General features: G+C 41.7%; 2 protein-coding genes across 3 annotated transcripts; both read left to right on the top strand.

Moving 5' to 3' along the window:
- The first annotated feature begins 23862 nt into the window (after positions 1-23862).
- On the top strand, positions 23863-27813 carry LOC139068402 (zinc finger CCHC domain-containing protein 12-like). Its single transcript, XM_070549027.1, has 2 exons — positions 23863-24640; positions 24737-27813. The coding sequence occupies exon 2, from the start codon at positions 26176-26178 to the stop codon at positions 27811-27813; it is 1638 nt and encodes a 545-aa protein (XP_070405128.1). The 5' UTR covers positions 23863-24640; positions 24737-26175.
- An 11430-nt stretch (positions 27814-39243) lies between these two features.
- On the top strand, positions 39244-57448 carry tmem168a (transmembrane protein 168a). 2 transcript variants are annotated; one of them, XM_015957372.2, is made up of 6 exons: positions 39244-39302; positions 39792-40748; positions 40863-41138; positions 42141-42283; positions 51623-51900; positions 56063-57448. In XM_015957372.2, exons 2-6 carry the CDS (start codon positions 39915-39917, stop codon positions 56611-56613), a joined length of 2082 nt encoding a protein of 693 aa, XP_015812858.1. In that variant the 5' UTR covers positions 39244-39302; positions 39792-39914; the 3' UTR covers positions 56614-57448. The 2 variants fall into 2 exon arrangements, with proteins under 2 accessions (XP_015812858.1, XP_015812866.1); XM_015957380.3 differs by lacking the exon at positions 39244-39302 and adding an exon at positions 39353-39511.
- The last annotated feature ends 14641 nt before the right edge of the window (positions 57449-72089 follow it).

Genomic DNA, 72089 nt, shown 5'->3' on the forward strand with positions numbered 1-72089 from the left:
TTGACTACATCCCTGAATTTCTAATGGAAATATGTGGGAAATAGCTTATCCAGAGCATTGCAATCACTCCTAATTCACATTCAGATTTCATCTTGCACCCTTTTCAATCAACTGGAGGTTTTTCAGGTTTTGCTGCATGTACTGAAAGATTGAAATAATCACTGGCCGGTATGTAATGAATGGATACAGGTTTTATTTAAATCAGAGACTGGATAATTCACCAGTGTTAGTTGGTTAGTTAGTTGGTTACAGCACTGCATTTGATCTCATCTGAAGTTTGAAAATAAGACAGAACTTAAAGCAACCCAGGCGCTCTGCTCTACAGAATCTAAATCACCTAATTTCACTGATGCAGCACGAGAAAGCTCACAGTTGGACTGCCTCAGACACTTCTTCATTGATAACTGGGGCACTGCAGGGCAGAGAAAAAGTGTATTTCTCCGAGCCATCTGTGGGTGAGTCATGACCGGAGTGCATTACAGATTGATATGTTATTATCAAACACTGGCCTTCTGGCTGTGAAGAAGGAGAAGTGAGGGACAGACGGATGGATGCCAGAGTAGGAGAGTACAAGCTAGGGTGAAGGATGGTGGAGGAGGAGAGGGCAGGGGGAAAGATGAAAGGCACAGAAGCAAAGCAAGAAGATGATGTTCAGCTGAAAACTAGAAAGTTGTCACAAATGCAGAGATCAGGAAAATGTTTATTTAATTCATTTACTAACCGTGATCTAATTATATATAATTTACTACTTAATTATATAGATCACCTCTTTGGGCTGCACGTCATTTTTGAGGCAGACATCTTTATTTGTTGGGTCAAGAAAAGAAGAAAAGATGATTACGTGGATTTTCTTGAGCTCTTTAGGAACCAATCATCCCTTCTTATAGCTTAGCCAAACGCTAAATTGCAAGGCATAATGTTTTTGCCTGAAACTCAAAATTGCATCATAGCATAAACACCTTTAACTGTAAAAACTGCATTCAAGATATCACCAAACAAATTTTTTTTCCAATCAACAGAAACATTTAGCTACATTTATAGCCTTTTGTAGTCAACTGAATTCAATATGGCGTCCATAGCTAATGCTAGCCAACTTTTAAATTAAATATATAATTTAAAATATAAAGATGAAAATAGGTAAATGGTCTGCATTTGTATAGCACCTTCTTGGGGTCCCCCCCCCCCCCCCCCCCCCCAAGGCGCTCCACATCGCAATCAGTCATTCACTCATTCACACACATTGACATGCTAGTGACTACAGGGCTGCCAACTTTTGCACATTTCAAAGGGTGAGACAGGGTCATGGGGTTGGGAACGGACAATTCGCCAAAGAGGATTAGAGCCACTGACAAGTAAAAAAAAAAAAAAAAAAGAAAAAGAAAAGAAAGAGAATTCTTACTTTTTTTTCTCTAAATTATGAGTTTTTGTCTCAGAATTCTGACTTTTGATCTCAGAGTTCTGACAGGAAATTCTGGGGAAAAAGTCAGAATTCTGTTTCTTTTCTTTTTTCTTTTTCAGTGGCCCTAATCCTCTTCCGTACCTCTGACTTTACAGAGGGAACTGACCTTTGTTTAATACAAATTTTCTTTTCATGAGGAACATTTTTAACATCCATCTCTCCTGAACTTCTTCACATTATCTATCTATCTATCTATCTATCTATCTATCTATCTATCTATCTATCTATCTATCTATCTATCTATCTATCGTATACATATATATATATATATATATATATATATATATATATATATATATATATGGGGCGACGGTGGCACAGGAGTTAAGTGCTCGCCCCGTAAACGGAAGGTTGAAGGTTCGAGCCCCGCTCAGTCTGTCGCTGTCGTTGTGTCCTTGGGCAAGACAATTAACCCACGTTGCCTGCTGGTGGTGGTCGGAGGGACCGGTGGCACCAGTGCTCGGCAGCCTCGCCTCTGTCAGTGCGCCCCAGGGCAGCTGTGGCTACATTGTAGCTCATCACCACCAGTGTGTGAATGTGTGAGTGAATGGGTGAATGACTGATTGTGTTGTAAAGCGCCTTGAGGGGTTCCAGGACTCTAGAAGGTGCTATATCAAATAGAGACCATTTACCATTTATGTATATACAGTTTTTCTCAGTCGCTTTGGTGCGTTTCTCAGAACACTATTAACATTTGCACAGCAGTTAGTGCATTTCTCAAAACAATTAGTGCAAACTGCAAAACCTAGTGGATAGCCTGCAAAAGCACGTCACATGCTCAAAATTGATAATCCATTCCTCAAAAGCAAGTATTCATGTCAATGAAACTGTCAGTGCCATCAAAATGAAAAGTCTTGACACCATCTCTATGAACAAGATCGTCAAATGGCTTTGTCAAGTTTTCACTATGACAGTTTATAATTTCAGTGTTTTCCATTGCAAGAATATTTGGTGACACCAGAAAATGCTCAAGACAGCACTATGCCCTACTTGTACAGCCATTTGATATGTGCAGTAAAGTTACTGTAGATATGGGAGTTTTGGGAGTAACTGAGACACTGAATACGTACGTTTTACATTTTTACTGTACAGAAGTGTTTGTAATTCTACAGCATTGTGCAAAAGAAAAATATGCTACAGTCACTTGTTTACTGTAGAATACATGTAAACATAAAATCACCCTTTTGGTAGAGCTGTACACAAATGTGAACAATATACAGTACATGTAACAGTACATACAATATTGCACAGTACTGTAACATACAGGTACAGTAAATCATTCTGGCACATCCAGACGTTCCTGTCTGTCTGGCCACATATTTTCATCTACATCACAATGGATGTCATCCCTCGCAATGCAGCGAGGAAAGTATCTCCTGGAGTGGCGAATCCATCCTCTGCAGGACTCTGCTGTGATGTTGTCACATGCGGCATCCATGGCTGCTAGCAGGGCCATTTGCTCATGTGGATGCCGGTCATAAACTTTCCACCTCCAGGCAGAGAAAAACTCCTCTATTGGATTAAGGAATGGGGAATATGGAGGGAGATATTCAACCAGCATTCTTTCATGTGCTGCAAACCACTCTCTGACCAGATGGGAGTGGTGAAAACGGACATTATCCCAGACAACAACATACTTGCTGAGTTGGCCTCCACCCCCTCATTCTCAGGGACTAGGTCCCTGTAAAGAGTGTCTAAAAATGTCAGGAGATGTTGGGTATTGTATGGACCAAGAAGGGGGATATGGGTGAGGACGCCGTTGTCTGAGATGGCTGCACACATGGTAATATTCCCTCCGCGCTGACCAGGGACTTCAGTGGTTGCTCTCTGTCCAATGCAATTTCTTCCAGCAACAAAGTCGCACTGCCTCTCTCTGCTGCTAAAGCTACGGATAGCAAATACTACGGGCTATGCCTGAGCGTGAACGCGCATGAAGCAGCCTGCTCGACCCGAGCAGCTCTCTTTTTCTGTGATTTTACAGAAAAACAGGCAATCACAGTAAAAATGCCAGGGCTCATTCTACAGGACCAGGGCATTGCAGGGGAATGTATGAAGAAGAAATGTATTATTTCTATACATGTTTTGGCTGTCAAACTTCCATAATGCCCCTTTAAGGATGACGAAAAGTTTGTGTTACAAATCAGAAAATGCATTTTGTCCTCATGGGCTCCCATAGAAGGAAACATGGCACCTAAATTGGTGTCGCCCAGAGACTTAGACCCGCTCCCATCTATTTTAGACCTTATTTTTATGATTATATGTTACAGAGTCGCCAATATTTTTCATCAACTGGGCATCATTTCATTTATTTTCAACAACATTTTGATGGATATCTCCAGAAATTGATAGTAAAAACTACACATTGTTTCTTTAACCCTCCCACTGTCTTCATGGGTGACCCCACAAGGAAATTTGACCATTGAGCAGGATTGATGGTTTATCCCTTGAGGTCTACGTAGCAGGGGTGAGATGGTGCTCACTCCACACCCCTGCCACATAGACCAAAGGGATAAACCAAACCTGCTCAGTGGTCAACTTTCCTCGCAGGGGTCAAAGCCATTAGGACGGTGAGCAGCTTAAGTCAATGCTAACTGATAATCAGTCAGGAATTAATCTGATTCAATCATATTGCTTCCTAAACATCACTAAAATCTACCAATAAAGCAGGAGGCAACTCTGAATCTAACTCTGAATCTGGTTCCTATTTAGTAATAGGTGTAACAATCCAAACCTGGGTGTGTTGCTGTGGCTGGTTCATTATCCAGAATGGCAGCTGAACGTTGTTCTGAATAAACACTTTTTATTAAGAGTCTGGCAGCAGATGAACAAACTCAGTGACCCTGATGCTGAGGAAGAAGATATAAGAAAGAAAGAAATCTGCGGAACAATAAGAAGATTTAACAGTTTCACCCCCTAACCTTTCCAGGAAATGACTTGTGAATACCGTCTCTCTTCGACAATGCCCTCCCAGTAGCTTTCATGGAGGCATATTTTCTTTGTGCTTTTTTATGTTGAATGCTCTGACTTAGCAATGTAATAGGATGTAATATTCAAAGTAACTTGAGTATATGAGGTAACAGCCCGCATTCTATTAGAGCTGCACTTTATTTGCTCTTCAGGGGTTCGGGGCTGGACTCCTCTAACAAATCCCCATATAGCTGCAGAACCTGTCATCTGAGTTTTCTTTATATTTCTTTGCTTTTCATTTCGCCCACAGTTTTCTATTTCTACACCTCCCTCATACTCTAAAGAATCCCCAGTTCTTCTTCTTTTAGCATCCTCCAGATCAAGTCATGATCCATGCACACACACACACACACACACACACACACACACACACACACACACACACACACACACACACACACACGCGCGCACACACACACACACACACACACACACACACACACACACACACACACACACACACACACACGCACAAAATCTTCAACCTCAACATTTTACCCCTCCTCCACCTCTTGTTCTTAGACCGAGACATCACGATGACTGAAACACATGCTTAATCACACAAGATCACAACAGCTGTTGCAGGATGATTTTCTCAAAGTAGGTTGCTATGGCAACCGCTCAACTTGATGGTCTCTCTCCTTTTGGGTGATTCTGTCTGGTGATTGGCGCTCTCTCACAAGCTTTAGAAAGAGAATGACTCAGGACTTTTTTAAATGTTCTCTTACAGCACATCCATTCATTTCATGACAGAAGTGATTCATGAAATCAGAGAAAAGAAGATTGAACGAAAATTTACTATAACATTATACAACCAACCCTCGTTTTTCTGTGCAGATAACTTCTCACATGAAAGTTGTTTAATATCTGCTTGTTATTTTGCTGCTTGTGACCTTTTTATTAAACTTATTTTCTTGTGTAGCACTCCTGAGTCTCCATGACGCAAGAGAGTGTTTGAGTTTCCATAAAAACTAGACCGTTCCATGCGCTGTGCTTGTGATGAATTATTTAGACAAAAGACTGAATCATTGTTTGCTGTTAGGAATTGTTCTTTCCATCAGCTGCAAAACCTATCTTTGAAATTCAGAGCATTTTAAAAGCTCATTAAGGGAGTTCTGATAGAAAAGTGTGTGGTTGAAAGCTTTTAAATGTTTTTGTGCTTCAACATGACTAAAGATTCACACAAACCAGAAATATAGACATTAATATTTTTATTGTATGACAGCTAGTAAGGGTCAGCCCACTCTAAATTCTAAATCATGTTGTCATTTCTAAGTGAAAATAAAGAAATAATTTAAATGCTGATCATCAAACCAGTTGCAAAGAGTTAAAGTTAATGTCAAAGTTGTTACCAAATCATTAGGGAGGAGTAATGAGAACCCAGGTGGGATTCAATCCCCAGACTCTCAGGTGGGAGTCACACGTGCTAACCAGTCAGCCAAACGGACATCCCTGTGGCCAAGTAGTCAGGGGGCATGATCAATCAGGATAAAGTGACAGCAAACTCAGTCTGTCACATCTCCCCCCCCCCCCCCCCCCCCTTTCCACAAGCACATCCCTGTGCTCCCGCGCAGGGTGCCACAAACTTCAAATCCATGGACCTACTTCACAGTACTGTACGATCCTGCCAACAACGCCAAATGTGGCAAGGTGAAGAAACGAGGGCTCGAGCGAGATTTCATCCCCAGAGTCCCGGATGAGAGTTACGCACGCTAACCAGTCAGCCAAAGGGACATCCCCGAGGCCAAGTTGCCAGGGTGCATGATCAGTCGGGATTCAGTGACAGGACGCTCACACTGTCACTGTATGTAGGAAGCAGGGTTTCAGCTGGTGATTGACAATGATGTTGATGTGTTGTGTGAGTTTAACAAAAAATCAACTGGGATCTGAAACAAAACAAAACAAGTGGCGGTGAGAACCAAAAGAATTAATTCTGAGCAGAAGTGACCAGCCAAGTTGTAAACACAGTTCAAGAGCTTCCTCGTACACCAACAGGCCCCACCCTTCAGGGCCTGAAGAAAGAAAAGTCCTACTGTCACAAAGCTAAAGTATTATTTTGAGAAGAAAAACAGCGAAACACTATCACTACTAGGTGTATCAATGGTGGTCAAGAGACTGACCACATGGAGCTGGTGGACCACTTTGTGGCATGGTGGGGTGACAATCACCTAATCTTGAATTTGGACAGAATAAAGGAGATGATTGTAGATTTAAGAAGAAACAGAAATAGGTCAAGTTCTATTTACATCATGGGAGAGGAGGTAGAGATGGTCAAAGAATATAAATACCCCAGTGTACACTTGGATAACAGATTAAACTGTACTTTTAGAGGAAGCTCAGGTCGTTGAAGGTTTGCAGTAAGTTGCATGTCTTCTGTAAGTCTGTTGTGGAGAGTAGGGGCTGCATGACTTAATTTTTTTTAAGTTGACGGGGGGGTTGGTTGGTTCGCTGGAGTTTTTGACAATTCGCCCACATTTGCAAAGTTAAACACATCTCTTTTAACAATGGTAGTTTCTGAATCTTTACTGTTCCCCTGCTTCAGCCCTCTCCCCCCTCCCCCTGCGCAGCGGCCGCAAACTTGCCGGTGCACCTGCAGCCTCTCAGAGTTTCTGCTGCTGATGGTGGAGCTGATACACCGGCTGAAGCCCAGCACCTTGCGGTGGGGACACCACCTGCCAAAGGACGTGCTGATGACATCACTGACCCTACTCCACTACAGCTGGCGATGGTGACCTTTAGCCCTGAGGTTGGTGACTCACCTACCAAAGGGAGGGGGGGGGGGGGGGGTTTGAATGGCGCCCTGTACCACTACTGGCTGACCCTGATCTCTCTGACTGCACCTGCGCGTCGACCGAGGGTCCTCCAGAGTGCTCACCTGCGCCGAACCCTCGCAAGGCCGTGCCTGTCCACAGTCTAAAACGTTCTTGGTTTCCGTTTCCAGGTCTGACAAAATATGTTTTGTTAGTTGCATGCATCGGTCTGATGTCGACGCAGCTGAGATTCATTCTCAGCCTCCTCTAACGCATCTGTACGAACCTGGGCCATCTTCGGGTATCACGCTCCGAGACCGCCCAGCTCTGTTGATGCCTAACTATCGTCTGTTCACACTAAAGATTTTTGTTAAATTTGGCCCCGCTATGGCGTGTACTGATAAGATGACGAATGCCTTCGGCAACCTCTCGGAAACTGGAGCCCACTCGACTAGTAACCTGACGCAGCACTCTGAAGCTGACGTCCATCACATACTAGTCCAGGCTCTTAAATTCACGGTTTCAAACAGTGATCTTTCCGGTACCAGTATTAGACCGAAGCGTTTCCTAGAAGGATTTTTCTCAGTAGCTAATACGATTGGCTTTCTTTTAAGTTTTGGATTCTCTTCAGTCAACTCGTTCGAGATTAAGACAGTTCGTCCACACGTTGATGAGCTTAACAGAGAATATCCGGCTCTGCATAAGCAGGCACTGCAGCAACGGCGTGCTTTGAGATAGCTGGGCACGTCTGAACAACAGACTATGGTGGTTCTCAAGTGTTGAGTCTTCTCGATCCCCAGTGAGTCGTGGTGGATGGCTGCTTATACTGAGCCAGGATCCTCTGGAGGTTTCTTCCTGTTAAAAGGGAGTTTTCCTCTCCACTGTCGCTAGATGCTTGCTTAGTATGAGGATTGCTATAGTCAGTGACTTGATGCGATTTGCTGGGTTCCTTATATAGGAAACTTTTTACTGATTGGCTTAATGAACTGACCTGTTTTGGAATGTTAACTAAGTGAAGTGCCTTGAGATGACTCTTGTCGTGATTTGGCGCTATATAAATAAACTTGAATTGAAACTTGAATTGTTTTTTCTGAGTCAAGAAACTGTGTATTTTCTTGAATATGGGGTGCACTCTTTTGGTTAATTCTGTAACATGTTTAAACAATTCCTCACAATCCCAGAGACCTCTAAACATCTGGGGTTCAATCATTTGTTTCAATTTTTATCATTTCTATAAGCATGATGTGACAATCAGAGTCAACAGGTAAAACCAATTTAACCCTGTAACAGGAAAAGGGCTTTTTGAAACTACAAAACAAAAGAATGGCATCACAGACAGTCTGTATTTTTTCTAAAATCAAATGTGTCACATGATTATTTTAATTAAAAAAACTCAAATCCCTGCATGTTTTATTGTCTAAACAGTATCTGACTTTATCTTGACCCTTTTCTTTCTCACTTAATTTGCTGCGGATCACAGTTTCAACAAGATGCATGAACTCTCTGGCGTTGGCTAATTTACTACAAATTGCACCTAACAAAGGCCCACACTGACTCATTCTCTATTTCTCATATCTCAAACAAGGTGACAGAGAGTGTACACACATACACACCTGTGTGACATTAAGCCCATAATAACCCATTAAGGTAAATGTATTTTAGAAGTCATTTTCACGCCAATCAGGCCTCTCCATGGACAGGCGGTTTGGAGCTGTTGTCGCTGCTCTAATGATGCATGAAAATGCTTAACTCACTCACTTTGACATTGTGCGAGCAAACGTGAACGTGTGTGCATGTGGAGAGAGAGAGAGAGAGAGAGAGAGAGAGAAAGAGCAAGAGAAAGCAGGCAAATGCAGGTGAGACGAGGAGTGACATGAAAAAGTGGGAGTGATACAATAAAGGAGAGAATGAATGACAGCGCAAGACAGGGAGATGATGATGATGATTATGTGTGAAGTCAGTATCTTCTGTGAAGCTGACTCACCCGCTACTGAGCACAGAAGGTGTCCTAATCCCCATGTTTTCACAACTTGTGGATGACAAATTTATCACGACAGTGTCAAAACCGACAATGTGCTCAGTCTTGAACAGTAAATATTCATTACTTTTGCGGTTTGCATGAAGATTATGTGTTCCAGTTGGGGGTGATCTGTTCAGACGTTCATTAACCATGCTCACAAGCAGCCTCTTCAAACCATGACAAATCCTGCCTGTGTGCTGACACTCGTCTATTCTACAGCTCAGCACCTGAGTCACTCATTGCTCAGTTATCACGTTTTGGTAGATCTGGCATCACTATGTGGACTTGTGTAACAGAGTAGTGGGAAGAAAAAAAACAACAAAGATTGACATTTGATCTTCTCTGGTTACATAGTCAATTTCAGTAAGAATACTCACAACAACGTGTTATACTCGATAACCGTCATGAATCATACCAGCATGCAGAATGTTGTTGCATAAATGTATGGTGCACTAATTTTAAAATAACGTTAAAAAACTGATAACTATCATTTAACACATTTAGCATCATGTCATGAAGTTATGCATAAATTATTTTGCAACAAATGATCTCTATAGGAATTAAAACCAAATCTAAACATATCAATTTATTATAATTATTTTTTAAATAAATGTGAATATGTTTAGTTAAACCTAAATGTTTAAGTTAAATCAAAATATTCTCAAACAAATTTTAAAAATTTATAAATGAACTAAAACATTTTAGGAATAAATCTCACTTAAAGGCCTAAATGCTTAAAGAGGGACTGCACACCATCAGAAAATGTAACTCCACCCCTAGTCAAGATTAGAAAAATGCTATGAAAGTGGGCGTTGCCAGGAGGCACAGAGTGGCATGGCCAAGTGTGGGGAATTTCCACCCTGAGAGGGAGGGGGAGTGGGAGGAGACTGTACCGATGACGTGAAATTGTACCAGCCCCAGTCAATCACAAGTTTAAAATGCAGTTGCCGCTGTTCTGCCACAGGGGGCAGCACTAAGAAGGTTTTAGAACTAGATTAAAAATTTAGTTTACACAAACATGTCAAACAATGCACAGAAATAGAAAGATTGCATTTGTAAAGACCCAGTTATACAGTTTATAATAAATTTTTATTTAATTTGGGTTTAGTTACTCTTTAACTCTAATTATGCTAAATATTCAAAAATAACCTTCAATATTTAGAATGAAGTTTAATAAATACATTGAATCCTGAATATGTTTGAGAATAAGCCAAATTATTAGGAAAAAGTCTAAATGCAAGTTAATCTTCAATACCACCCTGTGCTTTTTGCAGATGATGTGGTTCTGTTCGTTTCATCAGAACGTGATCTCCAGCTCTCACTGGAGCGGTTCGCAGCCGAGTGTAAAGCAGCTGGGGTGAGAATCAGCTTTGGGTAGTGACCGAAAGAATGAGATTGCAGATACAAGTGGCTGAAACGAGTTTTCTCTGCAGAGTGGCTGGGCTCTCTGCAGCCCAGCCACTCAGTGGCCAGTGATCAAAGCCTACTGGTTGTGCAGCGCACCAGGCTAAAGGCCAAAGGTGACAGATCATTTGCTGCTGTGGCCCCCAGACTCTGGAACTCTCTCCACCTGAGCCTGAGATCAGTGGACTCAGTGAACTCCTTTAAAAAGCAGCTGAAGACTCACTTGTTCAAGCTGGCTTTTGTATGACCTTCTTCACCACTCTCTCTTTATTCTGCTCTCCCCACCTATTCCACCTTCCTCAGGATCCACTGATTTCCCTCTTTCCTATTCACTCCCTCTCTTTCTTAACATTTTTGTATCACAATTGTCTATTTTTGCTCATTTTAAATATATTTTTAAACTTTTTTCTAAATGCTTTTTTATATTTTTACATTTTTTGTTTTTGTGAAGCGCCTCGTGATTTTTATCTTGAGACGCGCTATAGAAATGATATTTTCTTCTTATTCTTCTTCTCCATTAGAGATAGGGTGAGAAGCTCGGTCATCAGGGAGGGGCTCGGCGTAGACCCGCTGCTCTTCCACATCGAGAGGAGCCAGTTGAGGTGGTTCGAGCATGTGGTCAGGATGCGTCCTGGATGCTTCCCTAGTGAAGTTTTCCGAGCACGACCAACTGAGAGAAGACCCAAGAGAAGACCCAGGACACGTTGGAGTGACTATGTCCCTCAGCTGGCCAGGGAACTCCTTGAGAATTCCTCCATTTTAAATTTGAATCTACATTATAAAAAAGTGCTTGCATGGCAAGCCATCCTATATATGGTTATATAGTCTGGCCACAACCAAAAGGGAGAGCTCTGTCATGGGGCCAAATACACGATTGTCTTTCAAACTGTCTTTGGATGATATTGGACAACGAACAATGTGACATACTCTACAGGACCGTCCACCATACACTTCAAATAAGACGCAAATACATCCTTAATATAAAGAAAGAACCTGAAGGTAATGTGGATGATCGTTTTCTCTAGATCATCTGAACCATTGGTCTGCATTACTGTCAATCAATCTGGTAAAGCTTTCATGCAAGGCTGTCGTCATACGTGCCTTCATTTCACCCCATAGCAGCAACATCCCACCCACCAAACTGTGATCAGCATAACACATTATTGCTTAGGCCACTGGTGGACTTCCTGAGGCTCCTATGGAGCATGGACAAACTGGCAGGGCAAAACCTTTTTGTTTTGCTATGGTCTACCTAGATTTCTAGTCTAAGAAAGTCAATTAGGAAATTAAAAATAAATAAATATATACTTATATATTTAAAATCATATGATCCTTTCTAACTATAAAGGGTGTAGCTTAAAACTAAATAATTAGCTAACTTGTAAATTCAAACTTGACTTGTGCAGTAGGTGGACTTTTATATTAACTTAAAATTAGGTCTAATAACCACCAGATTCATAGTCAAAAATTTACATTTTGACATAACTTTATTCATTTAGATTTGAGTCTGAATATTTAGATTTGACTCCAAATGTTTTGATTTGAAATTATACTGGGCATTTTGATTTCATTCTAAATATAACGGTATATAAGCTGGAGGGACTATAAGTTTCTCATCTGGCCAGGGAACGCCTTGTGATTCCGCCGGATTCTCCCTGGCCCAAGTGGCTGGGGAGAGGGAAGTCTGGGCCTCTCGGCTTAGGCTGCTGCCCCCATGACCTGACCCCGATAAGCAGAAAAGAATGGATAGATGGATATAACAATCGTTTTTATATTTGTGTTTGAACATTTATACGAGACATTTCATTTTCTACATACATTTTACAGGAGAACCCTGATGAGAAGAACTAAAAGTCTAAGCATGGTTAAAAAATAATTAGGTGCCATTAACTTTCTAATGTGTTGTTTTCCAATCAGCACCCCATATGAAATGTACTGTCAGTATCCTGTTGTCCTTTACATTATCCCTTTAATACCAATGAAGAGAGTTGCACTGTGGCCAATAAAGGCATTTTATTCAGACCTGTATTACTGTTGCACAATGTAAAAACAACCCCTGGGTTTATTTCTGCAATAAATTAAGCAAGTTCAGTATCTTTCTTTTTAATGAGGAAGCACAGCCTGCCTAAAATGAGCTTGTATGTATTATTTTAGCGGTTTTGAATATTATCTAGCAATAAATACCATGTAGAAGAAGAAGAAGAAAATATCATTTCTATAGCGCCTCTCAAGATAAAAATCATGAGGAGCTTCACAAAAACAAAAAAATGTAAAAAATATTAAAAAAAATTGAAAATGGTTAAAAATGTATTTGAAACAAGCAAAAAATAGACTATTGTGATTTTAAAAATGTTAAGAGAGAGAGTGAATAGGAAAGAGGGAAATCAGTGGATCCTGAGGAAGGTGGAATAGGTGGGGAGAGCAGAATAAAGAGAGAGTGGTGAAGAAGGTCATACAAAAGCCAGCTTGAACAAGTGAGTCTTCAGCTGCTTTTTAAAGGAGTTCACTGAGTCCACTGATCTCAGGCTCAGGAGGAGAGAGTTCCAGAGTCTGGGGGCCACAGCAGCAAGTGATCTGTCACCTTTGGTCTTTAGCCTGGTGCGTTACACAACCAGTAGGCATTCATCACTGGACCTCAGGGACCTGCTGGGGGTGTAGGGACTCAGAAGATCACCAATGTAAGATGGTGCTTGTCCATGTAAGGCCCTATAGACCAGAACCAGGATCTTAAAATGAACCCTGAAGTTGACTGGCAGCCAATGAAGCTGGAGGAGAAGCGGGGTGATGTGGGTGTGTTTGGAGGACTTGGTCAGAAGCTGAGTACAGGCATTCTGAACCACCTGTAGATGGTTCAGGGAGGTTTTGCTCAGACATGTGAAAAAGTGTGGAGAACAGTCTCAAGTTCAGAGCGGGACAGAATCGGACTCAGCTTAGCTATGTTCCTGAGATGGAAGAAGGAAGAACGAACAAGAGAACTGACATGAGAATCCAGGGTGAGAGCTGGGTCAAAGGTCATGCCAAGATTCCTGACAGAAGGTTTGGTGTGAGAAGCAAGCTGACCAAGAGATTCTCTGACTTTGGGAACCAGCTTGTCTGGGGCACAGATGAGGATCAGCCATCCAGGTTTTGATAGAGTCTAAACAGGTGTGTAACAGCTGCAGCTTAGACATCTCATGGGGCTTAAAGGAGATGCACAGTTGGATGTCATCTGCATAAAGATGGTAGGAGATTCCTTTGAAGAAGCTCAGTATGTGCTGAAGAGGAAGCAGATAGAGGAGGAAGAGCAGAGGCCCCAACACAGAACCTTGTGGGACACCATGGGTAAGGGAGGTGGTGGAGGACCTAAACTTGGACACAGCCACAGAAAAGGAGTTCTTAGAAAGATAAGAGGAGAACCACTCCAGAGCAGATCCTGATAGGCCTACCCAGTCTCTCAGCCTTTCCAGTAGCAGGTGATGGTCAACAGTGTCAAAGGCTGCAATCAGGTCCAGCAGGACCAGAACAGAACAGTCCCCTGCATCACTATGAGTCAGAAGGTCATTAGAGACCCTAAGAAGAGCTGTTTCAGTAGAATGAGTTCTATGTAAACCTGACTGTAAACAAGCATAGATGTTATGTTCATCAAGAGCAGCTGTGAGTTGTTTAGCCACAACCTTTTCCAAAATCTTGGAGATGAACAGAAGTTTAGAGATGGGTCTGAAGCTGCTATGGAGAGAGGCATCAAGACTCAATTTTTTAAGAAGCGGGTGGATTACAGCATTCTTAAAGTAAGCAGGGACCTGACCAGAAACCAGAGAAGCATTAATAATGGAGAGCATGCTGGGACCGATAGACTGAAAAGCACTTTTAAACAAAGATGAGGGTAAGATGTCGAGGGGGCATGCAGAGGTCTTCATAGAGTTTATGTTTATGTTCATGTTTATGTATTTAGCAGACGCTTTTGTACAAAGTGACTTACAAGTGATAATCGGCATATTGCCCTTGAGGTTAACAATAACTTTAACAACAACAACTTGACATCAGTCATGGAGAGGAGGGAACAAAGGAGTGGACAGTAGAGAGGGGGGACGGGTGCAGGGAGGGTGCTACTTTAGAAGATGCTCTCTGAAGAGCAGGGTCTTCAGGAGTTTCTTGAAAATTGAAAAGGAAGCCCCTCTTCTGGTAGTGCTTGGTAGGTCATTCCACATTTGTGGAACAATGCATGAGGAGTCTGGATTGTCCTGAGCGTGGTGTAGGCACTGCTAGCCGATGACCCTGTGATGACCGGAGCGGCCGGGCCGAGATATAAGCCTTTGCAAGAGGATTCAGGTAGATGGGAGCTGTACCATCTCAGACTTTGCATGCTAGTGTTAGCAATTTGAATTTGATGCGTGCTGCTAGCGGTAGCCAGTGGAGCTCAATGAACAGAGGGGTGATGTGTGCTCTTTTTGGCGGATTGAAGACCAGACACACCGCTGCGTTCTGGACCATTTGAAGAGGTCTCACAGTACAGCCTGGAAGACCAGTTAGAAGGGCATTGCAGTAATCGAGTTAGGACATGACAGTAGATTGCACCAGGAGCTGGGTGGCATGTTGTGTTAGGTATGGTCTGATCTTTTGTGTGTTATACAGCGCAAAGCGGCATGAACAAGCAACAGAGGCAGCATGATCTTTAAGGGTCAGGTGTTCATCAAACACGACACCCAGATTTCGAACTGCCTTCGAAGGAGCCAGAGATAGGAAGTCATTTTGGATTGAGATATTGTGCTGTATGAATGGTTTTGCTGGGATGACAAGTAGTTCAGTTTTAGAGAGGTTGAGTTGGAGATGGTGGGATTCCATCCATTTTGATATGTCAGAGAGACAGTTTGATATTCATGCAGAGACAGTGTGGTCGTCTGGTGGAAATGACAGATAGAGCTGGGTCTCGTCTGCATAGCAGAATTAACTAGTTTGGTTAACTCAGGCAAAGAAACAGGAGCAAAGCTATCTAGGATGATGGGCCTGGTTGGAGTCGGGAGAGGCAGTAAGGCTAAAGGAGAGTTGCTAGATCTAACCTTATTGACTTTGTCCACAAAGAAAGACAGAAAGTTCTCACAGTCTGCAACAGAGTGGATGGAGGCTTTAGGAGAGGCAGGAGAGACAATGCTGCTGATGGTGTTAAACAGCACTTTGGGGTTCCCTTTGCTCTGGGACACCAGGCTGGCAAAATAGGACACCCTAGCGTCTCTGACTGCAGAGTTAAAGGATGTCAGAAGATCCTTTAGGTGCAGCAGATGGACGTGGAGACGGGTTTTCTTCCACAAACGCTCAATTTTTCTGCATTGGCGTTTCAGGCTGTGAAGGCTGTCATTAAACCAGGGAGTAGGGTTCACTGCAGGAACTGATCTGGTTCTGACAGGACAGATATTGTCCAGAATGGAGAGGCAGTGCTCGTTAAACAGAGAAGTTAAGTAATCTGGGTCATTATCAGAAGAACAGGGTGGATCAAAAGCAGCAGAAAAATTGCTAGCTGTGCTCTCATTAAGAAAACGAGAACTAACCATACGACGAGCAGAAGGTGGGGACACAGAAACTGACAAGTTAAAGAAAATGCAATGGTGATCTGAAATATAAACGTCCTCAGGACAAACACTGTCAGCATTTAGACTCAGGGTAAAAACAAGGTCTAGAGTGTGCCCCCTGGTGTGTTTGGGGCCAGAAAAATGCTGGGTAAAGCTGAAGGAGTCCATAAAGCTGGAGATATTCATGGCAAAGTGATCAGAGGGTTCATAAACGTGGATGTTAAAGTCACCAACAATCACCAGTCTGGACAGCTTCACAGTGGAGGATAGAAAGTCACTAAACTCCTGAAGGAAAAAACTGTTTGGACCAGGTGGACGATAGGCCTTTTTAAAACACAGCTGTTTAAAACCTTTTTTGTGTTTTGAAAATAACCATGAATGAAATTAGAAACTAAACACAGTAAGAACACACCAAAGATGTTTAAAGAAAAATACGGACAACAAGGAACAAAGGACTTCCGCCGTTTGGCTGAGGATGTTTTACAGTCGGCAAACGAAACGTACGTCAGCAAGGTAAAGAAAACCCTTTCCTGTGTTTTAAAAAGAACCAAATATGGAATGCTGCAAAGATATTTATGTAAACAAGCCTGCTAGCTGTTCCATTCAACATTAATGCAACAATAATGCAAATATCAGTAGGCAGGACGTGAATGCAGGATAACATGACTTAGTCTGAATATTGGAACAGTTCACCCAACTGTGGTGTATGCCTTTTGATCATTGCTCCCCACAAAACAAGGCTAACTTGGCACCAAAGGCTTCCGCCATATTGTGTTCCTGCATATTGTTTTCACAGAGTGGCAACATGAACTCATCAAAGATAATGTCAGATATGGGCTTGCAATGTGATGCCACCATCAAACAGCAAACTACATGTTCTTTTTAGCTTTCTTTGGGAGCTGATGAGATTGTTAGCAAATCTGCATCCAAAAGCTAACAAATATGTTGATTTTGAAATAGTGGAGTCAAATTATAATTACTTCAGCATCAAGACCATTAATTAAGAAGTTTAATTACAGATAGATTTGTTTTTCATGCATTTTGAAGTAAAAGTGTTAGCTAGCATGAATGATGCTGGTTGTTTTGTGAGGATTTCTTCTTTTTACTGTATTTTGCATAAGCTGGTGAAAACCAAAAGTTCACTTCAATGAGGCATTTTGTGATTTTTTTCACTATCTCTCTTAATACAGGGGTGCTATTTTAGTTTTTCAGTTTTTTTTTTTTTTTTTTTTTTTTTTTTTTTTTTTTTTTTTTTTTTACTTCCAGATTTGATCAAAGCTAACATTTGCCTTGTTGGATGTTGGTTTGGTTTCTTTTGTAAATTTCTGGGACGTGTTAGTTCTTGTCTTAAGAAGTGAGGAATTGCCTGGTGTGTGATGTGAAAATAAGTTTAGTTCGTGTTTATACGATCATGCAATCCAAAAGAAGAACCAATGAAACCGTGGAAGGTGTTGGGTACATTCTTAATTTCATTAAATGACTATTTATTATACCTGCCATCTCTATAGCTTATTTTAAATACAGTACATCTGACACTTTTAAGCATATGGAAACTATTCAATTATTATCACAGAGATAATCAGCATCTGTTTTTTTCTGCACTGTAGTAGGTACTCAGGGGCCGATCTAGAAAAATGTAAATGGGGACGAAGGAGGGGCAAAAGGTCCAGAGGTCTCATTTATCAAACATTGCATAGAATCCTTACTAAAACCGTACTTAAGCTCAGCTAAAAAATTTACTCACGCCAAGTAGGTTTGTGATCCATCAAACATGGAGTACACACAGCTGCACGCAATCGCCGCTTCATAAATTTGACACTAACAAGAATGTTTCTCAGCTGCATTTTAGTCACATCCCGCCCTCACCACGCCCACCTACTGCCATAAATAGTCAATGCAAAGTGTCTTGTGGATCTCATGCATACACATAAGCCGGCTGTTGCAGCGCTCCGCCAATGACATGGCGACCGTAGATCAAGGCAGATCAAGGAAGCACTATTTCACAGAAGCAGAAATTGAGGTACCTGTGGGTGAGGTGGAGAAATGAAAGGAAGTGCTTTTGCAAAACAAATAAGAGAAAATCCACGGAGTGGCACAGCGTTGCTGAAGCCGTTAATGCTGAGTTCTTCAGAGAGATCTGTGGCGGATATAAAAAAAAATGGTCCAATCAGGTTTCAATCCCCAGATTCCCAGGTGAAAGTCACGTGTGCTAACCAGTCAGACAAACAGAGATCTCCTTGTACAAGTAGCCAGGGCGCATGATCAATCGGGTCACATTGACAGGACACACACTGTCACAGACGCATGACATTCCGTCTCAATCTGTCCCCCTGCTGATATTCTGCATTCTGTATTCTGCACTTCAGGCTGTGTGTGTGTGTGTGTGTGTGTGTGTGTGTGTGTGTGTGTGTGTGTGTGTGTGTGTGTGTGGTTGTGTGAGTGTGAGTGTGTAAAAACAAAGCAGTACGAGTGATAATGCTGCAGGATTTCATAATTTTATCCTTCTCAGCAGCAGCACTGCAGGTGCTCTCCATGTCCAAAATGTGCGTGAGCCAGGTCTTTAGTCAACTTAAAGTTGTGCACATTTTTCTGCTAAGTTTTCTTACATAAATCGCAAAGTTTGCGTGGAAAGATACTTACGCAGTTTTCTGACCCCGTTTTGTGCATAAGCAAGTGATAAATGAGGCCCCAGGTCTGTTGGCATTGCTTGACCTCCTCAGTATTATCTGAAAAACCCTCTTTTATGTATTTTTTTTTTATTTTTTCAAAGACAATTTTAGGTAAAAAGGAGAAACACCATACCACATCAGTTTATTAATAAAGCACATTGAAAAATAGCATGGCAGCTAACCAAAGTGCTGTACAGGAGAGACTCAAACACAACAAGGCAAGGCAAGGCAAGGCAGCTTTATTTATATAGCACATTTCATACACAGAGGCAAATCATTGTGCTTTCCTTTAGCAAGAACATTAAAATTAACATGACAGAAAATACAAAAAGAAACTAAATTAAAGTTAAAGGGTGAGCAAATACAGTGCAGAAGGTACAGCATAAGAACATTTATTCAAAGGTTGATGAAAACATGAAGGTTTTTAATTTTCATTTGAAAGTTACTAAAGATGAGGCACATTTGAGGTCATGAGGATGCTGATTCCATCTGTGAGCAGCATAGTAGCTAAAAGCAGCTTCATCCTGTTTGGTTCAGACCCGAGGTTCTACCAGCTGACCGCTTCCTAAGGATCTCAGAGCCCTGCTGGGCATATATACCTGAAGGAGATCTGACATGTATTCTGGCCCAATGCCATTGAGTGACGTATAAACTATTAGAAGTACTTTGAAATTGATTCTGTAGTTTACTTGTAATGAGTGTAGAGATCTAAGAGCAGGAGTGATGTGCTCAGTTCTCTTGGTTTTGTTTTGACCCTAGCAGCAGCATTCTGAATGAGCTGCAGTTGCTTCACAGCTTTTTTGGGAAGACCAGTCAAAAGACCAGGGCAATAGTCCAGCCTGCTGTAGATGAATGTGTGAATGAGTTCCTCTAGGTCTTGTCTGGACATGAGAACCCTGAGTTGTGCTATCTGATACAGATGATAAAACGCTGATCTAGTTATAGCCTTAATGTGACCATTGAAGCTCAGGTCGGAATCACTTATGATACCAAGATTTCTAACTTGGGTCTTGGGTCATCTGCATAACTATGAGAGGCAATATTGTTATAGTTTATGACCTGACCCAGGGGGAGCATGTAGAGATTGAAGAGCAGTGGTCTAAGAATTGAGCCTTGGGGGACCCCACATGTCATGGTGATCTGCTTTGATTTGTGATCACCAATAGAAACAACATAACTCCTGTCTCCAACTTAAGATTGGAACCAACTATGGACTTTTCCCGAAAGTCTCACCCAGTTTATGAGCCTATCTAGAAGGATGTTGTGGTCCACAGCATCAAAAGCTGCACTGAGATCGAGCATCACCAGGACAGATGTTTTGCCTGAATCTTTATTTAGACGAATATCATTAAATACCTTAATCGGTGCTGTTTCAGTGCTGTGGTGTTGTCTAAAGCCTGACTGGAAACTATCTAGCAGGTTGCTTGTCTCTAAAAATTTGTTCAGCTGGATCATAACAGCTTTTTCAATAATTTTCCCAATAAAAGGGAGAATACAGATTGGTCTGTAGTTATTCATCGCTTAGGAATCTATTTTCCTTTTCTTTAGATGAGGTTTAACATCAGCAGTTTTCAATGATGTCGGAAAAATACCTGACATTAAGAAACAGTTAACAGTTTTCAGTACATCCGCTCTTAAGCACCTAAAAACATGTTTGAAGAAGTTAGTTGCCAGAGATAAGTTTGACCTTTTTGGGTGCAATGGTGTCAAGGACTTCAAGATTTTTTCAGTTGAAGTGATTTAGAAGTGAATCAGCACAGCTGGTTGTCAGACTTGTTGACGTATTCATGCGTTCTATAAAGACCGATGCAGTGTGATCACCCAGATACCATTTTTTGAGAACAACTGAGGTGTAATGTGTAGCAGGTGAAACGATACCAGAAAAAAACACAGAAATGGTGAGATAAACCCACATCCTTAACAACAGTGTTCAACACATCCACGTCTTTTGTTATGATTAAGTCGAGAGTTCCTCCCAGATCGTGGATTTGATTATGGACATTTTGTTGAAGCACCCCAAGAAATTGTTCTGCAGATTTTTCATTAGCATCATCAACATGAATATGATCGTGCATTGGAGTAAAAAAACAACAACATGGGGAGTAAAATATAAAGCTGAAAAACTTATAACACACATAAAAGCAGCGCATAAAAGCAAGGCATAAAATTACAATAAAAGGTAACTAACCATAAAACAAGAAAAAGCACAAAGATAAGAGATAAAGGAGAAACAAGTAAAAACTAACTGAGCAACGTTAGTGGGTTGAAATGTACAGAGGAATGTCACAAGCTGCCGCAAATATTCCACAAAATAATTACATAAATAATAAAACACAGTGAACAAATTCAGAATAAGAACTTAAATTACTGTCCAGGACTCATTTCAGCCATAAATTTTAAGGCACATTTTGACATATGACACCCAGAGGGGTCAAGGCTCAAGGCTCCAACAGGGAAGCATTTTCCCCCCCCACCACCACCCCGACCCCACCCACCCACCCACCCCCACCCCCGTCCTGCCCCACTGTAGATCTGCCCCTGACTTGTGGCCACCAATTCTCTTCTCCTTAAGGTCATACTCAGCAGGGGTTTGGGGACACAGTGTGGCAAGCTTATGCTGATGTATTAAATCTTTGGACAACATAGCAAGACTCACACAGACATAATGTCCCAGAAGTCTACTTTTAGGGGAAGAAGCAGAGTGGAAGGAAATCAAGAGATTGGAAATTGGTCTTTGATCGACCTGCAAAGGATCAGATAGCGTGAAGGCTCGACAACGTCTCGTCTAATCTACGCCAATTATGAAGCACTCACTTTAAAGCTCAGTGACAGAGATAGGAGTCAAATCCCTCATTTGTAGACTGTGTGTGTTTAATGAGCAATGTACTAATCAGCTCTGTTGATCACAGAATGAAAAGCCATTCTGTGGAAATGCACGGTCGACTTTAAGAGAGTGTGTAGCATTTCTCACATTGACACAAACAGATTATCTGAGGCATAATTTTATTCCCCCGCTGGCACAATTAATGAATCCGACTTTTCAACGTTGCAGCTCAGTGGGACTGAACAGGTCGGGTTATTAAAAAGCCATCGCCGCTTCACTTGGTGATCTCTGGCAAAAGACTAAATTGGAATGGTAATGTATTATTGCCCTCAACTGCTAGAAATAATCAGCTTTGTTCACAGAGAAGCAAGTCTCCGTACCTTCTACGTGGAAGAAATAATCAAACGAAGAAATACCAACAAATTCTGCTCCTCTTTTTATTAACTTCTCTTTTGTGAAACACTTTATATTTGAAATCCTGTTTGATCAAATCATCCCACTCGTCTGCTTCGACTGGGACATGAAGGACATCTACTCCGAGTGTCTCGTCCTCGGTACTAGCCTCTTGTCTGTGATGTTGACAGGGAATAAATAAATTAAATGCCAACATCTTAGACGGTGATACTTACAGAGCCAGGAAGATGGAATCCACAGTGAGTCAGCAAGCTGACATGGATCATGTTTTTATGATTTTGTCCTCCATTCTTTTGAAGCCATCTGAAATCAAAGCTCAGGAATACTTGAATGATAACTCTGCAGTGAAATATTTACTGCTAATGCTGGTGCAGTGATGGCCTTCAATATAATGAAGCAAAGGGTGTAAAGACAGAAAAATTGAGCTGAAACTCAATTGTCTGTTGGCTGCCTGAACATGACTTAAATGAACTTGTTGCCTGGAGTGTCCTGTGTTCTTCTAATGCAGTGCTGTAAAAAGGTTTGGGCCCCCCTTACAGACTTCTTTTTTTTTTTTTTTTTTTTGTTTTGTTGTAACACTTAACCCCCTAACGCCTGAAATATAAATTTAAAAGAAACTGTTTATTCCATAGGCTGCGCAGTGGTGCAGTGGTTAGAGCTGTTGCCTTTCAGCAAGAAGGTCCTGGGTTCGATTCCCGGCCTGGGATCTTTCTGCATGGAGTTTGCATGTTCTCCCTGTGCATGCATGGGTTCTCTCCGGGTACTCCGGCTTCCTCCCACAGTCCAAAAACATGACTGTTAGGTTGATTGGTCTGTTAAAAGTGTCCTTAGGTGAGTGTGTGTGTGTGTGTGTGTGTGTGTGTGTGTGTGTGTGTGATTGTTTGTCCTGTGTGTGGATGTTTATTCCATCCATTCATTTTCTTCCTCTTAGTCAGAGTCGGGTTGCAGTGACAGCAGCCGAGAGGTCCTGACTTCCCTCTCCCCAGCCACTTGGGCCAGCTTCTCCAGGGAATCCAAAGGTGTCCCTGGCCAGCCAAGGGACATAGTCCCTCCAACGTGTCCTGGGTCGTCCCTTGGGTCTCCTCCTGGCTGGATGTGCCCGGAAATCCTCGCCAGGGAGGCATCCTAACTAAATGCCCGAGCCACCTCAACTGGCTTCTCTCATTGTGGAGAAGCAACGGATCTACTCTGAGCCCCTCCCAGATGACTGAGCTTCTTACCCTATCTCTAAGGGAGAGCCCAGCAACCCTGTGGAGAAAACTCATTTCAGCCGCTTGTATCCACGATCTCGTTCTTTCAGTCACTACCCAAAGCTCATGACCATAGGTGAGGGTAGGAACGTAGATCCGCCTGTGAATTGAGATCTTTGCCTTCCGGCTCAGTTCTCTCTTCACCACGACAGACCGGTTGTCACAATGGGTGTAGCTAACCTCTCTGAGTTTTCCTGTTTGCAGGTGGGCGCGCCCGGAGAGCAGCTGCTGCGAATTCCCTCATCAGCTTGCAGGGGATTTAAGGAGCGGTGTGACAACTCACCAGTGCCGGATGATTACTCACATTGGGTACTCTCATCATCTGCCTGTTACCAGCTCGTCAACCTGCACTCTCACCTGTTACTACAAGGAGCCTCTGGATCTCCTGTCCACCAGCCACACTGCTTCTCTTTGGCCGGCCGCTCTCCTGCGCTCACCTGCCCGCTCTTGGAACCGGTGCTCAGCTCCCGGCCTCCTCCACCAGCTACCACTCAGACCTGACACGCCCTCCTCTCCGCGCTCCACTACCTTACTGGAATCCGTAAGCCTCCATTCTATCACACCTTCCCCGTTTGCTTTACATTTCTCATTCTTGTTCTCTGTCTCAGAACGCTGCCAGAACCGTCCCCCTCCGACGTCTCCCCAGCCTCATCAAACTCAATAAATTATATATTATTTTACTCACCTTGTCTCTTCGTGATTCTGCATGGTCAAAAGACTCGATCACAACATGACACCGGTACAACGCAGACGCAGCACCAAACAATTTATCGTCTAATGTTAATAAAACAACTTCCCAGATGTAACCCAGAAGCTAGAACCTTAATGAGGTATTAACTAATTGGCTTACTAATATGATCCATCCTCAATTTAGATAAAATATAAAATATAAATTAAGGAAATTAACAATACTAATTAATAGATATCTAATTAACTAATAGATAATTTCATAATGAATTATTGGAAGGGTGAATAACTAAAATAACGAGTTTAATATTAAACATCGGTTAAAACAAGAATCTTGAACATCACTAACAGAAACAGAAGAGGAAAGCTGTATACTATTGGTCCAGGTGGGAATCTGAAATTTCATTGGCTGAGAGAAATAAGTCCCGCCTCCGCGAAATAAAACCGTGCGACGCAGCTGAGCGAGAGGAGAGACAAACGGCTGTGCAGCACGCAGATACAGAAAGCAAAGACTGAGCGGTTAGAGAGAGAGAGAGAGAGAAAAAAAAACAACGGTCGAGGCCGTGAAGAACCCTGATTTGGGTGCCGCATAGATAGAGGGAGAGGCGGACTTGACTCCTTCTAATAAGAGCTAGGAACTTGGAACCAACGCGGTGAGTAAAGAAAAAAGAAGAGAAAAAGCTAACGATGCAACTTAAAAAAAAAAAAGGAAACTTAAATAGCTTATCAAATTAATTCCATTCTTATAGATTTGTGTGGAGACGACAGAGTGAACCAATCCTCTGTAGGAGGGAACCGTTGGAGCGCGTTGGTGAGTGAATGAGATTAAATTCAGTAAATTATTAAATTCAAAAAGCTAATTACAGCAACCGAGGTGACAGCAGTGGGCTGCTAGACGTTAGATCCCAGGAGTTAACATCTCAAACTACCAGTTAACGGTGGTAGGGCATATAGGAGTTAACGGCTCAAACCGCCAGTTAATGGTGGTACGGCCTAGATGTACAAGGTCCTCAGGGCCGTTATAGCTAACGCCATAGAATTAGCAATGCGTCCCTTAACCAAACATTTAATAATAATAAAAAATAGATAAATAAAAATAAATAAAAGCTAACTGATTAGGGAGGAATTATTTTACAAAGGTGGACCAAAGGACCAGAACTTATATTTTGTTGAATTTTGTTATAGAACATTTTATTTATTTATTTATTTATTTATTTATTGTGTTACAGATATACAAGGTGTCACAATGCTGTATAGAAACACAACTAAATGTATCCTTGTTGTCATGAATGTATTTCTTGTTGAATAGTGTAGAGTAATAGAATCTAACTGAGCCTATTGAGCTGAACAATTGTTGTCATATGTAATTATATTTCCAAAGCTACTGAGAATTATTTTAATAGACAATCAAATTGATGTTATGTTAGTTGAACTGTGAACCCAAACATGATTGGCTATGCCAATAGAGTGAAGCATTTGTTTAAGTCTGTAAGACTTTATGCTGTGATGTGACGAGAAGGGTCGATGCCAACTCGCTAACAGTCCTGTTGTTTACAGGCTGGGTTTTTTTTTTCCTTGGGTTTGATCCCGACTCCTATGATCACTCACTTGGAACGAGAACTGGATTTCTTCCTGACGAGGGAGATGGCGAGCCTTAACCACTGAACGAACCAGGACATCTCAAGTAACTGAAGAGCAGACTGCTCTCTTCTGTGAACAATCTCAACGGTGTGGTAGGAAAAAATCGCACCACCGGACTCTGACTTTCACCCCAAGCGTGGGGATTTGACTTGACGCCGGCTGACTTGTGACTCATATGATCAAATCTCATACCGACCATTTTACTATTGTCGATTGTTTTCATCTGTTTTTATGTGCTATCTTTATGTGTTATATCTCCCATTATTATTAAAATTTAGTATATAAACCGTTTCATGCTATACCCGTGACTCCAGTCATTCTTAAACAACCTCCAATTCTCCCCGAACCTAATTATTGGCCCATTTGTTTATTTTTTCTTTTAATTATCTTATTGTATCCTGTAATCCGGTTACATAAAACTTGGCGAGCCAGCCAGGAGAATTGTAGAGTTGTTACCTTAGCTAACCATTGACTGACATCATAAGAGTGCCTGGAGGTCACAGTGGTTTGCCATTTTGGCATTATTGGTACTTTTGAGTGTTTTAAAATGGAAGTTGTGAAAACAGAAAAGGTCAAAGTTTCAAATGCTGTTTTAATCAGTGGGTTAACTGATACAGACCTTGATAACGAAGTCTTTGGGTTTATGGAAGGATTCGGACCAGTTAACAGGCGCATTAAGTTACCAAACTGTGATCAGATTATTGTGGAGTTTCAACATGAAGCCACTGTTAAGGAATTAAAGAAACAATGTTTACCCTATGACAAACCTTGTACTAGGAACCCAGATGTTTTCTTTCATATTCAAGACCTAGCCAGCGCGTACAGTCTAGAAACTAGCACATCTGCCACTGATGCCTATCTGTCAGAGCTCAGGGACATAGCTGCGCGTAGCAATCAATCATTTAAAGACCTTCTAATGGAGGAACTGGCAAAAATTGGGGAAACTTTAGGAAGGGATACCCATGCATCTGAACCAGTCACTGAACCAGAGCCAATGCTCCATAGTGACCAAGTTACATATTCCCTGCCTTTAACACCAGAAGTTAACTATATGAACAACTCAAAGGACAATTGTCCACCTACAGAGACTGGAAAACAAAACCCTTGCATTCCACCAAATCTTTTAAACACACCTGAGGTTCAGCGAGTTATTGTGGAACACATTGTTAAAAGCAGTGAGGTTATCCCTCCGCCTACTTCACAATACAGACTAAAACCGTTCTCAGGGCGAGTTCCACACCCTTCTTTTGAAACTGACTATGATACTTGGCGTAGTAGTGTAGTGTTATGCATAAATGATCCTTCACTCACCAAGTCCCAAATTGTACGAAGAATCGTGGAGAGTCTGTCAGCCCCAGCAGCGAGCATCGTTAAAGCTCTTAGTCCAAAATCCGACCCGGAAACGTACCTTGAACATCTCGATTCAGCTTACGCAGCTGTCGAAGACGGCGACGAGCTCTTTGCTCGCTTCTTAAACACAAACCAGGACAGTGGTGAAAAACCTTCCGATTACTTTCAGAGGTTATACACCTTGTTAAACCTAGTTATTCAGAGGAATGGAATTTCCTCCAGTGACGCCGACCAGCAGCTGCTCAAGCAGTTTTGCAGAGGCTGTTGGGACAGCTCGCTGATTTCAAACCTGCAACTCGAACAAAAGAAAGACAACCCGCCTCATTTTACAGCACTTCTCCTCAAACTGCGCACTGAAGAAGACAAACAGGCTACTAAAGCAGCACGCATGAAACAACACTTAGGGGCACAACGAACTAGAGTGTATTCAAATGTGCAAACAACATGCTCTCAGAGTAAAAACACTTGTGAACTGGAAATAGATGATAACTGTGATGACTTACGCAAACAAATCGCTGAGCTCAGGAGCCAAATTGCACAGCTTAAGGTTAACAACACAGATAAAAAGGCAAAGAAAACTCAAAAAGAGTCAAAACCCCGTGTGGGGACTAAAATTCCAGATGAGCCCAAACAGATTCAGCAGATAACAGCAGTGGTGCCCAGACCAAAGCCTGGATACTGTTTTAAGTGCGGAGAAGATGGGCACATAGCTTCTAGCTGTAGCAACGAGCCAAATCCAGCACTAGTTGCAACTAAAAGACTTGCTCTTAGACAGAAGCAGCGCGAGTGGGAGATGTCAAAGCCAATTGCTCAGTCTCCTCCTTTAAACCGGTAGAAGCTCCTATCGTGGGACAGATAGGTGCTAAAGTAGAACCAAGTCCCTCTAAGGAAAGGACAGAGAGACTTTTTTGCAAGCCAGTTCATGCTCATTCAGTGCCAAAACTTCCCAAAAGATTAGTGGGTGGGCGATGCACAGCTACAGTCTCAGTTAACAGTGTTGAATGTAATTGTTTACTGGATTCAGGGTCCCAGGTAACCACCATTGCCAATTCTTTTTACCAAGAAAACTTACCTGACCTCTCAATTAAACCCATCAGTAATCTGTTAGAAGTCGAGGGCGCAAACGGTCAAGCAGTTCCTTATTTAGGATACATAGAGATAAGTGTCACATTTCCAAAAGAGCTCGATCAGTCTGGACTTGAGTTACCTACCCTTGCGTTAGTGGTTCCGGATATAAGCTCAAACTCTGATACACCACTACTCATTGGCACAAACACACTCGATCCTTTGTATGAGCAATTGTCTGCCAATAACTTACCTGATTCCAAGGCACTCTCTTATGGGTACCAACACGTGCTAAAAGCCTTAGCCGTCAGAAAAAAACAAAGCAAAGATGGACGAGTTGGTGTGGTGAAGCTTCGAGGGAGAACCCAAGAAGTTCTCCCTGCAAATAAAAAACTGTTACTAGAAGGGTTTATGCAACCCAGCCAAAACAAGCATGAGCCTTATGCACTCATTGAACAACCCACCAATGGTTCTCTACCAGGGGGTATAATTGTAGACTGTTGCCTCATTTCCTTACCTTCACATGGTCCATACAAAGTACCTGTTGTACTAAGAAACGAAACTAACCATGACATCACATTACCCACTAACTGTGTGATCGCTGAGTTAGTTAAAGCCGATCGTGTTATGCCATATCCAGAACCTGACAAAAGTGATCAGAAAGTACTTGCGGCGTGTAGTTCGCAGCAACAGACTTCACCTTCAAACCCTCCTCTCAGTTTTGACTTCGGTACTTCGCCCTTGTCCGAAGAATGGAAAGGGAGGATCACCAACAAACTTAACACTTACTCCGATGTGTTTTCGCACCACGATCTTGATTTTGGTCATACACAACAGATAAGACATCACATCAACTTAAAAGACGAGACCCCATTCAAACAGAAATCTCGGCCGATCCATCCACATGATTATGAAGCCGTGAGAAAACATTTGGAAGCCCTCTTGGAAACCGGTATAATAAGAGAGTCGGAGTCTCCATTTGCCTCACCAATAGTGGTAGTTCGGAAAAAGAATGGTGAGGTACGTCTATGTATAGACTATAGAAAGCTTAATCTGCAAACCATTCGCGACGCATATGCCCTGCCTAACTTGGAGGAGTCCTTTTCTGCTCTCGCTGGATCACAGTGGTTTTCTGTGATGGACCTCAAGTCAGGTTACTATCAAATAGAGATGTGTGAAAAGGATAAACCTAAAACTGCTTTTGTTTGCCCGTTTGGGTTTTATGAATTTAACCGTATGCCACAAGGAATAACAAATGCTCCAAGCACTTTCCAACGGGTTATGGAAAAGTGTATGAAGGACATTAATCTGAAGGAAGTGTTAGTTTTCCTAGACGACTTGATCGTCTTTTCCAACTCCTTGGAAGAACACGAAACCAGACTTTCTCACGTTCTTGAACGGCTTAGAGAATACGGACTCAAGCTATCACCAGATAAGTGTCGTTTTTTCCAGACATCTGTGCGTTATCTTGGACATATAGTATCTCGAGATGGCATAAAAACCGATCCAGATAAGGTGGAAGCACTCAAAACATGGCCGAAGCCTCAGACTTTGAAGGAACTCCAATCTTTCTTAGGATTTACCGGTTATTACCGACGCTTCGTTAAAGATTACTCAAATATTGTCAAGCCACTAACATCTCTCACGGCTGGTTATCCACCCAAACGGAAAAACTTTAAAACACCACCATGTAGATCAAAGTACTTGAACCCCAAAGAACCCTTTGGGAATCGTTGGAGCCAAGACTGTGAGAAGTCCTTTCAAACTATTATTGAAAAACTTACCACTTCGCCAGTTCTTGGCTACGCTGACGCAAAACTCCCATATCTAGTACACACAGATGCTAGTACGACCGGACTCGGTGCAGCGCTATACCAAGTGCAAAACGGTGTCACACAGGTAATCGCTTATGCAAGTCGCGGTTTAAGCTCTAGTTAAACTAGGTACCCTGCGCACAAGTTGGAGTTTCTAGCCTTAAAGTGGGCCATAACAGATAAGTTTCATGACTATTTGTATGGGAACACATTCACTGTCATTACTGATAATAATCCGTTAACTTACCTCTTAACAACGGCAAAACTCGATGCAACGAGCTATCGTTGGCTAGCTGCGTTGTCCACCTATAATTTTGACATCAGATACCGTGCAGGTACACAGAACGTTGACGCGGATGGCCTGTCTAGGAGGCTGCATGATAAACCTGAAGACAACTCAAAATTCACTGAGGAATGCCAACGACTAGATGAGTTCCGATCTCATCTTTTATCCTCTGTCAAAGAAGTCGAGCTTCAACTTCAAGCCGAAGCAGTGAAGGCAACATGCCAAAAGCACATGGTCTTGGATGAGACTGATTCTCCTTGTGGTTTAGTTCAGTCACTTGCCATGTCTGCAGCGGCCATTCCAGACCTATTCCAGTTGGAAGACAATAGTGACAGTTTCTTTGCTGTGCCCAAGTATAACCATGCTGACCTTGTCTCCTTGCAGAGGAAAGATCCAACCATTGGCCGAGTCATTCAGCTGCTTATGACTGACAATAAACCGCCAACTGATACTATTGCAGAACCCCCGGTGGTTCTTAACCTTTTGAGAGAGTGGAAACGGTTTGAGTTTCAAAATGATTTACTGTACCGGAGACGCCAATTAGGACCAGAGACATCATTGCAGTTAGTCTTGCCTGATTCATTACGTTCAACAGTCATGCAAAGCCTACATGATGATATGGGGCATCTTGGGGTTGAACGTACGACAGATCTCATTCGGTCCCGTTTTTACTGGCCAAGAATGGCTAGTGATATCGAAATCAAAGTTAAAACTTGCGAAAGATGTATCCGTCGGAAGGCCCTCCCTGACAAAGCTGCTCCAATGGTGAGTATTACCACCACCAGACCTATGGAGTTAGTTTGCATGGATTTTCTCTCCATAGAACCAGACAGTAAGAACACTAAAGATGTCTTAGTGATTACAGACCATTTTACAAAGTATGCAGTGTCCATCCCAACCAAAGATCAGAAAGCCACCACCGTCGCGAAGAACCTGTGGGAACATTTTTTAGTCCACTACGGGTTTCCTGAGCGTCTTCATAGTGATCAGGGACGGGATTTCGAATCACGTACAATCAAGGAACTTTGTTCTTTACTTGGTATCCGTAAAGTCAGAACGAGCCCTTATCACCCTCGTGGCAACCCCGTTGAACGGTACAATCGTACATTACTCAGCATGTTGGGAACTTTACAAGCCACTGAGAAACATCACTGGCGCGATTTTGTAAAACCACTTACTCACTCGTACAATTGTACAAAAAATGACGTGACGGGATACTCTCCCTACGAGCTAATGTTCGGTAGGCAGCCTCGGTTGCCTATAGATATTGCCTTTGGGTTACCGCATTTGAACAAGCCCTCTATAACTCATTCTCAGTATGTTAAAGAACTGAAGAGTCATCTGGAACAGAGTTATGACATTGTCATAAAAAACTCTCAAAAAACAGCGAGGAAGAACAAAGAACGGTTCGACAGAAACATTCGTGAGTCCACACTAGGTGTGGGAGATCGTGTTTTAGTCCGAAATCTTCGCTTAAGAGAAAAGCATAAATTAGCAGACAAATGGGAGCAAACAGTGTATATAGTTCTCAAACAGATGGAAAACTTGCCAGTATACACTGTAAAACCAGAGAACGGAGAAGGACCCAACAGAACACTCCACAGAGATCTTTTACTGCCTTGTGGTTTTCTCTCTTCATTAGAAAATGAAACAGAACGCGTTACGAAACCTAGCAGACCTCATACAAGACAGAGTTCAGCCTTAGAACCTGACCCAGATGAGCCACTTGATGAAGAGGTAGATGAGTTTTATTACTCTGATCTTCCACAAGTGCTAAACCGACCATCCTATCAAATAGAGGTCACCTTGCCAAATAGGGAACTCATAGCAGATTCAGGACCGGTAAATAATATTCAACAACAAAACACACTATCCTTACACACAGGGGATCGCAAGGAACCAACCTTAGCTGGTAATGAAAATGCTGAATTGTCCTTACTTGACAAAGGCATCAACACCGAAACATTCTTACCTGAAAGAGTGAAAGAAGCAGCAACATACTTACCTGAAAAAACGAAAAAAAAACGAAGTATACTTACCTGACGTAGAAACGGGGGATGAAACTAACACAAACCTACCTCAATTGGATGGTGTCCTAAAGTCGCAGCAACGTGATGTAAGTTTTGAACCCATCATACACGATCAGACACATACATCTGAAAAGACCAAAGTCTTAGAGAATAGCTCATCAGCTCTGTCGGAAACAGAGAGCTCACTTCGTCCTGTCTCAGTTGAGAATCAAACCGAAACGGATGAGCATGATACTGTGCAACCAGAGATGTATGTCAGGAGATCTGAACGAAGTAGTCAGCCTACTCAAAGACTAACTTACTCTCAATTGGGCAATCCACTAGTGACCGTAGTTAGGTCCCTTTTCCAAGGACTTAATAAAGCTTTTATTGACTCTCTTACTCAAGAAGTTGTGTACCCCGTAGAAACAATGCACAGGGACGTGCATGATATTTAATGGGGGAGGATGTAACCCAGAAGCTAGAACCTTAATGAGGTATTAACTAATTGGCTTACTAATATGATCCATCCTCAATTTAGATAAAATATAAAATATAAATTAAGGAAATTAACAATACTAATTAATAGATATCTAATTAACTAATAGATAATTTCATAATGAATTATTGGAAGGGTGAATAACTAAAATAACGAGTTTAATATTAAACATCGGTTAAAACAAGAATCTTGAACATCACTAACAGAAACAGAAGAGGAAAGCTGTATACTATTGGTCCAGGTGGGAATCTGAAATTTCATTGGCTGAGAGAAATAAGTCCCGCCTCCGCGAAATAAAACCGTGCGACGCAGCTGAGCGAGAGGAGAGACAAACGGCTGTGCAGCACGCAGATACAGAAAGCAAAGACTGAGCGGTTAGAGAGAGAGAGAGAGAGAAAAAAAAACAACGGTCGAGGCCGTGAAGAACCCTGATTTGGGTGCCGCATAGATAGAGGGAGAGGCGGACTTGACTCCTTCTAATAAGAGCTAGGAACTTGGAACCAACGCGGTGAGTAAAGAAAAAAGAAGAGAAAAAGCTAACGATGCAACTTAAAAAAAAAAAGGAAACTTAAATAGCTTATCAAATTAATTCCATTCTTATAGATTTGTGTGGAGACGACAGAGTGAACCAATCCTCTGTAGGAGGGAACCGTTGGAGCGCGTTGGTGAGTGAATGAGATTAAATTCAGTAAATTATTAAATTCAAAAAGCTAATTACAGCAACCGAGGTGACAGCAGTGGGCTGCTAGACGTTAGATCCCAGGAGTTAACATCTCAAACTACCAGTTAACGGTGGTAGGGCATATAGGAGTTAACGGCTCAAACCGCCAGTTAACGGCGGTAGGGCATATGGGATTCCCAGGAGTTAACGGCTCAAACCGCCAGTTAATGGTGGTACGGCCTAGATGTACAAGGTCCTCAGGGCCGTTATAGCTAACGCCATAGAATTAGCAATGCGTCCCTTAACCAAACATTTAATAATAAAAAAAAATAGATAAATAAAAATAAATAAAAGCTAACTGATTAGGGAGGAATTATTTTACAAAGGTGGACCAAAGGACCAGAACTTATATTTTGTTGAATTTTGTTATAGAACATTTTATTTATTTATTTATTTATTTATTTATTGTGTTACAGATATACAAGGTGTCACAATGCTGTATAGAAACACAACTAAATGTATCCTTGTTGTCATGAATGTATTTCTTGTTGAATAGTGTAGAGTAATAGAATCTAACTGAGCCTATTGAGCTGAACAATTGTTGTCATATGTAATTATATTTCCAAAGCTACTGAGAATTATTTTAATAGACAATCAAATTGATGTTATGTTAGTTGAACTGTGAACCCAAACATGATTGGCTATGCCAATAGAGTGAAGCATTTGTTTAAGTCTGTAAGACTTTATGCTGTGATGTGACGAGAAGGGTCGATGCCAACTCGCTAACAGTCCTGTTGTTTACAGGCTGGGTTTTTTTTTTTCCTTGGGTTTGATCCCGACTCCTATGATCACTCACTTGGAACGAGAACTGGATTTCTTCCTGACGAGGGAGATGGCGAGCCTTAACCACTGAACGAACCAGGACATCTCAAGTAACTGAAGAGCAGACTGCTCTCTTCTGTGAACAATCTCAACGGTGTGGTAGGAAAAAATCGCACCACCGGACTCTGACTTTCACCCCAAGCGTGGGGATTTGACTTGACGCCGGCTGACTTGTGACTCATATGATCAAATCTCATACCGACCATTTTACTATTGTCGATTGTTTTCATCTGTTTTTATGTGTTATCTTTATGTGTTATATCTCCCATTATTATTAAAATTTAGTATATAAACCGTTTCATGCTATACCCGTGACTCCAGTCATTCTTAAACAACCTCCAATTCTCCCCGAACCTAATTATTGGCCCATTTGTTTATTTTTTCTTTTAATTATCTTATTGTATCCTGTAATCCGGTTACACAAGGAAGTAATTTTTATTTAAAATGGCTTGAGCAATAGTGGGTGCTTAAAGATCTAAAATTCGCACTTAGTTTTTGAATTTACGATCACTTGACCTCATTAACATTAACATAGCATAACATTCTACCTCCTTTCAGTAAAAAAATAAGTAAATTATGATTATTCGTCACCAAAAACTGTGCGATGCCACCAACAACTAGTTTTATTATGTAATCACATAACATAACAGCAATAAACAATTAAAATTGGCCCTTGTGGATCCTCCGCTAGAGGACAGTAGACATCTTTAAGACTGAAAGTAGAAGGTTCATGATGAAAGTACTGATGCTAATACTTCTCTTGGATTAGGTGACCTACCCTGACTTCACACAGGAGACATCAGCGGTGTGAAACGGCAGTGGGACGGCTTACTCATGCGCTTCGCGGTGCATCAATCCACACCAGGAGGGGTCCAGCCGTAGAGCAGCTTCTCCGCCGTCATCCTCACTGGACTTGCGAGATCCTAAAATCCCTCGAGACAGTCTGACAAGCACAAGGAGTTAATGCTTCAGATCAACTTGAGAACATGATAAATAATTGAAGCATCTTTTAAAGCCACAGTTGCCATCAAGCATAGTGAATAGCTTTATTGGTGTGTTACATCAGGTATTACAGCAGAAAAGGTGCCTACAGCAGTTCAGAAAGGTAAGATAGTGTTGTTTTCCTTGATAGTTGACAGTATCTGGTGTGTCCGGATTTCCCTTTTCTCTTTGTTTTCTTAAAAAAACATTTTATTAATTTAGAAAAGAATATGTTTTTGCATCTAGAGAAGGCCACAAAATGTTTTTCCTCATAAAGCTGTTTTGTATGAAAAGCTTCTTCGCTTCCAACTAAGATCACAGTTCCATCCATCTGTTTAGACAATATTTTCTCATTTCTTCTAAACACCTTTCTTCTACAGTATAAGTAGACGTTGATGCACAGTAGAAGTTCTACTCCTCTCTGAAATCATAAATTCTTTAGGTCCAAGATGGGAGAATTAATTTCCCAGGAATTCCAAATACTCTAGATACTCTGGACTCCTAGGTGACTTTTCTGACTGGATTTGTTCGCCTTTTAACGTTAAAGCTGTCCCATTCATTAGCAGGCATTGGAGGCATAGCTCTCTTAGTTTGAAAAGAAAAAGTCTCATTATACCTGACTTACACACTTTCTTTAAATTCAAGAAAAAATTATTTGAAGATGTTTTGCAATTATACAGAAGGCTCTTGAATGTGGGCAGTCTTTCATTCTTTTTATCTTGTTCTTTTTATAGAAATAAATATAACCTTTTATAACTTCTTTGAAATTTTAAAGAAATCTTCTACTTGTTGCTGCCAAACGTTTGTGATCAAAGTTACTGCATGATGTACAATACTTCAAAGCACTTGTATTTTTGTTGCCTTCGATGGTGCTTGCATCATTCGTTTAACTTTCGGGCCAAAAGATTTTGCATCTCCACGAACAAAAACTGAAAAAACAGACAACATATAGCTCCCCTGATGTATTTTTATTGCCCACCTTCAAAAAACTAAATTCCGAGTGTCTTTCTTGTCAGCAGGGTATTTTATGAACCACTGAGAAGACATGTAATTAGACAGCCTATCAAGCCTTCCTATACATGTGACTTTATTGTCTGGCCATGACCCATAGACAGATTTCAGTTGTGGGGCGGAATCTACGGTTGTCTTTCAAACGGCCTCTGAATGCTATTGGACAATGAATAACAAAACCTCCACGCCGCTACAGAAGTTAGTCAATGGGGCAGTCCACCATACATTGTCCAAGAAGATGCAAATACATCATTTTTCCAAATAGGGGTGGTGCAGGAGTTAAGTGCTCGCCCCATAATCAGAGGGTTGCAGGTTCGAGCCCCGCTCTGTTTGTTGCTGTCATTGTGTCCTTGGACAAGACATTTAACCCCCCTTGCCTCCTGGTGATGGTTGGAGGGACCAGTGGCACCAGTACTCGGCAGCCTCGCCCTTGTCAGTGTGCCCCAGGACAGCTGTGGCTAGATTGAAGCTCATTCCCACCAGCGTGTGAATGGGTGAATGACTGATTGTGTTGTAAAGTGCCTTAGGGGGTTCCAACACTCTTGAAGGTGCTATATAAAATACAGGCTATTTACCATTTACCATAACAGACTTAAGTACCTCTATCTGCTCTTGACTTGAAGAAAATCCCAAGTCTAAATAGTCCAATGCCATTTCAAATTTCCATCACCATCTTTGTTGTTTCAACCCGTTCCAACATCCTGCCCACCAAACCAATAGAGCGCTGTGATTGGCCCATCAAGTCAACAGAGCACATTCATTGGCAAAGCACAAAACTGCTCAGGCCAATGGTAGATCTGCTGACGCTCCAAAGGAGCATGGCTAAGCAAACTTGCAGAGCAAAATCTTTTAGCTACTGCGACGGTCAGTCTAGATTTCTAGGCAGATAATTAGACACATCTACATCTAGATCTTTAAAATATTTTGCAGAAAGTGACCATTCTCAAAACATTAGGAATTGCTTTTCTCATGAGGAAACTGTCATTGATGGAAAGAATAAGTTTGATGAGTGAGACTTTTGTCTTTTTTCTGGGTTCTGGTACCAGGGATGGAGGCGAGCATCTTTTTGGAGTCATCAGGTTGTAGTGTAAATATTTTCTGAACTGACATCCTCTTTTGCAATCCAGTTCCAGATCTTGGAATATGTGAAAGCCCAGTTGAAGCACTCACGTTGGGTTTCCCTGCAGAGGGACGCCACAGCTGTTGAAGACAGCAGCTTTTCTGTCACATGAAAAAAATGTAAAAAGCTCAGACTTGCTCAGCAGCTCATCATCAGTGTTTGGTTCCAGTATTTTGGTGGAACAATGAGTTTATACCATGTTTTGTTGATACCTTTTATGTTATTTAGGTAATATTGTCTACTCATGATAGATTTGACTTATTTTTCAGACCATTAAAGTTTCTGTGTGCTTGACGTTTCCTTGTTTACATCCTGTTTTCAGCTATAAATATCTTTAATAAAAAAACTGTTATTTTTGCACATGTTGAAGGGGCTGAAGCAGAGTCTGTTCCCAGTTGGAGCTTCTGTCATCTTCTGATCAAAGCAGCACATTCTCGTACATATCTCAGTCTTTCAAACAAGCTTAAAAATACACAAACATGCATGTGTTCGATTTTTTTTAGTAGTCCCTAGGGCTACATTGAGTAAACCTGTATTGTGATGAGAAGGCCCAAACCCCCTCCAGAGTTTTCCATTGTCTCTCTACCATATTACCTCTCCTCTTTTAAGTCAAAGCACATACAGATGATTTGGTAAATTATAACAAACCTCAAAATACATTGCAAAGCTCCCTTTGCAATGGGTGAGGGAAAGGCACAGAGACACACTGGAGTCAGAAGCCATTTTTCCTCTCACAAAGAGCCGAAGCTTGTGGAGAGCTTTTTATTTGAACACACTCACAAATAGCGTGAAACCCCTGTCTGACCAGTTTGCTTCAACTAAAGGAAAAACACCTCGAGCTGAAAGGAGTTTTCTGAAAACACCCAAACATAAAAACAAATAACTAGGTCAGGGTTTTTCCTAACACATTTAAGCAGCAAGGGTGAGTGAACTCTGCTTGATAGGTTTTTCCTAACAAATCCCTGTTTAAGGGTGAGGTAACTCTTCACATAGACAAAGGAAAATATTTCACAACAAAGATGAACAATTAAAAAGATGAACAATTAAAAAATACCTATCACTATTTATGACTTATAAATTTCACAACACACTTATGATGCCATTAGCACAACTAGAATTCATTAAATTTGTTAGAATTCAGAAGTTCACAGAAACCACATTAGGGAATTGATTGTATTTCTACAATATTATTGTTCAAATAATAGTAAACAAAGAATGCTTTAAAAAAGCAGGCATAAATTATTTATTTAATCCAACAAAAATCAGTGAATGAACAAAAGAGAAATCAAAATCACATCATCATATGGTGTGACCACCTTTTGCCTTCAAACCAGCATGAATTATTCTACTTGCACACATGTGTTGAAGGAACTGGGCTGGTTGTCCCAAACATCTTGGAGAACTAACCACAGATTTTCTGTGGATGTAGGCTTCCTCACACACTACTGTCTCTACACGTAATCTCTGACACACTCCATGATGTTGAGATCAGAGCTCTGTGGGGGCCAGACCATCACTTCCAGGACTTCTTGTTCTTCGTTACACTGGCTGGATGTTTATGTTTGAGATCACTGACTTTGCATTTTGTAAATTGATGAAAATAAACAATCATTTTGTCTGAAAGTTTTATTTGTTTACAACATTTTGCTTATAACACTGCTTTGTTCTGTAACTTAAAGCCAAATAGATGGGGGGAAAAAATTAACACTAAGTTGTAAATAGGAAAGACAGGTCAACAGCTAAAGCACATCATTTTGCATGTAGTGGTGTTAACTAAAGTGATTAAATTCGGTGTAAATTTTTTTTGTATTTTTATGAAATTAAAAGTATTATTTCAAACCTTTTTAAATGTATAAGTACAAAATTACATGTAATACAGCAAAATAATGTACAATTTGCGCCCTCAAATCTGCTTGGAATGCCCAATTGTTAAGACCCTCCTGTTATGCCGTAGAACAGAACCAGGAAGTACAGCTGTCGGCTATCTAAACAATATGTAAGCAACATTTTGACGCTAAAAAGTACCTTTTAACAAAACTAGTAATCGTTATTGTCCTTATAGCAACTGGACATAGACTGTTAATGTCTTATTTTTGTAGTTAAACACTTTGAGAAGTAAAGAAAACTTGCGCGAGGCGTTAGCGGAGACGGCTATTAGTTGCTGGTTTCAGTGCCACATCGTCACTAACTCCCAGCAGGACCTCGGTGACTGCTTTATTTTAAGTTCACGCAATAAAAGAAAACTGTTTTAGTTCATTCTAATTTCTACTTCCAGTCATGAGTGTAATTATTACTTTTCAGATATGACTGGACAGATGGGAACAGCTAGTTTTGGGCATATTATGTTGCTATAATTGCTTCATTAAGATGTTGTTTTCACTATAAATCGATATAGATATAATTAGAAACATTAAAACTTTTTAATGTCTAGTGCTGTTTAGATCTTGGTTGGATGAGTGACGATGCATTTTAACTTCGTTTACAGGGGTTGACTTCTGAATTTCGTTCTGAAGAGGCGTCGTCCTCCAGTTGAGTCCAGAGAGAATGAGAGGAGGAAACTGAACACCAGAGGCTTCCACTGTGTTTGAATAACGTGATTTGATCAGTCATGAATCGACAGGAGGAAGAGGAGGGTCTGGCCATCAAAAGGTCAAAGGAAGTGGACGTGTTCACCTCTGTGTGTTGTCTGGGCTACTTGTCCAGCATCAACCTCCTTGTGGGAGTATGTGTTGGCATGTACGTGCGCTGGGAGGTGGCAGGTGAACAGATGATTCTAGTTATCTTCCTCCTGGGCCTTTTTGTCCTGGGAATTGCAAGTATTCTCCATTACTACTTTGCCATGGAGAAAGCCAGCCTGAGCTTGTTCCATTTGTGGTTTGGCTTTCTTCTCGGACTCCTGTGCTTCCTTAACAGCCCCGCTTTAGGATCAAACGTCAAAGAACTCGTCGCCAACTATCTCCTTGTAGCCAGTGTGGTCATGAAAGCATTGTGGGCAATAACTGAGCGCATATGCAGCTATGTTCCCTACAAACCCACCTTCCTGACATCAGCAGAATGGCTTGAGCTCCTGGGGTTTGGGATTGCCAGCACTACTATGCCTTTTCAGATGTCAGTGGCTATAATTTGCTTGGTAGTGGCACTGGGGGCTCTGATGGTGGACCTGAGGATGAAATCCCTTCTAGCTTTGCCCAACCTGATCAGTTTTGCGTTGATCACTTCCCTTGTGTTTTTCCAGGCGTTAGGCATCCCAGCAAACTATTACGCTTTAGGCTGCTACCTGGGCAGACTTCTTTGTGAGCCTGTCTTGGATGTGTACTTTAGTGGCCTGGGACCAAGTGAGCGCTGGATGCCGATGCTCTCTCTGGGGAAGGTGTGGAGGAGACTGTCGCTGTTTCCTCTCTGCCTAATGGAGCTGGCCTTCTTTGTCCTGGCTGCCTTGAAGGTATGCACATCATTCTTTGGAGAAGATGTTACATCAAAGACATTTTTACACAAATATGTCGAAATGTGTGTGGTTTTATTTTATTTATAGTAATTTCATCATGTTTTTGCACAGCTTGGCCACTTGGAGCTGTGGTATCTCGTCATCCCAGGTTTCTGTCTGTTTGGCCTATTCTGGGCCATCTGCCATATCATTTTGCTGATCACTATTTGGGGCTTTCACACCAAGTTAACTGATTGCCAGAAGGCTTGGCGAGCCCATCCCTCAAGCAGACGGAGTCTGGACCAAGTCATGGCCTCACGAGGCATCCGTCACTTCTGCCTCATCTCGGAACGCCTGGTGTTCTTCAGCATACTGTCAACAGTGATACTCGGGGCTGTGTCCTGGCAGGTAGGATACATCGTCAAGCACTGGTAGAGGTACCATCGTAATACTGTTAAACACGATGTTTAGACAGTCACTTGTCTCAGAAACATATAATAAACCGACAGAATTGTTTAGAAAATTATCAGCGATTTTAGAGTGTTTTTGTTACTTCAAGACACGTTGTTGTGACAGTAGAGTAGTGAGAACACAGAGCACTTTCCCAGCTGTAGCCAGCTGCCTCTCGACTACTTTCATAAACTAATGAAATGCTTTCAGCGTCGCACAAATGTTACATAAATGTTAAAAATGTAGCTTACTCTACTCTTGTAAAGCTTCCGGTGCCACTGGGCAGCAGCAGCAGAGATCAGAGACGATCTCTGAAAACTACGCGACACGGAGAAAGTTACAGTTAAGAGGAGAGGCTAACGGGTTTTCCATACAGCATCAGTCCAAGCAAAGCAATCTGTGCTGTTTTTATTTAGTTTTAGTAGCTGTTAACAGAGCACTGTGCATTGTTGTGTGCGTCAGTGATATTCAATCTTTGAGGAAATCATTCAATGACAAAGGTTCCGCCTTGCTTGAAATGCAAGCTGTGATTAAATGCGTGAATTTTTTTCACGCGTAATTTAGTTCTTATTTATTAATCATAATTACTACGTTAAGGTCTCACCCAGTTTTTCCACATACATACTGTGAGGCACTAATAATTAATGCTAAAAAGCTGTAGAAGTGAAACGTTTTCCAAATGTTTTCCTCATCTTAGCCGTGTCAGCTGAAGGACCCGGGCAGATGTACTGTTTCTGGACTGAACTGATAACCCACTTGTGGCACATTTATGTGTCTGCTGTCTAACTCAACATTGATTACATGTAGTTAGTGCCTGTCATGTTTTGTGCTATGATAATGGCAGTGTCAGTCCCTTATTGTGTAACTGTCTCGCTCTCTGTCAGCATCAGTTAAGTGAGTCTGATTACCTCAGTTCGAGCTGGAAGCGCTGAAACAGACTGATTATTTGGGTTTTTGCAGCCCTCCAACGGTCTCTTTCTTGGTGCTCTGCTGGTGGTCCTGCCCTTGGAGTCTCTTGCCCACAGCTTGTTCCATGAGCTGGGCAGCTGCCTGGGGGGAACCTGTGCTGGTTATGCACTCGTCATACCAACCACCTACTCCAGGTACCGATACTTCAGTGAGCTGTTTGTACATTCAATAAACTTTTATTTAACTAGCAACCAAGGTGCACTTTGAAACATCTTAATATGACAATATTAGCAGTATTAACCTCTAAACTTTAGCGTCATTGGTACTAGCCACATACATATGTGGACCTTTTGTTATCGGTCATCCCTTATTTTTCCTCCCATGTTTTATGTCACATTATACTTTTTTATAAAGGTCAAGATACAAAAAAATACTCTTTAATCATCAAAAACAAACATACGGATTTGCAAACTGATCCAAAAATTAGCCTAGCCATCCGTCGTGGGGCAAATTCTACGATTGTCTTTCAAACTGTCTCCGCACGCAACTGGACAGCTCTTGGACCAATTCGAGCAGCAAACAACATGACATACTCATCGCTACGGAAATCAGTCAAAGCATCCCACCGCCGTACATCGTCGACGAAGAAGAAGCAAATACATAATTTTTCAAAATAAATGTCTAAAAAAATCTCTATCTGCTCACTTTTCAAAATTAAAGCTCAAGTTTAAATTGTTCAAGTTGTTCAACTACCAAATGCTTTTGGATCTTGAACTGACACCATATTTGTAGTTTGTCTCAGTCACAGCTCTGGTGCTAAGCCTGCCCAGTGTCTCTCTACAAATATAGAATGCTGTGATTAGCCAGACCAATCACAGCAGGTCTACCATTGTTCAGGCCAATAGTAGACCTGCTGAGGCTACAGTGAAACGTGGCTAGACCAACCTGCAGACAAAAATCTTTTTCAGTTTGAGTAGATTTCTAGGCCAACAAAAAAAAACAAAGTATTTGCTCTGTCTGAGCTGTAAACACTCAATTAGTTGGTTTGTTTTTGGACCACCGATCATGTTTTACACCCCAAAATAATTATATCAAAGCTGTTATTGGTACCCTTTTCAGAACAATCCGTCACATTTCCCTTTCATTAAAGCTAAAGGCCACCCTGGGCTTGCATAGCTCTTATCAGGAAATAGATGTCTGCTGTGATGTTTGTTATGGGGATGAAGGCTGTTTATCCTGCGGCGCAGAAGAGCAGAATAACCTTTTAAAAGCACTGTGTTTGGCCAGACTGGGTGCAACTGTGTGTGCTTTGACTGTCCAGTGTTTCGTTTTCATTTTTCCCCTCATTTTGTGCATATTTTGCGTCCCTGCACCACACGATCTTCTCATTGCATAAATCATCAGCACGGTTTGTTAATTTATTCCACATGTATGTTGGATTATTCACATAATTGTGAAAACATGCAAAACTTTTTTTACACAAATAAGCATTTAATGACCAGCTCAGATAAGCTTTAGACATTTTTTCAGCAACATTAACATTTATCCTCATCCCCCATTAGAATTTGACTTTTTTTTCTTTCTTTTAATCTGTACCATTTAATTATAAAAATATCATATGTGGTAATCAGTTATTTGTTTAAAAAAGTTTTAAAAAATGTCTGTTTCTTGGAACTTCATGATGTGAAAGTTATGTTTGCTACCAGTGATGTGCAGCAGAGTGCTGTATTAATATGTGAAAATGTAAACGACATGTCAAGTCTCTCCTGGTAAACACTATTGCTCTCCCTGACTCTTTCCTCAGTTAACACAAACCAACTGGGATAAATAGGTCGATAACCATGCGTAAACATGGCGTTAATGTTTGGACCCTTGAGGGATCACTCCAGCAGCATACTAAACAGTTCACCATAACTGCTACTGCCGCTAGCTGGGTTCTCTTAGTCTACCAAGCCTTTTTTGTTCATTTCCCCCCCTGAAATTGTTGTAGACAGCAGAAGCTAATCATCAGGTGTGTGTTACTGTGCCGACTTACAAGATCATCTCAGCTGTCTGGAAATCCAGACAGTCTGTTTGTCAGATGATGACCATATGTTCTAAAAATCCTCTGGTGGGTTTTAAATGCTGGTCCATGTTTTGTCAGAGCAGTGGGTGTTCTGCATGCAAGCTTGTACCGGCAGCATCCATAGGGAGGGCTGAGAGCATGATGAGAATACAGCTGTGAATAATCACCTGTTTGATGGCTGCATTTGATTGTGTTTTCACAATGACTGCATCCCCTTAGGGGGATCAAAGCAGTGGGAAAAAGGGACGGTCAAATAGGGAGGGGGTGAAACAACGGAAGGAAAAGAAAAGGGAAGGGGATATAAAAGAGAGGAGATGAGCCCTGACAGTGCTTAGAAGGAAAGGACTGTTTTTTTTTTTCAGAGATGAAAGAGTGTCACTGGAGAATATGTGGTCCGAATCTCAAACTATAAGCTGCAGCTTCAATAAGTGGTGTGAGATCTAAAATAATTAAATTGGTTCGTGAGGGATGGTGAAGTTGTCCAGTTGTGCAGAGGATGCAACATGTGTTTCTGATCAAGAGTATTTGTTTATTGAAGAGGATATATACAGTGGGGCAAAAAAGTATTTAGTCAGCCACCGATTGTGCAAGTTCTCCCACTTAAAATGATGACAGAGGTCAGTAATTTTCATCATAGGTACACTTCAACTGTGAGAGACAGAATGTGAAAAAAAAAAATCCATGAATTCACATGGCAGGATTTTTAAAGAATTTATTTGTAAGTCAGGGTGGAAAATAAGGATTTGGTCAATAACAAAAATTCAACTCAATACTTTGTAACATAACCTTTGTTGGCAATAACAGAGCTCAAACGATTACTATAGGTCTTTACCAGGTTTGCACACACAGTAGCTGGTATTTTGGCCCATTCCTCCATGCAGATCTTCTCAAGAGCAGTGATGTTTTGGGGCTGTCGCCGAGCAACACGGACTTTCAACTCCCTCCACAGATTTTCTATGGGGTTGAGGTCTGGAGACGGCCACTCCAGGACTTTCAAATGCTTCTTACGGAGCCACTCCTTTGTTGCCCGGGCGGTGTGTTTGGGATCATTGTCGTGTTGGAAGACCCAGCCATGTTTCATCTTCAAAGCTCTCACTGATGGAAGGAGGTTTTGGCTCAGAATCTCACGATACATGGCCCCATTCATTCTGTCCTTAACACGGATCAGTCGTCCTGTCCCCTTAGCAGAAAAACAGCCCCAAAGCATGATGTTCCCACCCCCATGCTTCACAGTAGGTATGGTGTTCTTGGGATGCAACTCGGTATTCTTCTTCCTCCAAACACGACGAGTTGAGTTTATACCAAAAAGTTCTACTTTGATTTAATCTGACCACATGACATTCTCCCAATCCTCTGCTGTATCATCCATGTGCTCTCTGGCAAACTTCAGATGGGCCTGGACATGCACTGGCTTCAGCAGCGGAACACGACTGGCACTGCAGGATTTGATTCCCTGCCGTTGTAGTGTGTTACTGATGGTGACCTTTGTTACTGTGGTCCCAGCTCTCTGCAGGTCATTCACCAGGTCCCCCCGTGTGGTTCTGGGATTCTTGCTCACCGTTCTCATGATCATTTTGACCCCACGGGATGAGATCTTGTGTGGAGCCCCAGATCGAGGGAGATTATCAGTGGTCTTGTATGTCTTCCATTTTCTGATAATTGCTCCCACAGTGTATTTTCTCACACCAAGCTGCTTGCCTATTGTAGATTCACTCTTCCCAGTCTGGTGCAGGTCTACAATTCTTTTCCTGGTGTCCTTCGAAAGCTCTTTGGTCTTGGCCATAGTGGAGTTTGGAGTCTGACTGTTTGAGGCTGTGGACAGGTGTCTTTTATACAGATAATGAGTTCAAACAGGTGCCATTAATACAGGTAACGAGTGGAGGACAGAAAAGCTGCTTAAAGAAGACGTTACAGGTCTGTGAGAGCCAGAGATTTTCCTTGTTTGAAGTGACCAAATACTTATTTTCCACCCTGATTTACAAATAAATTCTTTAAAAACCCTGCCATTTGAATTCATGGATTTTTTTTTTCACATTCTGTTTCTCACGTTGAAGTGTACCTATGATGTAAATTACTGACCTCTGTCATCATTTTAAGTGGGAGAATTTGCACAATCGGTGGCTGACTAAATACTTTTTTGCCCCACTGTAATACGTTTTGTCTAATTTTGTAATGAAAAAGGACTCAAAACCGAAACCAGCACAAAGACCTAAACCCTCAGTGGAGTGTATATTCATTACTTCATTAGTGAAAAAGAACTTTTCTAGTACTGACACTATAACTTATATTTGGGTCTACACGAAGCCTGTTCTGAAAAGTCCCCACAGTTAACACATGACTTTTCTGTCAACACTTCAACTTCATCCTGGTAAAATTTCTGCTTTATCTTGAATTTCTGTAAACATTCTTACAGTCGTGGCCGAGAATGACACATATATAGTAAATTGGAAAAGTTGCTGCTTAAGCTTTTACAATAGCAATTTGCTTATACTCCAGAATGTTATGAAGAGTGATCAGATGAATTGCATAGTCCTTCTTTGCCATGGAAATTAACTTAATCCCCCAAAAATGTTCTACTGCATTTTATTGCTGTCATTAAAGGACCTGCTGAGATCAATTCAGTAATCTTCTTGTTAACTCAGGTGAGAATATTGATGCGCACAAGGCTGGAGATCATTATGTCGGGCTGACATGTTAAAAGCAGAGTGATGCTTGAAATCATTGTTCTTCTATTGTTAACCATGGTGACCTGCAAAGAAACGCGTGCAGCCATCATTGCGTTGCATAAAAATGGCTTCACAGGCAAGGATATTGTGGCTACTAAGATTCACCTAAGTCAACAATTTATGGGATCTTCAAGAACTTCAAAGAAAGAGGTTCAGTTCTTGTTAAGAAGGTTTCAGGATGTCCAGGAAAGTCCAGCAAGCGCCAGCATTGTCTCCTAACAAGGACTCCACTACGGTGCCACCGGTGCAGAGCTTGCTCAGGAATGGCAGCAGGCAGGTGCGAGCGCATCTGCACGCACAGTGAGACGAAGACTTTAGGAAGATGGCCTGGTGTCAAGAAGGGCAGCAAAGAAGCTACTTCTCTCCAAAAAACATCAAGGACAGATTGATCGTCTGCAAAAAGTATGGCAAATTGATTGCTGAGGACTGGGGCAATGTTTATTTATTTATTTTTTATCACAATTGTCTATTTTTTGCTCATTTTAAATATATTTTTAACCTTTTTTCTGAATTCTTTTTTATATTTTTACATTTTTTTGTTTTTGTGAAGCGCCTTGTGATTTCTATCTTGAGAGGCGCTATAGAAATTATTAGGCCCGAGCAGCGAAAGCGCTGCGAAGGCCTCTTGTTTTTGCTCTGATTATTATTATTTTTTGTTATTCCGTGCCCCCTTTGAACAGCTTTTTGGGGACCTTAACATACCCCAAAACTCACAATATTTTGCACACTTGTCAGGCCTGGTGAAAAATTTGATATTTTAAAGGTCCCGAAAAAATCGCAAAGAAAATGGCTGAACAGCGCCCCCTACAAAGTGAAAAAAACCCCTCTCCATAAAGCTTAGTTTATCGTACAGTTATGAAATTTGGTACACTTGTAGTACTCAACAGTCCGCACAGAAAAGTCTCTTGCAACCATGGTCAATATCAAACAGGAAGTCGGCCATTTTGGGTTGAAATGGCGATTTTTTGCCGTTTTTGCCGTTTTTAGGGTCCGTTTCTGATTGGATTGCTCGATCATTTTTCGCACGATCGTCTCAAAAATTGTGTAAAATTGCTCAGAAGGGATGGGCGAACAAAATGAGATAAGGATTCTGAGTTTTCGTATATGTTGAAGGGGCGGAGCCAGGCCTCGAAGTTTGACTACTCGCCAAAAATATTTAAATTGCTATAACTTCATAACTGAATGGAATAGAGTTACCAAACTTTCTGTGGTCATTCGTCATCCACCCACAAAGTAAATTGAATGGTCGGATGATGACATCACACAAGCCCCGCCCCCTCAGGACCAAAAAGATCAAGTTTTACTGTGAAAGGTCCCAAATTGCCCCATTTCACTTAATCACCACAAATTTGTAGCTGGTAACTCAAGACAAGTGGGGGTTGCTTGGCGTCACTTTATGGGAGTTTTCGGCAGAGGGCGGGGCTGTGGCGGCGCGGCGAATTCAGGCGTACCGCCTTGGCCTTACGTTTGCCTCCCATTTCGTCATTTCCAAAGATATCGTCACGAAACTTCTTGTGAGTGATCCTAGTCCGGCCCATCAAAAGATCTGATGTGAACATCCGGTGGGCGTGGCCTATTTTCTGAAATAGCGCCCCCTAGGACCATTAAAACTGTCAGCCCCAAGCCATGCTTTGACTGAGGATTACGAAATATGGTACACTAATGTGCTGTCTCAGGACCTACAAAAAAGTCTCTTGGAGCCAAGTGCAAAGTCGCACAGGAAGTCGGCCATTTTGGTCCAAGTACGCGATTTAGTGGTTTTCGCACACGTTGTTTGGAGAGTGATGCTCCGTCGCCCTTTTCACCATTCTCCTTCAAACTTCTGCTATGTACTCGTAAGACATAGGGAAAAAAATTCAACCGTCGGATTTTTCAAAAGTTGAAAGGTGTGGGCGTGGCTAAGCCTCAAACTTTGACCTGCCGCCACGCCACTCTTTTTTTCACAGCTCCCTACTGGACTCCTTTTACCCAATCACCAGGATTCTGTGGGAAACAGCAGTAGACAACTTGAGGTTACTTGGTCTCCAGTACTGGCAGGTTTTGAAAAAAGGCGGGGCTTTGGGAGCATGGCGAAAATCGCCATCACGCCATGGAAATACGTTTGCCTCTCATTTCTTCAGTTATCGTGATATCGCTCCGACACTTCTGGTGAGTGATCCTAGTCTGACCCCCAAGAGAAGTAGACAGCTGAAGTTTGTGGGCGTGGCCTATTCTCTTAAATAGCGCCCCCTAGGTCCATTTAAACTAATAGCCCCAAGCCAAGCTTTGACTGAGGATTGCGAAATTTGGTACACTAATGTGGTGTCTCAGGACCTACAAAAAAGTCTCTTGGAGCCAAGTGCAAAGTCGCACAGGAAGTCGGCCATTTTGGTCCAAGTACGCGATTTAGTGGTTTTCGCACACGTTGTTTGGAGAGTGATGCTCCGTCGCCCTTTTCACCAATCTCCTTCAAACTTCTGCTATATACTCTTAAGACATAGGGGAAAAAATTCAACCGTCGGATTTTTCAAAAGTTGAAAGGTGTGGGCGTGGCTAAGCCTCAAACTTTGACCTGTCGCCACGCCACTCTTTTTTTCACAGCTCCCTACTGGACTCCTTTTACCCAATCACCAGGATTCTGTGGGAAACAGCAGTAGACAACTTGAGGTTACTTAGTCTCCAGTACTGGCAGGTTTTGAAAAAAGGCGGGGCTTTGGGAGCATGGCGAAAATCGCCATCACGCCATGGAAATACGTTTGCCTCTCATTTCTTCAGTTATCGTGATATCGCTACGAAACTTCTGGTGAGTGATCCTAGTCTGACCCCCAAGAGAAATAGACAGCTGAAGTTTGTGGGCGTGGCCTATTCTCTTAAATAGCGCCCCCTAGGACCATTTAAACTAATAGCCCCAAGCCATGCTTTGACTGAGGATTACGAAATTTGGTACACTAATGTGGTGTCTCAGGACCTACAAAAAAGTCTCTTGGAGCCAGGACAAAGTCGCACAGGAAGTCGGCCATTTTGGTCCAAGTACGCGATTTAGTGGTTTTCGCACACGTTGTTTGGAGAGTGATGCTCTGTCGCCCTTTTCACCAATCACTTTCAAACTTCTGCTGTATACTCATACGACGTAGGGGAAAAAATTCAACCGTCGGATTTTTCAAAAGTTGAAAGGTGTGGGCGTGGCTAAGCCTCAAACTTTGACCTTTCGCCATTACTTTACTTGACTTAATAACTCCCATGTGCATGATCAGATCTTTTTCAAACTTTGTCTGTGTGATCATTGACCATATCTGTAAAAAATGACAATGTGGACAGCTGACATCACCTAAGCCCCGCCCCCTGACTACAGGAAGTCTATTTTTTATTCTGAAATACCCATATTTGTCCCCTCTAATTTAGTGAACATGACACTAAGGTCATACACTGTCTTCATGATGTTGTAATGACCATTCAGATCTGATTGCTTTCCAGAAAGGGAGGGGCTTTTATGCCATGGTGAATTCTGGCGTAACGCCGTAACCTTACAATTCAATTTAATGGTGAGCTCAGAGGGGATGCTGAGTCAGGGTGAGGTGCGGACTAGGAAGCCATTTGCAGATTCTGGCGTCGGGGTGGTTGACGATTCTGTTCTGCCAGACGTGCCCTGGTGCCCCGGGCTGCTGGCCAGGCCGGAGCGGCGCAGAGCTGCGAGGGCCGAACGACGCTGCTTGCAGCTTTAATTTCTTCTTCTTTTTCTTCTTCTTCTTCTTCTTCTTTTTCTTCTTTTTCTTCTTCTTCTTTTTCTTCTTCTTCTTTTTCTTTTTCTTTTTCTTTTTCTTCTTCTTTTTCTTCTTTTTCTTCTTCTTTTTCTTCTTCTTCTTCTTCTTCTTCTTCTTCTTCGCCCCTTTCTGATTGTTTGGGGCATTTGGAAAAAGGCTTGTCTGGAGAAGAAAAGGTGAGCGCTACCATCAGTCCTGTGTCATGCCAACAGTAAAGCATCCTGAGACCATTCTTGTGTGGGGTTGCCTCTCATCCAAGGGAGTGGGTTCGCTCACAATTTTGCCCCAAAACACAGCCATGAATAAAGATTGGTACCAAAATGCCCTCCGACAGCAGCTTCGTCCAACAATCCAACAACAGTTTGGTGAAGGACAATGCATTTTCTACCACGATAGAGCACAGTGCCATAAGGCAAAAGTGATAACTCAGTGGCTCAGGGACCAAAATGTTGAAATTTTGGGTCAATGGCCTGGAAACTTGAGAACTTGTGGTCAATCCTCAAGAGGCGGGTGGACAAACAAAAACCCACTAATTCTGGCAAACTCCAAGAAGTGATTATGAAAGAATGGGTTGCTATCAGTCAGGATTTGGCCCAGAAGTTGTTTGAGAGCATGCCCAGTCGAATTGCAGAGGTTCTGAAAAAGAAGGGCCAACACTGCAAATACTGACTCTTTGCATAATTGTCATGTAATTGTTGATGAAAGTCTTTGAAACATGTGAAGTGCTTGTACTCATATTTCAGTACATCACAGAAACAACTGAAACAAAGATCTAAAAGCAGTTCAGGAGCAAACTTTGTGAAATTAATATTTGTGTCATTCTCAAAACTTTTGACCACGACTTTAGTTTATTCTTGAAACTGGAACAAAACTGTCTTTTAAAATGCTGTCATATGAACGTCATGCCCAGAGAAGAAATCAAAATCAATGGAGGGCATATGTGTTCTACTCTTTCTCGTCATCCCCCAAAGCTAATGTCATTTTGTTATAATTTTTTCCCAGTGCCAATGGACAGCCCAGTCTTTTGCCACCAGAGCATGTGCAGGAGTTGAATGTGCGCTCCACCGCAATGCTGAACAACATGCAGCGCCTCTTCTCCCACCACATGATCCAGACATTTGGCTGTGACTACTCAACCAGCGGCGTCACCCTGGAGATCGTGCAGAACAAGATCCGAAGCTTATTGGAGCTCCGAACAGAAGACGGGCCACGTCATGACACATATTTGATTTTCTACAGTGGACATACACACAAAGGCTCTGGAGCCTGGGCTCTGGCTGGTGAGTTCCATACTTCTTTATGTTTTGGAATAAATATGGTTGTTGCTTGGGATTTTCCGCTCACATGTTTTTGCTGAGTCAGAAAAGGGTTGAATGCCCTCTCCGGGTCAGGGATGAGTTCCTACCCCAAGTGGAAGAGTTGAAGCATCTCGGGGCCATGTTCATGAGTGAGGGAAAGATGGAGCACAAGACTGATAGGTGGATTGGTGCTGCGTTTGCAGTGATGCAGGTGTTGTACCAATCTGTCGTGGTGAAAAGAGAGTTGAGCTGGAAGGCAAAGCTTTAGATTTACCGCTCAATCAACATTCCTACCCTCACCTATGGTCGCAAGCTTTGGGTAGGGACCAAAACAACGAGATTGCAGATACAAGCGGCCAGAATGAGTTTTCTCCACAGGGAGGCTGAGCTTTCCATTGGAGATAGGGTGAGAAGTTCAGTCATCCGGGAGAGGCTCGAAGTAGATCTGCTGCTCTTCCACGTTGAGTGTAGCCAGTTCAGTGGCTCGGGCATCTAGTTAGGATGCCTCCTGGATGCACCAAAGCATGTGCTCTGGTGAGGTTTTCTGGGCATGTCCAACCTGGAGGAGACCTAAAGGGAGACTGAGGGCACGCTGGAGGGACTATGTCCCTCAGCTGGCCTGGGAACACATTGGAATTTCCCCAGAGAAGCTGGCCCAAATGGTTGGGGAGAGGGAAGTCTGACCCCGCAACCCGGACCCGGATAAGCGGCCATAAAAGGATGGATTTTTTGCTCCTGATCCGTATCCAAGTTATTGAAATTTGAGGATCTGCCAATGCTGAGTCCTGATCTGACTCTTCAGCAGTGCATTAAAATAAGAAGAAAATAGGAAATTGAAGTTGTCTTTTCAGTTTTTTTATTATCATTTATATATTTCTTTATTTTTTATTGATGTCACTGTTTTAGTTGGCCTGGCAAGCCAGACTAAATAAATGTATTATTTAGTCTGGCAACGCACCATTGGCGGTTCTCGGTTGTGGGGCTGGTTCTACCGTTGTCTTTCAAACGATCTCCACATGCTACTGAACACGAACAATGCGACATACTCACCGCAACGGATGAAATAAAAACGAACAATGTGTGTTATTAGGGAAATAGCGGGTGAACGGTGTTGAAGCATGATTGCGCATGCGCCGTGAGCGGTTCTGATACTTTTTGGGTCGCAGCTGCTCGCAGCGCCGCTTCAACAGTGCGATACCCTCACGAGGAACGAGCAAAATTTCAAACACGCCAGAAGTTTGTGCGAGCTCACGATTGCTGATCGGTAGCTGTTCACGTGGTGTTAATCGCCTCTCGTAACCCCCTGTACACTACACGACACTCGGCGCAAAACTCGCCCCGATCTCGTGGATTCTCGCACGAGTGGAAAATCGGCTCAAAAAAGTGAAAAAGTCGCACAGTGTACGCCCGGCTTTAGCGGCTGGTGATTTGTGTTCTCTTATGCTATGTTGTTTACTGTGACACTTGTAATAAATCTGAGTCCTTTCATACATTTCCATGACTCCAGTTTCCTTGGGCAATAATGGTCCTGCGTGCTTTGGTAATATAGCACTTTGTCACACCAGCACTCCCTTTTCAAAATGAGGTTTTTAAACTCAATGGGACCTTCCTGGTTAAATAAAGAATACATAAACAAGGCTAAAATTGATATCATGCGTGTGTGCGCACGCACGCACGCACACACACACACACACACACACACACACACACAAGACTCTTACGAATTATCTGTCCCATATGCAGTTAAACCATTAAACTTCCTCCCTCCGGGTAACACTGGCCCATTCAGCCTTTCAGTCCTTTTGTCCCGAGAGCAGGGTTGGAACGAAGGGATTAACCTGCGGCTCCCCTCGTAGTTAGTCACCGTACCATCGACTGAGCTTGTCCCAAACTGCGTGCCGGGCATGTCAGCTCCTCCACATGGATCATTTATAAACGGGGCTGCGTAGATACAAGCCTTCGTCTCATTAACTCGGGATACAACCCAGAAATCACGGCAAAGCAGCAACCCTCTGGAGTTCAACAAGATGCACGGCGGCTGAGTGCTAGTTCTCTCCTGCAACACAAAACAAACATCAGAATGCTAAAAGGCTGAAACATGCATGAGAGCAACAAACAAACATGTACCATGCCGACGCCGTGCCTCTCAACTCCCCACCCCCAAATGGGGCGAACCGATACTTCTTCAAAGCCTGCCAAGCCCAACATTAAACATTAAATACTGTCACATCGCCCAAATAAAGAAAACCCGGAAACACCCACCTACACCGCACCACGAGCAGCACATCACGCCCCCACTCCTCCAGGGGGCCAAACCCGATCTCCTCAACAGACTCAGGACAAATGATTCTCGTGTCACACAGTGCAAGCGACTTTTAAACACTCCTAGCGCTCCCTGATTGGCCCCGAGTCAATCATCCCAAAACTGTACAGCTGTGCCAACACTAAAAAAAGGCCAGCTGACAACCTCATTTGCCACACTGGGCAAGAGGCTGATAAAATGACAGTTACATTTGTTTTAGCTACACAGACATGTTATATACAAAATTACAGAAGGCAGTTACAACACAGGGAATCTGTCTCAAGAGCTCTCAGTCTGGGTTTTAAATTGTCCTTATATTATATGATGAAAGTCATTTTGCATTCCTAACAAATAAAAACACACTTTCAAAAATCCCCCCCACCCCCCACCCCCACCCCCCAGTGGTGAATACATCCAACTGATACAAGTCTGATCACATCAGTCCGTGTTTTATTATTGTTTATTTAATAGGGACAGATCATGTCACTGTCTTCATTTTATTAATATCAATGCAAGTAGCAGTAATAAAATCATGTTTAACATGAGCTAATGCAACAATCAGTACTATATATGAGGTCATTTTGGTGAATTTAAGCATAAAATAGCATATTCAGGAAACCAGGAAATAGCATCTAGGATGAACTAATACTGTCTGTATTTTCTCATCGTGGATTGGGCAATCAAAGTTTAAAATTAGTGGCTGAGAAAACCTTTGGGAGTGGCCTGCAAAACGGCGTCTTTTACGTCGTCGGGAAAGTCACAGAACGGCGTAAAAGAAGGTGTTTTGTGCTGTCAAACGCCGTCTTTTACGCCGTTATGAGGACGCGCGAGAAGTGCCTGCAGTTCGGCGTTCAATGCGGCGTTCAACGACTAGAAAAAAATGTCATTTTTTGCGGCGCTCTGAAAGACTACATGAAGACGGCGTACAATATGGCGTTCTGAAGGGATTTCCGCCGCTTTTTTTGGCATTTTAAAGTTTAAAGACGGCGATTAAGACATCGTTAAATAACCAAACATGCTCAAAAGTGGGCGAATTGTGATCCCTAAGGCTTGCGATAGTTAATTGCCCAGTTTGCACACCTTACAAGTGTCTGTTCTAGTCCCTTTGATGACCAGTTTTAAATACATCCAAAATACAGACATTTTCTCTCTCATCCTTTTTGTGAAGTTTACACAATTGTTGACGAGCCTTCCCGCTCTCAAACCGACTGGACACCCAATGGTAGGTTACCACTAGGGATGCAGAGATACCACTTTTCTCCAAACTAACATGATACTGATACTTGGATCCGAGTACTCACCAATACCGATTACGGATACCGATATTTCTACCACACAAAAAATTGCAATGAATTTGAATACAGGTTTTATTTTCTTCTCTGCTTTCAACAGGGAAAGAGTGTTGGGTAGATAAAAAACAAAATATATGAATAGAAATAATGAAACCTAAAATATTAGGTGATCAGAAATGAGAAGTTACAGTAAGCCACTTTCAGGCAACTGCATTGGTATCTGTATCGGTGCGTCCCTGGTTACCACGGTGATGTCTCCAGCTCCTCAGTTACGTGATGAACTTTGTGCATTATCTCAGTGTTCCCCTATGAACACAAAGGAGCTTCCCTAAACAGATAGCCACGTCAGAGTCTCAGGTCTGAAGGGTCTGAATTGTATACTTTTCTGAAGATGTGAAGTCCCATGTTGGAATAGACTTCAACTATTCATCGTAACAATGCTGACCAATTCTAAATGATGCTGTAATTTCTTAGACTTTCAGCTGCTTTTATTGTTTATTTATATAATCATTTTTTTTTCACTAAATCAAAGAGCACCCTCTGGTTTCAGGAGGTGAGATGCTCCACCTTGCCCAGTTGATTGAGATGTGGAAGGAGAAGAACGCCGGCCACGGCTCCAGACTCATTGTCGTCCTGGACACACAGAACTCCCTCCCTTGGGTCAAAGAAGTACGACGGGTGGAGGGCATCTACATGGCGGTGCAAGGTGCTGAATTGTCTGCGTCCAATCTCGATCCAGAGTCTGGAAATGTGCCTTTGCTTGGCGACTTCACCTCTGAGTGGGTGGAGTTTAACTGCAACCCAAACAGCGACACCCAGTGGTCTGACAAAGAAAGGACTGGGACGGCCATGTACGGGGTGTCTAAACGCTGGAGCGACTACACCCTACACCTTCCCACAGGAAGTGACGTGGCCAAACACTGGAAGACCCACTTCCCCAAAGCTACATATCCTTTAGTCTACCTTTCCAACTGGTGCTGTGGCCTCAACCTGTTCTGGCTGTGCAGCGTGTTTCTGCGCTGCTTCAGGAGGTGTAAGCTAGCCTGGTTTCCTCCAGCTGTACTGGACACCGGACAGGGCATCAAACTGGTGCACTCATAGTAGCATGTTTGCTACAACTCATTTATAATAAGCAGCTAGGCTATTCCACCGGGGATTTACATAAGATTATTATATACAGATGCATCAAATAGGGAATAAATTAGTTTTTGTTATGTTATTATTGTGGGAAAAGTATTTTCTGTTCATGCAAAATTCCTTTTAATTTAGGTAAATCCTAACTGGGGAAGAAATATTTTTAAACACTAATATTATTTCTTGTCTTTATTTTTGTCATTTGTCAGACAAAAGAAAAAAACACTAAATCTGAAGGATATTTGAAACTTTAGTCATAGTGCCATTATTTATACCGTATCGCCTCTATTGCAGGATTTAGCATTATCAGGTGTGTTTTTTTTGGTACTGGCCATAAAGTCATTCCAAAGCCTTTCTACAGCAGACATGAAGTGGATCAATGATGTCAGATCTTGCTCACCAAAGTGTGTTTATTTACTTATTGCTAGAATTTATGAAGATGCTTTGGCTGTTTGTACGGAAACATAAAGCTGCCACCCACGCAAAATAAAATGAGAGCGATATCATGTAACAACATGATATTGCTAATTTTATTTTGTTTGGGTGGCAGTTCTGTGTTTGTAGCGTTGTGCCAAAATATTTATTTACTCAAATTCGTAACCAGACAAGTCTTGTGTGCTACAAAAATCCAGTTTAGTTGGGTTTTCTTTTGCCATTTTTATTGTCCACTGTGAAAGTTGACTAACTTTTGTTTTATTTTATGTTTTGTCTTTCTTTATTTGTCTATGCTGCCTTTGCTAGTTTGATTCCTATGTTTTCAGTGATATAACACAAGTTGAATCATTAAACTCATAAAAGCTGTTGAGTGCTGAAATTTCATTGAAAATTGTGTTTCCAATTGATAGAAAATATGAGTTTGATATAGAGATCGATTAGCAGATTGATGCTGCATCTGCAGTGATGTGGGTGTTGTACCAATCCGTCGTTGTGAAGAGAGAACCGATCCGTCGTCAAAGCTCTTGTTTTACCGGTCGATCTACTTTCCTACCCTCACCTTTGGTCACGAGCTTTGGGTAGTGACTGAAAGAAAATGATCGTGGATACAAGCAGCCAAAATTAGATTTCTACGCAGGGTGTCTGAGCTTTCCCTTGGAGATAAGATGAGAATCTCGGTCATCTGGGAGGGGCTCAGAGTAGACCCGCTGCTCCTCCACGTCGAGAGGAGCCAGTTGAGGTGGCTCGGGCATCTGGTCAGGATGCCTCCTGGATGCCTCCCTGGTGAGGTTTTCCAGGCATGTCCAACCGGGAGGAGACCTAAAGGTAGACCCAGGAAATGCTGAAGGTCCATGTCTCTCGACTGGCCATGGAACACCCCTGGGATTGCCCTGGAGGAGCTGCCTTGGCTTCTAAAATGTGGGACTGTGTTTAGAAGTTGATCTGAATTGTATCAAAAGGGGGAGCCCGAATATTACATGCTAATAAATTGTTGCTTTATGAAGTTAAAACTGTAGTGCGATAAATCTACCTTCCATTTCAAGCGCTTAGTTTTGTTTTCTTGTTTTTTACTTTACTATTTTCCTGTGCTGTCTGTCTCTAATCTTCCTGCATCTTGAGTTAATGCATCCCTGCATCTTCCAGGGGAGCCCTCACCCTTTCAGGGGAGCCTGGCCCCCCTTAGATCTCCCGTAATTTGAACTCTGCCTGAGAAAACACCTCAAAACTCCAGAATTCTTTGTGTTTTTGTTCCCAAATGGAACATTGCTAATATGAACCTTTTCAAAGCAACAATAGAAGTAAAGGTGGTATTTAGTTTTTTTTAAGTGACTACTGGTGCCTGAGGCCAGGGATTCATGTTCATAACCAGAAGCATTAGATTATGGGATGGATTCATCTCCTAAACTGGATTAGGTAATAAAACAGTCAACCCTACCCCCCTCTGTGGAGCCTGTGTGGATTAGCTGAGTCAGACCCCACTACAACACACACACACACACACGCACAGATGCACAATGCGATGCACCAGTGTTTTTTACTGTCTCTCTGTTCCTGATCCTCTGCAGCTGAGTCTCATTCCAGTGGATAATTAGAGTCTGTCATGACTTTCTACCTTCGGAAAGCTATTTGGCTGATGCTTGTCCTCAATTTCATCAGGAGGAACTAAATGAATTTGTTAGATAAATCCAAGCGCTGCAATTAAATGAGCACAACAGCTGTTTATTCAGCTTTTTTGGAATGCTCAGAGGAAGTTTGGGGCCTTTGGGAAAAAAAAGAAGTCTTGCTTTTGAATCCAGTTTTTATCTAATTAAAATACTCTCCTTTTTTCCATAACAGCTGACTCTGCACTGAGGTCCTGTTGGGAGAGATTTGTCTTTCAGGCTTTAAAGGTTGCAGGGAGAATGAATGTTCAACGTCCTTTTGAGGAACAGAAATAGCAACAAGGAAGGAAAGATTACAGATCCAGCAGCATCACTACTACAATGTTTTTTTTTATGTTTTGCCCCAATTTCCAAGTGGCCTCCTTGCCGGGACTCGCAGTAGCTGACATTGAAATATCAAAGCCATTATCTGAAATTACAAGGGCGTTTAGTGGCCGTTTAGTCACCAAGCACCACGCTCAGAGTAAACTTTCTCAATCCCGGGCTTTCTCCGACAGCCATATGTTCATTTTAATATAACTCGAAGAGACACCACGTTTGGCTGGATGCTACCTTGTTGCAAACTCTGACTCCATGTTTACAAATTATTCATCTCATCCAATTTGGCACGAGCATTTCCAACATCTGCAACTGTTGTGGAATTGTATCAACTTGTCTTGCAGCAGAAGCTTACAGTTGTGGTCAGAAGTTTACATACACTTGTAAAAAATATAATATAATGGCTCTACTGAGTGTCCCGTTATTTCTAAAACTCTGATTTTTCTCTGATAGAGTGATTGGAACAGATACTTCTTTGTCACAAAAAACATTCATGACGTTTGGTTCTTTAATGTCTTTATTATGGGTTAACAGAGAAAAGTGATCACATTTGCTGGGTCACAAATATACATACAGCAACATGATCTAGCAATTTTGGTGACTTAGAAACGTGTCAGTGAACTGAGCTTCATAGCATGGCCTCTTAACTTCTTGTGAGTGATTATGAGTGACTACAGCTGGTGACTTCTCTTAGGCCAGGTAAATAGGGCTCATTGGATACAAACGCCCACAAACGCTACAATGGGAAAGTCAAAGGAGCTCAGCATGGATCTGAAAAAGCGAATTATTGACTTGAACAACTCAGGAAAGTCACTTGGGGCCATTTCAAAGCAGCTGCAGGTCCCAAGAGCAACAGTGCAAGCAATTGTTTGTAAGTATAAGGTGCATGGCACTGTTTCATCACTGCCAAGATCAGGAAGAAAACGCAAGCTATCACCTGCTGCTGAGAGAAAATTGGTCAGGAGGGTAAAGAGTGAACCAAGAATCACCAAAAAGCAGATCTGCCAAGAATTAGAAGCTGCTGGAACACAGGTGTCATTGTCCACAGTCAAACGTGTTTTGCATCTCCATGGACTGAGAGGCTGCAGTGCAAGAAGGAAGCCCTTGCTCCAAAAGCGGCACCTTAAGGCTCAACTGAAGTTTGCTGCTGATCACATGGACAAAGATAAGACCTTCTGGAGGAAAGTTCTTTGGTCAGACGAAACAAAAATCGAGCTTTTTGGCCACAATGCCCAGCAATATGTTTGGAGGAGAAAAGGTGAGGCCTTTAACCCCAAGAACACCATGCCTACAGTCAAGCATGGTGGTGGGAATATTATGCTGTGGGGCTGTTTTGCTGCCAATGGAACTGGTGCTTTACAGAGAGTAAATGGGATAATGAAGAAGGAGGATTACCTTCACATTCTTCTACATAACCTTAAATCATCAGCACGAAGGTTGGGTCTTGGACGCAGTTGGGTGTTCCAACAGGACAATGACCCCAAACACATCAAAAGTGGTAAAGGAATGGCTAAATCAGGCTAGAATAAGGGTTTTAGAATGGCCTTCCCAAAGTCCTGACTTAAACCCCATTGAAAACATGTGGACGGTGCCAGTGGCGGAGCTTGATATGTGCAACATGTGCGGCCGAACAGGGCGGCAGTCTGCAGGGGGCGGCATTTAATTTTTTTTCCTAAAAAAAATTTTTTTTTGCATCAACCAATACATAAACAAAACATAGAAATCGCATGTTCTTAATAATAATAGTGATGATAATAATATTTCTGTAATAAAAGCACAACAAAGTGTAACCCATATCAACTACTCCCTGTCACATGACCCACGTCAGCTGATGTGAGGTCCCTCTCCTGATTGGCTCCTTCCAAGTTGCGGCAACCATGAAAGCTGCTCCTGCCGTAAGCTTGTTGCTTGTAGAACGGTGTTGGAAAACAAAGCGTTTTTTTCCCCCTCAATTCATTTATACTCTCATTTTACCTCAGCGGTAAGTGTTCTTAACATCTACCAATAACACCCTTTTACTTGTCAGTGACCAGTCGATCGTTTTCGCTATAAAAAAATGACCTTGTTCGGCGGAGTTCCCACCGCGAGCAGAACTCCGGTTCGAAAACGCTGTTTTTGAAACACTTTTATTTACTTAAGCACTTTAATGGGCTTAACTTGAAACCAAGAGCAATCGAATGATTATTGTTATGTGTTGCCTTGAATTCGGCTATGCTGTCTGTCAGACAGTTGTTTTCCTTTATTGTTGTTTTTGTATTTGTTTGTAGCAAACGCTACTGGAATGCATAGATTGAGCTACGTAGCCAAGATGATTAATAATTGACCTGTTGTACATTCGTGATATGTTTACCGGTAAACTGAATCGAACTTGATGTGCTAATGAAAATTTCTCTGGCCTAAAGGTCAGGTTTTTTTCCCCATGTTGAACTGATCTTCTTCATATTGAAGTGGCAAGCTGGTAGGACCATTCTTTCTTCTTGGAATCGGGAAATTAGCTATTATTTACCCCATGAAAAACGGAGCGGCAGCGGGCCGCTGGAGGTGCCCTGCTAGTATGATCCCGTTTAAACTGTAAACTGCCATAAAATAAAAACTATAATAGCTAGAGCGGTCTTTTTTTAGCTGAAAGTTTAGACTCTCGCCTTTCAGCACATCTGTACTGTACAAGTCGATGATGCCGACATGTTGCGTTAAGTGTGTCTATTTCAGTAGAACTTTGACAAGTGGTGAGAAGGTGGCCAGGAGCTGGATGTTGTATTCAGTTAGCAAACGTTGTTATATATACACTCCACACAATCTGAAACAAAGTTGTAGGTGTACTGTTTTTTCGTGTGTGTGGGGGGGGGGGGGGGGGGGGGGGGGGTCACAGGGGGATCTCGCACAGGGCGCCATTTAGGCCAGCTCCGCCTCTGGACGGTGCTGAAGAAACAAGTCCATGTCAGAAAGCCATCAAATTTAACTGAACTTCACCAATTCTGTCAAAAGGAGTGGTCAAAGATTCAACCAGAAGCTTGCCAGAAGCTTGTGGATGGCTACCAAAAGTGCCTAATTGAAGTGAAAATGGCTAAGGGACATGTAACCAAATATTAGCACTGCTGTATGTATATTTGTGACCCAGCAAATGTGATCACTTTTCTCTGTTAACCCATAATAAAGACATTAAAGAATCGAACTTCATGAATGTTTTTTTGTGACAAAGAAGTATGTTCCAATCACTCCATCAGAGAAAAATCAGAGTTTTAGAAATAACGGGACACTCAGTAGAGCCATTATATTATATTTTTTACAAGTGTATGTAAACTTCTGACCACAACTGTATATGTCTCAATTGTCCAAGGATGAGGCTACTGGTGATACATGAACGGAAGACAAGGATTTATGAGCTTCTGCAGAAGAAGGATCGAGCGGAGCAGACCTTCTAGCCCACATTATTGCACATATTGCTCTTTGTGAAGTGAAGGTCAGGAACATGTGAGGCTAAAAGAGTCCTACTTTTGTGATGACAGGAAGCCGGCACCGATTAACACCAAATCCTGAATTGAGTGTTTGGTTCTCCTGAGTAGTACGAGCCAGATGACGCCGATATGTCGGCTTCAATTAAAAGTATAAATTGGAGGCTAACAAGACTGTCAGCAGCCTGTGTGGGATCGGAGGTTCGGTAATTAGCTGCTCTGTCACAGTTGGGTTGAGACGGGATAGCATGGCTACTGAAACAGATGACTTTTCTTTTCTCATCTCACATCTGGAAGCCCAGATGTCCTATTAAGTCAACTGGGATTCAACCCTGTGGGGTCGTTCTGCTCATGGTTGTCTGTGAAAGGATTTATTTCATACTTTCATATATATCCGTGTTTTAGTTGCTCATTCAATCCCGTTGTTTAATTAATCTGTGGCAAAGATTTGGAGATTTGCTTCAGTGTTTTTACATCTTTTTGTTAAATGTTTTTACTCAAGTAGAGGAAGCAAGTCACATGTTTCAAAAGAGTGCATTGACTTTTACATTAGGTTTATGCAAAGAGTCGTTTGCAGTGTTTCTTTCTGAAGACCTCTACCATTGATCCTGGGATGCTGTCGGTTAACTTCTGGACCAAATCCTGACTGATGGAATCCCATTATTACTTAATCAATGCTTGGGGATGGTCAAAATGTCTGGCCGGTTGTTTGTCCATCCACCTCTGGAAGATTGAGTTCTTGTGGAGTTTCCTGTCCCTTATGATGTTTTCTGCCTAAAGCCACTTTGTTATATCTTCAACCTTCTGGTGCTGTGTGCCACCCTGCTGCAAAAGACCTGGTTCCCTGAGAAATTACTTTTTTATTATTATTTTTGAAAATGATCAGTCACTCTGAGTTTTTCACTGTAACGTCCAGAAATGGTCAGTTTTCACCGTCATATGGGCCTACATGCCATCTGTCATCTACAGACCTAATTCCATCCTCTAAGGTGGTTTTACATTCTATCTTCCAACAAGCCTCAAGATTCTGCAAACCTTGTTGACATTTCAGGAGGAACAAGATGTCAGCCTGTGTTCCCAAACAAAGCCTTCTTTTGATAGCACCGCAGGATTGCTCACTCTCATGAAAAAGGAACTTTTACAACTCATAAGTTAAATAATCATTAAGTAATAATATGGTTGAATGAACAAATGTTATATGAATACAAATGAAATTTTTTGATTAATCTGTGCTGAAATTAATGTGGTTGAAATGAATTTTATTATTACAATGAAACATATTGGTGTTATGATCAGTAATGTTTGCTTTAACAAGTGAGTCATTACACTCAGACACAATGTTCATTAGAGATAAATTAAAGTTAAAGTAACGTCACTGCACATAGATATTTTCTTACCCACAAATCAGAGCATCCTGTATCTGAGAAGGCGTGATGTTCTGAGGTTTGTTTGTTAACACCTCTTAACATGGCACGTCCCGATTGGCCAAGTAAATCATAATATGAGAATATTAAAACAGGATCACTTGCAGAGTGATTCAGCATTCTGTGAGATTCAACATTCTGTTAGTTGAGCTAACTCTGACTGGCCATCGGAGGAAAACTCTGCTCCCATCGCATCTCTTGACAAGCTGTCAAAAACCTGTTACAAGCTACAGCTGACACAGCAAAACGGTTCCTTCAGCTATTCAGAAACAGCTGTTCTAGACGCAAATGATCTCATCTATCTGTTGTGATCCAAGAGATGACTCTGGACCGACCTGGTCGTACTGCAGTCTTTTCTACGAACTTTGGTACCTTGGGGTCACCCGGACAATCTAAACACTCCTCTCACTCAGCGCCGAGTTCACTCAGCTATTTTCTGACGTTGAAGCCCAGAAATGGAGATTCTAGCCGCTCAGTAATGTGTTCACGACTGAAAAAGAAAGTTTTCCAACTAACGTCCAGACAGAGCTGATATAACTCCTGCGAACAGTGACACACTCAAACCAGCATGACTCTGTGGTTGCTGTCGTTTTTCCTCCCCGACACACAACAACGTGGTCAAGCTGCTCAGACATGTTCAGCAGCACAAACCTATGTGAGCACCTGTTGTCATCTAATGTTGTCATTATTATGATGAAGATGAACAAAACAACATGAGTCTCCTCCTCAGCTCAGATCAACCCCATGATGCAGGTAACTGGCTGGAACAGGTGAGCATCACAGTAAACCAGTGCAGCAAACTGAGCTTTAAATATGTTGGTTTTATGCTCTTTTTCTGCTCCAAAACATGAAAGTTAACAGGTGAGATGTTGCATTTTCATTTAAGATAAAATGGTATTTTTATTTTGTTGTTGGCCTGTGAGAAAAGATTTAACCTACAGTAAACAGGAAGTGGAAAGGCTGCAGATGGATGAATAGAACAGAAAATCCCTTTATTGTTCCTCAGTGGGGAAAGCTATGTCACAGCAGCGATGACACTTATTACAGGAGAAAAAAGGAGAATAAAAAATAAGAAAAATGAATAAACAAGAAAACATAAATCCTGAATAGATTTTAAAAATGCTGAATATACCACAAGTAATGAATACCACTGATGCCTTTTATTTAAAACCGACTTTCTCGTGTGTAATTTGGTTATTCCACATTCAGTGTTAATGCAGAAATATGTTTGTTTCCAAATTTAAAGGTTCAAAATTGCATATATGTTGATAAAGAAAATGTACAAATTTGCCGTCACTTTTTCAAAAAAAATTAAGTTTGGCCCTCGACTCCGTCCCAGAGTTTCATTTCGGCCCCGTGTGAGTTTGAGTTTGACACCCCTGTTCTAGATACAAGGTTCTGATAAACACACACCATTCAATCACCATAGATCACATCCCATCCGCTTAGATACATCCATCACAGTAGTCTTAGTTAACTTGTCATGTTTTAATTGTTTAGAAAATAAATTCTTACCTTTTATAAACCTGACTCTGCCTGAATTGATACGAAGTGTGTTTGATCCCTGAAAAAGCAAAGAATCCTAGAATCTTCTGATTTAACATCCAAAGACCAAGCAGGTTGATATTCTATATTTATACAGAATATTACATCTTATTGGTCATAAGGTAATATATTAAGCTTAAAAGCAACAATATTTACCCCCCTACATCATGCAGGCTCTTTGTGAAAATAGTCTTCTACCCCCGTTTTCTGCATTAGTCGCCAAAGAAAATAGACGTGGAAACACTCAGGTCAGAAAAAGCTGGCAGATCTACATCACACTGCCACTGACAGGGCAGGCTGTGGGTTTAGCGTCCAGGAGACAACCTATAACGTCTCAGCTAGTAGAAGCTAACCGTTAGCAACTTCACAGCAGCACATCAGAACTCCTCTAGGCAGAGCAGAGTCAGTGGGAGAGTTTCGTTACTGTCAGCCAATCAGAAGTGAGATGTCCAAATATCAGGAAATAAGACTTTAAATCCTGTCATCTGAAGGTACGTTCTACTCCACCTGACTTCTACATCATCACACAAGGGCACCAGAGCTTTTTTCCCCATGTACGACTTACAAGGCATTATACTGGTGAAGGTTCTAAGTCATCCAGGTCATGGTCATCCAACAGGGTTCAAATGAAGGCAACTGGAGTTCTTTGGTTTCTTGAACAAGGCATTCATTCCTACTGGAGACCACTGCAAATGTATTAAAATATGGGCAAAGTTGACCTTTAATGATCAAACTATTCTTGAATGTTTGGTGGAGGTTCTCTAGGAAGATGAAAAGCAAACTTTTAAATAGCGCCTCACAACTTGAGAGTCTCAAGCTAATAATCGCGAGGCGCTTCACAAGAAAAACAATTTTTTTTAAATAAAAATGAGAAAAATAAAAAATTGTGTTCAAAAAAATGTAAGGACAGGGAAAGGAAAAATGAATAAGAAAGTAGTACCAGTGGATCCCAGGAAAAGCAGAATTGGTAAGAGCAGAAAAAGGAGAGGGTGGTGATGAAGGTCACACCAGAATCATTCTGAACAGGTCAGTTTTCAGCTGCTTCTTAAAGGAGACCACTGAGTCCATTAATCTCGGGCTCAGGTGAAGAGAGGTCCAGAGTCTGGGGGTCACAGCCGCAAATGATCTGTCACCTTTGGTCTTAGCCTGGTGCGCCAAAAAGGCTTTGGTCACTGGACCTCAGGGACCTGCTGGGGATGTAGGAACTGAGAAGATCACCAATGTATGGTGGTGCTTGTCCATGTAAGGCCCTAAATACCAGGGGGCCTCATTTATCAAGCTTGCTTACACAAAAAACGGGGTCGGAAAACTGCGTGAGCAACTTTCCAAGCAAACTTTGGGATTTATGAAAGAAAACTTAGCAGAAAAATGTGCGCAACTTTAAGTTGACTAAGGACCTGACTTATGCACATTTTGGACATGGAGAGCACCTGCAGTGCTGCTGCTGAGAAGGATAAAATTATGAAATCCTGCAGCATTATCACTTGTACTGCTTCATTTTCACACAGAACAAAACCCCCCACACGCACGCGCGTACACATATGCGTGCACACTCACACACACCCGTGCACACACACACACAGCCTGAAGCGCAGAATACGGACAGGGGGACAGATTGAGACAGAATGTCATGCATCTGTGACAGTGTGCGTCCTGTCACTGTGACTTGATTGATCATGCGCCCTGGCTACTTGTACAGGGGAGATCTCTGTTTGGCTAACTGGTTAGCGTGCATGACTTTCACCTGGGAGTCTGGGGATCGAATCCTGATTGGACCTTTATTTTTTTTAATATCCGCCATCTGAAAAACTCAAAACATTGACGGCTTCAGCAACGCTGTGCCACTCTGTGGATTTTCTCTTATTTGTTTTGCAAAAGCACTTCCTTTCATTTCTCCACCTCACCCACAGGTACCTCAATTACTGCTTCTGTGAAATTGCGCTTCCTTGATCTGCCTTGATCTACGGTCGCCATGTCATTGGCGAAGCACTGCAACAGCCGTCTTATGTGTATGCATGAGATTCACAAGGCACTTTGCATTGACTATTTATGGCAGTAAGTGGGCGTGGTGAGGGCGGGATGTGACTAAAATGCAGCTGAGAAACATTCCCGTTAGTCTCCGATTTATGAAGCGGAGATTGCGTGCAGCTGTGCGTACTCCATGTTTGATAGATCACAAACCTACTTGGCGTAAGTACTTTTTTTTTGCTGAGCTTAAGTACAGTTTTAGTAAGGATTCTACGCAATGTTTGATAAATGAGACCCCAGAACCAGGATCTTAAAATGAACCAGTGAAGCTGGAGGAGAAGTGGGGGATGTGGGTGTACTTTGACAATTTGGTTTAGTTCAGGGCTGCATGTTGGCACAGTTGGTAGCACTGATGCCTTGCAGTGAGGTCACAGGTGTGTATTCCAGCTGGATTTCTGTATGGAGTTTTTTCCCCCAGTGCATGTGTGGATTTTCTCCAAGGACTCCAGTTGCATCCCATAGACCAAAATCAAGCATATTTGACTGGAAACCTTAAATTGTCCCTAGGTGTGAGTGGTGAGGCCATTTTTACAGAAAATTCACAATATTTCTACCAAAAAACCTATTTTATGTTAAACTGGTGGATGTGCAGAGGTTAACAAAATTGCATGTGGATGAAATACCTTCAGATTATTTTGATTTGAGTTGTTTACCCACACCAGATATAATCTTTCTGCTGTGTCCCAATCAGATGAATTTGTCAGTCCAATCAGTTTTTCTTCAAACTGAAACATCTGCATAGAAAACCTTCACCACTAATAATCCTTCAAAAGAATGAGTTTAAGTCCCACTAGTTGTCACACTGGTGTGTGACATTGGTTCACTGCATTTGAGCCATCCCCTGGGGAACAGTGAGCTGCAGACACAACCGCGCTCAGGATCCATTTAGTGGTTAACCCCACAATCGAACCCCAAAGCGCTTAGTCAAAAGAGAGGCATTCCCATTTTTAAGGTCTTGGATTTGAACCCACAATCAGTGCGTGCACCAGACCACCAGACCACTGAGCTGGTATAATATGTGAACACTAAGGCTTTGTTAAGCCTTTTGTTCAGACTGAGGTCTGGACTTTGACTAGGATTGTTTAGCAACGTGATTTTTGTTATTTTTAACCAAAGTTATTCTAAATGTTTTACCCCACTTGGGGTAACAGCTGTCAGTAGTAAAGCATCATAACCTCAGGATTTTCAGCAAAAACTGCTCCTCTGAGATAATGTCCATTGCAAAAAAGGAGTAAAACCCCTATTTTGTTATGGTGATGTAAAGTATATTTGATCATTAGCATCTAACTACTATAGCTTCTCTAAATAGTAGACCCTAAATCTACCCCATAAACCCTAACCCTAACCAAATTCCAATTTTAAACTGTCAGAATTAACTTTTTTCCTTAATATTTCTGCAAATGTGGTAAGTTTTATTACTTGGTGTTTCTGTTTTACTGATGACTGCACATATGTACAAATGTTAAGCATTTATACACCTGCACATAATTTAGAACAGATCACTTCAGGGTAGATTGGAAGGGGATTTAGATGTATTAACTTGCTCTGTTTGAGTGGATTCTTGAACTCCTTTTTCTTTTTTTTAGTAGAGTCTGCAGCCAGACAGAATTAATGCAAACCTAGCTCCTTTCAACCTGTCTCTGTTGACTCCCATCAGAAATTGTTATTCTGGCTAACGCAGAGCTGATGCATGACTCACCTAAGCCCACTCCTCCGATCTTTGTTCTGTCTGACAGCCTGGATATGTGGTCTGGAGTTACACACGTAGTCTCTTTTCAAGCATGACACAAGAACACACTCCGTTGCAGACTGGAGACGTACATGGTTGCTGCCTGGAACAAGCAGTTAGCTAGCTTTGTGAGTTGGTCAGACTCCAGCATTAGGAGACATTGAGTCGAAGGCAGATTAGAACTCTGTGCCTTTAGCTGCATGTTTATCATGAGTTGTGCACAATTATAAACAATATTTTCTGTGATTTAGAACTATTTGCTTTGAAATACATTCAGAATTTACATCATGACATTTTCACAGACATACACAACCCTACAGGAGATTTAGGGCAGATATATTTTGGTGTTATATTAGCGAGCAAATTCTAAGCATGTGCAGATGGGCATGAAATAGCAAGTTCATGCACGAATGCATATATATGTGTGTGTGTGTGTATGTATATATATATATATATATATGTGTGTGTGTGTGTGTGTGTGTGTGTGTGTGTACACTGTAAACCTTAATAAGTTCAAAGGACTCAAAACTTTTGTAACAGATTACACAAAAATATTTATGTGATGTTTTTAAATATTTAAGATTACATAAAATAAAAATCACATTTGCAGTTGCCTTAAATTATCTTGATATTATCCTATAAATATTGATATTCATCGACTTATAATTAGGGAGTAATTCACTCAAGATTTTCAACATTTTTCAACTCATATTATTCAGAAAATTCACTCAAAATGTAAATGATTTTTTAACTCAAACTTGATAAGTGGATATAACTCAAAATTTTTGGTGTGACTGATTACATGCTACTATAATGTGAAATAGTGGGTAAATTGGATTAAACCCAGATATGTTGCTAACTGCACATGACTCACACACACCCACTGATGCTGCCAGTGAGAGTTGAACACCCAAAGCCAAGTCAAATGTATCTGGTGTGAACCACGACATTAAAAATTAAAATGGTACGGTACAGCGTGGTCATTCCTTTGACCAACCTCCTCACTTATGGTGCCAACATCATACAAAAAGTCACACCATATTTGCAACACTGAGTGAAGTAATAACTAAGAATAGCAATCCCCACAATAAATGTGCATAAACACCCAAAAATAGAACAAAATAACTAAAACATCACTACCCACAATGAACCTCACCCACCAGTTCTTTACTGTGCCTGAAATACACCAAAATTGCTTGTTCGTGCTTGTTTTTTTCCTATAAATCCACAAATATTTTAAGAAATATTTGTCTGTTTATCAGACACACTTTAAGTTGACATAAAGATGAATAGATTAATATAGAAACATTAAATAATAAATTAATAATTTTTGTTAATAGTACTTAAAGTTAAGTTGTTCTTTGCTGATTTATTGTAGTTATGCTCACTAAAAATGTATATTTTTCAGATTAATTAAGACGTTTGAGTTCTATATACTTAAAGCAAAGAAAAGGTTGAACTAACTCAACACATTTGAGTTCTAAAAACTTTTTTTTAGATTTATGAGTGTCACCTACTCAATACTTTTGATTATTTTCAACATTTGGGTTTACAGTGAAATACATAATGTAAGCAGAACCCCAGGAGGCTCTGCAGGAGCTCGTTTGATTGCAGCCTCACAGCTGGCTCATGCTGTGAGCCAGCCGGAGTCCAAGTGAGGAGAAGAGAGGAATAAGGAGAAACAGTGACCTAATAAATAGTGAACACATCTGTCAGTCGTTGGTTGTTAAACTGGCTAAAAATAAGTAAAAACTTAAGACTAAAGTAAGAAAATCAGGATGGAATTCCAAGTGGAAACATGTGTTCCTGCCTCCAAATAATTTTTCCTGCAGATGCATGCACAGGACAACAAGACCCAATGTTTGTCCACGCGGATTGTGATGTTGGATTTTACTGTGGGAATTAAAAGCATACTGAAGCTCTTGCTCAGTTAAAACCACTGTGATCACAGCATCACGCTGTTGGGCAATTGGGCAACGGCATGGAATAGCCTAATTTAGAGGCAGATGACTGCATGGCTCTAAACAGAAGGGGAAAGAGATGAAGGAAGACAGGAATGTACTGAGTTCAGAGGTGTGGATTGAAAATGAGAAAAATTTTTATGAGGAAAAAATAGGTGTGGGAAAAAGGGATGAGAAATAGTTCATTTAATACAATTACACGAAAACTTTCTGTAATGGCAATGGCACGTGGAGTCCAGACCGCGTCTGTACTGTACTCAGTGTGGATCAGACTAGTTTTGGTCAACTTTTAAGATACTCAGACAGAGTTTAGTTTAGTAGAAGGACATAATTATACACAGCACAGATGAAAATAAATATGTAAATAGCATTTAGTTAATGACCCTAAAGAATCTGATTAGTAAATGTCCAGAAAAAATGTGAAGAAAAACCACAAGACCGGTTCTACCAAAAATGAACTGTTCCATGAAAATGTTCTTTCTTATTGTATTCAACTTTTTTATTGTCAGTGTATGTTTTTATGTAAAACTATTGAAAATGAGCATTTTTCAGGAGGGGAAAAAACAAAAACAGCATTTGTACGTTGATTGTCTTGAATGTGGCATGCAAAAATTCTACCTATTTCATCACCTGAAGGGCTTTTTGCACTGGAGTGCATGAGCAGTTGTATATGACTCAAGTTAGTCTGAATAATTAAATCATTTCTGCTTAAAAAACACGATTAAAACCTTTCCAAATGAACTCTCATGGCAGTGTGTTAACAATGCCTTCAGGGCTTCTGTCAGGTCCAAACTCTTGTGTGAACGGCTCATTTTTTAATACATTCTTGACTGGTGTCTTTGATAAGTTTTTTAAATATTTTTTTTCCTCCCTGACCGTTAATCTGCTGC

Source organism: Nothobranchius furzeri, chromosome 1 (assembly GCF_043380555.1).
Source record: "Nothobranchius furzeri strain GRZ-AD chromosome 1, NfurGRZ-RIMD1, whole genome shotgun sequence".
Taxonomy (NCBI): domain Eukaryota; kingdom Metazoa; phylum Chordata; class Actinopteri; order Cyprinodontiformes; family Nothobranchiidae; genus Nothobranchius; species Nothobranchius furzeri.

Excerpts from the sequence above, each read along its gene's own strand:
- tmem168a (XM_015957372.2), top strand. The coding sequence starts at position 39,915 with ATGAATCGACAGGAGGAAGAGGAGGGTCTGGCCATCAAAAGGTCAAAG. Across the intron at positions 40,749-40,862 it reads TTGTCCTGGCTGCCTTGAAG|CTTGGCCACTTGGAGCTGTG; the intron begins GTATGCACATCA and ends GTTTTTGCACAG. Across the intron at positions 41,139-42,140 it reads TCGGGGCTGTGTCCTGGCAG|CCCTCCAACGGTCTCTTTCT; the intron begins GTAGGATACATC and ends GGGTTTTTGCAG.
- LOC139068402 (XM_070549027.1), top strand. The coding sequence starts at position 26,176 with ATGGAAGTTGTGAAAACAGAAAAGGTCAAAGTTTCAAATGCTGTTTTA.